Source organism: Capra hircus, chromosome 6, assembly GCF_001704415.2.
Source record: "Capra hircus breed San Clemente chromosome 6, ASM170441v1, whole genome shotgun sequence".
Lineage (NCBI taxonomy): Eukaryota > Metazoa > Chordata > Mammalia > Artiodactyla > Bovidae > Capra > Capra hircus.
In genome coordinates, this window is record NC_030813.1 from 49469088 (window position 1) to 49541176 (window position 72089).

The following is a 72089-nucleotide window of genomic DNA, read 5'->3' on the forward strand; positions in this document are numbered from 1 at the left end:
GAGTTTAGACTCAATATTTCTTCTCAATGAAGGTCAACATAATTTCCCTGTTCAAGTTTCATCCAAAAAAATTTCACTCAACCTGAAAACACTAATTTAATATCAACATTGACTTTCACTTTAATTCTTAGGGAACATTTTAATATTTCCTAGCTGACTACAGTTGCAAGGGGTGGGGGTGTAATTTTTTTCAATAACTTTTCATCTTTCATCTAACTCTTCTACAAAACATAATCTTTGAGCACCAAATGTAGCTGTACAAACTATGAGGTTGAGAAGTATGTTTACTTCTTTGTAACTGAAAGAACAAACTCTATTCCACTATTCACCAGTGACTGAATAGAGGACTAGACCTTGGGGGAAAAAAAGAAAAAAAAAGTTTTGCTCTCAAGAATGAGCTACCTGAGATTTCAAACTCATTCTACTTATGGACATTCACAGAATAGAATGTCTTTTGAATTGAAGCAACAATCACAGGGCCAAGGAGACTTTGGACAGACTTCCTGTATCTTTGTTTTCTCTTCTGTACAAATATTGAATCAATAGTTGCCTCACTGCTTACTTATTTCTTACTTCATTCTCTAGTTTTTGTAAATTCTCACTTTCTTTACTTACTCAGTTTAGTTCTCTAGAAGAAATTTTTCAATTGTGGTACAGCACACCATTAGGAGGACTTTATATATCTAAGGTCTTTAAAATTTTACCTGTGACCAACAGTATTTCAGGACAGATAAACCAGAGGAACAGGATAGTTTCTATATAGACACATCTTTCCTTTACATGTCTTCTTTTTCCATTCTACTTTGTTTCTTTAAATCATGACTTTGCTTTTGAGATGTTTCCAGAACTATTAGTAAAAGTATTGATTTTCAGTGAAGTAATAACTTGCTGTTGTTCAGTTAATAGGTTGTATCCGACTTTTTGCAACTCCATAGATTGCAGTATGCCAGGCTTTCATGTCCTTTACTATCTCCTGGAGTTTGCTCAAACTCATATCTATTGAGTCCATGGTGCCATCCAACCATCTCATCCTCTGTCACCCTCTTCTCTTCCTACTCTCACTTTTTCCCAGCATCAAGTTTTTCCCAATGAGTCGACGCTTTCCATTAGGTAGTCAAAGTGTTGGAGCTTCACCTTTAGCATCAGTAATTCCAATAAATATTCAAGGTTGATTTCCCTCAGGATTTACTGGTTTTTATCTTTTTGCTATTCAAGGGACTCTCAAGAGTCTTATCTATTCTTTAAAATGTATAATTTTGTGACTTTTTAAAATTTCACCTTATTCTGATATCTGATAGAGAGCGTCATAATCTCTTACATATAACAAAAAGAGGAATCTCCAACAAATCACACGTATCATTCAAAATCAGATAGCCAGTAAATGTCCAAACTAAATCTGGAACAGAAATCATAAAACACTATCCTTAGGAATGAATATTTTAAATTTTACATGACATCTTTTTCTAGTCATCTTGGATTCAAGTATCAGTAAATTCAACTAGGCTGCAGAAGAAGCACTCAGAACCATTTCATAATAGATAAATAAACTGAGAATATCTACAGATCTTGAGACTGTTCTGCTGCTAGAATAGACTAGTCAAATGTTTTGTTTTTGTTTCCCATGAACAGAAAAAGGATAGGTAATCTTACCTCCACATATCATTGTATTGCTTTTACACTTTTTAGAAACTCACAAAAATGGAATAGAGGCTTCTCCATGACCCTGATTCATCATTTATAGGTATATTATCTTCAAGTGGTGATATATATAATATGATGTCATGAAAAAACTTTGCTACTAAAGTATCACTTTTCTGTATAGTTCCTAATAGCCTTCTAAGTTCCTGTATTTCCAGAATTTCTGCAGGTTAATTTTACTTCCTTTTGCCCTTTATTATGTAATTTCAAAACCTCTTTTCTCTATTTAATATGGCTCATTCTTGGTCACTCAGATCATCATATTGTGCATGTGTGATCTTCAGTAATTTAAGCCTTTATTTCTTCATCTATAAAATGGGGATTGTAATTATGCTTTAACATATAGTGCTCAAGATAACATTTGGAACCTACTAATACTTTTTAAACTAGATTACATTATTCTTATTATATACAGTTTCAGACTTGTTATTTTGACTTTGAAATTCCACATATATATTTGAATTATGTTCTTTTATTCTATGGCCCAGAAGATTTACCATAAGAAGCCAAGTGTCACACTTTCCCATGGCTCAGTCTGAAAGAAGGGGAGACTCTTCTATCAGGGGTAGTAGATTCAAATACCCTTGAGCTTTCTGATTAACTGGAGACAAATATTCTGCACTTTTCAAAACGTCGCCCTTAATGTTTCAACCTTTTTGAAAACAAGTGTTCTCAGAGTCTATCTGTAGTTCACTCACATGTATATTTTTCTGCTTTCCTATAACCAATATTAAGCCTAGTGAAAGTAAATACATTTGTTTTTCTAAATGTGCCTGCAGCAGCAGTCTTCTCAGCGTGAATTGCATATTCAAGTTTCCTGCTGCTTTCAATCCATCTAGGATTAACCAGAATTTACCTGTTTACAATAAATGGAGTGGATATTTGTTATTTGATCAAAGACAGTCCTCAGGCTTTATAGTTTCTTCTATTGTTGAAATTTAATGTCATTTAACCTCTGAGAGTGGAGCACAAGCTTTCTTCTAGACCAGATTTTTCTGATTTGTAGAGGAAGCCTTTTGAATGAAATGGAGCTGTATGGCTGGTTTTTATTTGTTTTGACTCAAAATGTTTGCGTTTTTATATCACTTGCTTGCCCTGGGGTGCCACAGAATGGGTGATTTTTATAGATCAGAAAAATAAATCAATCGATATGAGAATTTATTGGTCTGTATTTACTATAAGTATTACAAATCTCTTCTCTCCTGGGACATCTTCTACAAACTCAGTTAATAAAAGAAAAGCCCTTGTAGTGTTTTAAGCCATGGTTAAACTAAAGATGAATAAGTAAACCCCAAAACCTTACATCAGTCTTATTACAAAACAAAGGGGGGTGGAATGAACAGTGTTTGGAGACTAAGCGCTAATAGCAAGGCTCATATAGTCTTTACTAGTGTGTTATGTCTGTGATTGTCACTAATGGTTTTAAGTATGTCATGGTGACAAGATTTTCTCAATCTGTAACGTCTTTGCATTAATGGAGGGATCTAGGAGGTTATATTCCTGAAGTAGGAAATGGCAGCCCACTCCAGTATTCCTCCATGGAAAAATCCATGGATCAAGGAGCCTGGTGGGCTATAGTCCATGGTGTCACAAAGAGTCAGACATGACTGAACATATGCATGCACATAGGAAGTTATATTACATTTGAGGGGATAGAAAAGGAGAAATGAAAGAAAAATGGGAAGGAAAAGGCATGATTATATAATAAAAAGGAAAAACAAAGTAGATGACTTTATAAACACTTACTATAATACACAACATTTCCCTTTTTAAAAGTCTAAATAAATATTTGACTAAAGATAGTTAAGTCAAGAATAAAATACAACCCTGCTTTGTATTAATGCTTAAAATAATCGTTTCAGTCATGTCCGACTATGTGCGACCCCATAGACAGCAGCCCACCAGGCTCCCCCACACCTGGGATTCTCCAGGCAAGAACACTGGAATGGGTTGCCATTTCCTTCTCGAATCACCAGATGCTCTATCCTTTTAATTAAAAGGCATTTCATTATCTAAGTATATAAATAATTTTATATAAGTATATATAAATTAAATTTTATAAGTATATATACTTAAATTTTATATAAGTATATATACTTAAATTTTATTTACGTATATAAATAATGAAATACCTTTTAATTAAAAGGTATATTCAGTATGAAACAGAAAGGAAATTGATTTGGGTTGTTTTTTAACATGTGTTTTCCTATGGTTTTCCCAATGGTCATTTATGGATGTGAGAGTTGGACTGTGAAGAAAGCTGAGCACTGAAGAATTGATGCTTTTGTACTGTAGTGTTGGAGAAGACTCTTGAGAGTCCTGTGGACTGCAAGGAGAACCAACCAGTCCATTCTAAAGGAGATCAGCCCTGGGTATTCTTTGGAAGGAACGATGCTAAAGCTGAAACGCCAATACTTTGGCCACCTCATGTGAAGAGTTGACTCATTGGAAAAGACTCTGATGCTGGGAGGGATTGGGGGCAGGAGGAGAAGGGGACAACATAGGATGAGATGGCTGGATGGCATCACCAACTCGATGGACATGAATTTGGTGAACTCCGGGAGTAGGTGATGGACAGGGAGGCCTGGCGTGCTGCAGTTCATGGGGTCACAAAGAGTCAGACACGACTGAGCAACTGAACTGAACTGAACTGACCCATATAACTTAATATTATTTTCTATGTCCCAGTTTCTTAATCTAAAAGAAGTTGATATGTTAGTACCAAACTTGATAAGCTTGCAACGTTACTGTGATAATACAATTTAGTGTTAAAATAAATAAATTCATTCCTTCAACTAATTTGTGTTGGGCATGCATAAACTTTGTTCCAGCTATAGGTTAATTACTAGGAAGGTCATAAGATCGTGCTCACAAGAGATAGATAATGTTTACAAAGAGACCAAATACAACAAAGGACAATGATCAGAATATATGTAAAAATGGAACGCTAGCCTACAACACTCTGCATCAATGAGATGTAAGCCAAATCAAACTTCTAGAACAATTGACTCCATTTGGGGTCAGTTCAGTTCAGTTTAGTTCAGTGGCTTAGTCATGTCCAACTCTTTGCAACCCCATGAATTGCAGCATGCCAGGCCTCCCTGTCCATCATCATCTCCCGGAGTTCACTCAAACTCACGTCCATTGAGTCAGTGATGCCATCAAGCCATCTCATCCTCTGTCATCCCCTTTACCTCCTGCCCCAAATCTCTCCCAGCATCAGAGTCTTTTTCAATGAGTCAACTCTTCGCATGAGTTGGCCAAAGTACTGGAGTTTCAGCTTTATCATCATTCCTTCCAGAGAACACCCAGGGCTGATCTCCTTTAGAATGGACTGGTTAGGTCTCCTTGCAGTGCAAGGGACTCTCAAGAGTCTTCTCCAACACCACAGTTCAAAAGCATCAATTCTTCAGTGCTCAGCTTTCTTCACAGTCCAACTCTTGCAATTGGTCAATAATTGCTGGCTTCTTTAATTTTGCCCGCCCATTTAATCCAGGACCAATTAGAGAAAGCCAGATATGCTTCTCAAATCAGTCACTTAGGCTGCCTCATTGATAAGCCTTACCTCAGCATCCCCAGCCAACAACCCCCAACAAGAGCCTATGTAGAGCATTCCCTTTGTTCACCATGAAGAGTCTACATTCCTCTGCCTTCAAGTTTCTTCCAAATGGAAGTAATGAGGGCTTAATCCCTGCAAGTTCAGAACAGGTTTCCTCTGCTTTTTCTCATTTGATTGGTTTTATTTCCACTTTACACAAAAAGACATATCTTATATCAATAACTGAGCAAGGTTAAGGGGGAATTTTTTAATGTGAATAATATGGTAGATTATGGTGGATAATGGGTCTTCCCTGGTGGCTCAGATGGTAAAATGTCTGACTGCAATGCGGGAGACCTGGGTTCAATCCCTGGGTTGGGAATATCCCCTGGAGGAAGAAATGGCAGCCCACTCCAGTACTCTTACCTGGAGAATTCTATGGACAGAGGAACCTGGTGGGCTACAGTCCATGGGGTCACAAAGAGTTGGACAGAACTGAGAGACTTCACTTCACTTCACTTCATGGTGGATAATGACCTTTACAAGGAAACTAAGGAAGATTAAAAGGCAACAATGGATTTCCAATTTCAGCTCCAGGATATGAAGAGATTTAACATCATCACTCTCAAACTTATAATAAGGAAAAAAAAAAAAAAAACCTGGACAAGATGAAAATGAATGATTTTTCTTAGTTTGTCACAGGAAAACTACTGTTCTCAAATGTGGAGGATCTGTTGCTTAGACAGAGAAGCAGCATCCATGATTTATTTACTAAGAACAGAAGTCAATGGATGTCAGAATGGTAGGAACACTTAATGGTAATTTTGACAAATTGCTAAAGATTGTGTGTGAACTAACATAAGAGATATAAGCTCCCATAGTCTTAGAGTTCCACCAAGTTGAGATTCAAGAAAAATATCCTTGTGATCCTAAGAGGCAGAAGAGGAAAATGACCATTTGGAAAATATGCCCAGAGCCTTCACCATAGCTAAAGTTTACTCTGTGGTGCAAAGGGATTTGCCAGAGCAAAAAAACCAGGCACTGAGATTCCCAGACAGGGAATGTAAATAACTATGATTAACACATGAAGTTCTCTAATGGAAAAAGTAAACAACATGTAAAAGAGATGGCTATTGTAAGCAGAAAGAAGGATGGAAATTCTAAGAAAGAAAAAAAAAAGCAAAGGAAATGCTAGAAATCAAAACCATAGTAAGAAGAATAAAGAGTACTTCAGGCTTCCCAAGTAACACAGCGATAGAGAATCCACTGCCAGTGTAGGAGATACAAGAGACAAGGCTTCAATCCCTGGGTCAGGAAGGTTCCTTGGAGTAGGAAAGGCAACCTAGTCCAGTATCCTTGCCTGGATAATTCCATGGAGAGAGGAACCCTGCTGGCTACAGTTCATGGAGGTCACAAAGAGCTGGACACAAACTGAGCACTCACTGATGGAACTACAAAACGATCCGGCTAAAAAATTTCCAAAACTGATTTTTTTTAAAAAGAGGGTGCCAGGAGCCAGCATGAGGAATCCCACCCGTGACAAGGTCATGTGGCAGAGGCCTGATGGGCAAGGCGAGTCAAGCCTCAGGGTTTCCCCCTGGTATTTCCTGAGCATGTACCCCCAAAAAACAAGAATCTGCCTGCCTTATTGTATTGTACTTTTCCACTCTTTTGACACACTCTGGAAAAAGTTAACTCAGGGCTTTAGTCTTCTGCATTTGAAAGGATGTTTCAGTTCAAAACCCCTCTGATAACTCTCTAGCTTGCCTAACAGGTTCCCCTGGACCTCTTACAGCTTGTGAATTGCTTGCAGCCCCCCAACCGTGAGAGGCACAAAGCTTAAAAACATCTTAAAAATACAGAGCCTTTTCTAAAGAGCTAAAAATCATATTGGTGATGGATTTCACTGTTGACTCAATGATTGCTGCCAGGCCTCCATATTCTTTATCTTTTAGGCACCTGGCAGGATGTTAATCAATGTAAACAGGATATAGAAAAAGGTATATAGTAGTTTTGATGTTAGCAACACTAGACTTTTGAGTTAATTACTTTTCTTTTGTTATAAATCACTGTACTCCTTTCACTTGCTATAAGTTGCTACATCTTTCTATGTAAGAATGTAACTTTATTTAGCGTTTTCTGAGAGTGGCACCAAACTTTGGGAAGATCAACATAAATTAGTCTTCTGACTGACAAACCCTTATCAGAAAAAAGGCTGTAAAATGTTAATTGGCCTTTTGGCCGGAAGATGATGTAAATCACCTAAGACTTGTGTATACAACTAGGTATACAGAGAAAAAAGCCTGGTTTTGATAAAAGTCTGGGCTGCTAATGCTGCATAGTTATTCATTACCCATTGATCTCTATGTACAATCAAAAAGGTATAAAAGGCCTTTCTAGACAATAGAGGCCGGGCCAGTCATTGAAAGGACTGGTTTCCCCCGTGTCTCCTCTTTACTCTAATTTCAGGCTGAATTCCCATCTGGGGCGTGGAGGCTCGCCATGTCTACTTACTTGTCCCAGCTTCTAAGATCCATGAGTGAGGGAACCCAAGGCGGGGCACTCTCCAATATTCAAACGGACGCTGGTGGCCTAACATAGATGGTGCAAGTTCCTTGTCTGGAACTTTATTGTCTTTCCACGTAAACCAAGTTATTCAGCCTCTTTTCTCCACTAAATTTTCCTACTGCACTATTTCTTCCTAATCTAATCTTATACTTCTAATTAAATAAATAAGTAAGTTTTTTCCTCGCCTACTCCATCTCCCCTTCGAATCACCCTGGTTCCACAGGGGCTGGACCCCGGCAAAGAGGGAGGATACAGAACAGAACTGCAGCAACTGGTGGAGAATCCAAAAAGTCATAAAATGCAATCTTTGAGATCTGTGCTTAAAATACTATAAAGTCATTGGATAAAAAACTAGTCAGAGCATTATAGGCAGAGTGATCAACATGTGTGCACACAAAGTCATGGAATTTGGAGAAGCTCTGACACATAGAGGAAAGAATCTAAAATTTAATGTGATATAATATAGAATTTGTGGGGGGAGAAGAAAATGATGCTCAGAATCAGGTTGTAAACAGTTCACCATGTTCTTAAGTTCAGACTTAAACCTGAGGGCACTAAGGAGCTAGTATAGGTCTTTGTGCAGCTTAGCAGCATGAATTGATTTGAATTCTGGGAAATAAACTTTCAAGGCAGCTGAATTATGGTAGACAATAGAATAATCTGAGAATGTGTTTTGGTTTTGGTTCTCTAAGGGAGAAGAAGCGATCAAGATGCATGAAAATTAAGAAGGCCCTACTGTTTTCTATCTCATTTATTCTCCTGCCATAATCTTTCTTGACCCTTCTTTAAATGTCAAAAACTTAAGAATTGAAAAGAGTATCCTGTGCATGTGTCATAAGCCAGTCCATAAACTCCTTCAACCTGAATGTATAATTTCAAATTCATGAATGCTCATGCAATTTGGGGGGTGAGTGAAGTTCTTAACTTTTATAAGATCATTCTAAGATTTAGTGGTCTTTGAGAAGGATAGTGAAAAACATTGTGAAATATAATTTTATTCTAAAAATACAGCAAACCATAAATTAATTTTTCTTACTATTATTATAGTTCCAACTATATGTGAAATTACTATTCATTCACTGAATTTCATCCCAATATCATTGCCTTAGGGCAGCATGCTATGATCTCTCCAAACAGTGTTAATCATCCCTTTGCTGGGCTTAACTCAATATTATAGTCCTTCTATTCTTGTCCTTATCACACTGTGAAATATAAACCTGTCATCCTCATTAGAATATGAATACATGAGCAAATTTGCAGAACTTATCATGGCACATAAAAAAAGTGATCCTTATAATGTTGGTTTAAAATTATACCTAGAAATAAATAAAGTATAAATTTTATTATTTATGATATCTATACTTTATAGTTATAAACATTTAAATAAAAACATACTGGGATATATTAGGATTTTGACTATTAACATAGTTTATGTTTGATTAAAAACTGCCTGAAATTTAATCTAATTAAATTAATTGAGGATTACTAAGAATTGATTAAGGTAACAGATAGTTTTTAGGCATATAAATACCAGAGAAACAGGGCTGAAGTAACAATACAATTGTCTATAGGTTTCAGCGTCTAGAAGAAGGAGACAGAGAAGACATCTATATAGTTTCATGCTGTTTTTGTTCACTGATTCTACAGAGTAATTCCTCTGTTGAGATGATTTAGAGTATGAAATTTCCAGCATCAAGCTAATCTTTCATTATTTTTCTTCCATTCAAAAACGATGTGCTGTGCTGTGCTATGCTTGGTCGCGTCTGACTCCTTCCAATCCCATGGACTCTAGGCCATCAGGCTCTTGTGTCCATGGGGATTCTCAAGGCAAGAATACTGGAGTAGGTTGCTAGGCCCTCTTCCACAGGATCTTCTGAATTCAGGGATTGAACCCAGGTCTCCTGCATTGCAGGTAGATTCTTTACTGTCTGAGCCATCAGAGAAGCCCAAAAATACTGGGGTGGGTAGCCTATTCCCTTCTTCAGGGAAACTTCCCCACCCAGGAATCCAAACAGGGTCTCCTGCATTGCAGGCAGATTATTTACCAGCTGAGTGACCCGGGAAGTCACCTAAAAAAGCATATCTGAATGCCAATTAAAAAGTTTGAGGTTATTATAAGAATAAACTTATTTCTAGTTTGTACTGTTAACAGTAAATTCCTCAAGAAATTCAGAAATTGAATAATTTATAGTAACAACTTAATTACCATACTGAAAAACTAATGGTGACACACAAGTATATTATAATACCATTCTTGAAAATATCTATTTTAGAGGACTTTCTCTTTAAGTCCAAGTATGTATTATAAATATTAATTGCAATTATAGGAAATTTTCATTATACATTTACAGGATGATAACAGATCCTTTCAAGCTCATAGCTTGCTTTAGTAGACAAAATACTCAATGGACAATGTTTTTCAGTGTACCTTGTACACTATAATACTAATAAATCTTCCCTATTATGATCAATTGTTATTATGAACAATAATGTGTTTTATGAAGTACACCTACATACATTATTTTAACTGAGAGAGATAAATAAGGCATGTTATTTGAACATTTGATTTATTTATAGGTGAAAGTTAGAAAAAGTTATTTGCTGAATATCTTTATCTACTCATTAGAGCTTAGCACAATGATAAATTATAGACTTATTCTAAACTTGGATTGTATTCAGTTTCCTGGTTTTGCCACTCATCGAACGAATACCATCTGCTACTTAACCACTTTATGTCTTGTAATTCCTGATAATAGTAAGTCACTTATATATATATTCATTAAATTAAAAAAAATAGGAAAATTGGTAGTTTTGGACATTCTTATTAGGGAACCAAGTTTACTATTATCGACACTTGGTACTGAACCTGCTCCTTCAAGTTGTCATAGTAAAGTACTGCCTCATACTAATACCTAAGGATTTTTTTTTTTTCACCTGAAATGACAGAGAACATTTTTTTTCTAAGTCTCAGTGGTATAGCTCCAAAATATATAGCTCAAATGAAGAATCACTTCAGGCTTCCATGAGCAACAACATGGGAGTCTGACACTTGTCCTGTGACCAGACAAGTTGCTTGGTTATTGATTCCCCAGAGGATCAAAGTGCTCTGCATTACATAGTCTCTTTGTAAGACATGCATAGTTGCCTCAGATCAATTTAGAATCAACTGATTGCACAGGAAATTTTTCACATATTCTGTTATTAACATTTTCACTTGAATTTTTGCTTATTTTCCTGTTGAGAGTCAATATGGATCTCAGTAACATCATTCAAAATCACCAGCCTTTGGCTTAAAGCTCAACATTCAAAAAACTAAAATCATAACATCTGTCTCCATCACTTCATGGTAAATAGATGGGGAAAAAATGGAAAAAGTGACAGGCTTTATTTTCTTGGGCTCCAAAACCACTACAGATGGTGACTGAAACCATAAAATTAAAAAAAAAAAATATTGCTCCTTGGAAGAAAAGCTATGACAAACCTAGACAGTATAATAAAAAGCAGAGACATACTTTGCCTACAATTGTCCATGTAGTCAAAGCTGTACTTTTTCCAGTAGTCATGTATGGATGTGAGAGTTGGACCATAAGGAAGGCTAAGCTCTGAAGAATTGATGTTCTTGAACTGTTTTGTTGGAGAAGACACTTGAGAGTCCCTTGGGCTGCAACAAGATCAAACCAGTCAATCCTAAAGGAAGTCAACCCTGAATATTCACTGGAAAGACTGATGCTAAAAGTTGACACTACAATACTTTGGCCACTGATGAGAAAAGCCAACACTTTAAAAAGACCCTGATACTGGGAAAGATTGAAAGCAGGAAGAGAAGGGGATAAAAGAGGATGAGATGGTTGTATGGCATCACTGATTCTATAGACATGAATTTGACTGAGCGCCAGAAGAGAATGATGGACAGGGAAGCATGGAGTGCTGCAGTCCATGGGGTCACAAAGAGTCAGACATAATTGAGCAACTGAACCACAAAAAGAAATGGAAATGTATGCTCTGTTCTTCAATTGGAAGAATTAACGGTGCTAAAATTTACATGCTACACAAACTTTACCTCAGATATAATCCAATCCCTATCAAAATAACCATAACATTTTTCTCAAAACTAAAATGAATTAATCCTAAAATTTATATGGAATTCCATTTGAGCTATTTGAAATCCTAAAAGATGATACTGTGAAAGTCTTGCATTCAATATGCCAGCAAATTTGAAAAACTCAGCAGTGGCACTGGACTGGAAAAGTTCAGTTTTCAATCCAACCCCAAAGAAAGGCGATACCAAAGAATGCTCAAACTACCACACAATTGCACTCAACTCACACGCAAGCAAAGTAATGCTCAAAATTGCCCAAGCCAGTCTTCAACAGTATGTAAACTGTGAACTTCCAGATGTACTAGCTGGATTTAGAAAAGTCAGAGGAACCAGAGATCAAATTGCCAACCTCCATTGGACCAACAAAAAAGCAAGAGAGTTCCAGAAAAATATCTACTTCTGCTTTATTGACTATGTCAAAGCCTTTGACTGTGTGGACCACAAAAAACTCTGCAAAATATTTAAAAGAGATGGAATACTAGACCACCTGACCTGACTCTTCAGAAATCTGTATGCAGGTCAGGATACAACTGTTAGAAGTGGACATGGAACAACAGACTGGTTCCAAATAGGAAAAGGCGCATGTCAAGGCTGAGTATTGTCACTCTGCTTATTTAACTTATATTTAGAGTACATCACGAGAAATACTGGGCTAGAGGAAGCCCAAGTGGAATCAAGATTGTCGGGAGAAATATCAATAACTTCACATATGCAGATAACACCACAGTTATGGCAGAAAGTGAAGAAGAACTAAAGAGCCTCTTGATGAAAGTGAAAGAGGAGAGTGAAAAAGTTGGCTTAAAGCTAAACATTCAGAAAACTAAGATCATGGCATCTGGTCCCATCACTTCATGGCAAATAGATGGGGAAACAGTGGAAATAGTGTCAGACTTTCTTTTTGGGGGCTCCAAAATCACTGCAGATGGTGACTGCAGCCATGAAATTAAAAGACACTCCTTAGAAGGAAAGTTATGACCAACCTAGACAGAATATTAAAAAGCAGAGACATTACTTTCCCAACAAAGATCTGTCTAGTCAAACCTATGGTTTTTCCAACAGTCATGTATGGATGTGAGAGTTGCACTAGAAAGAAAGCTCAGCACTTAAGAATTGATGCTTTTGAACTGTGATGTTGGAGAAGACTCTTGAGAGCCCCTTGGACTGCAAGGAGATCCAACCAGTCCATTCTAAAGGACTTCAGTCCTGACTATACATTGGAAGGACAATAATGAAGTTGAAACTCCAATACTTTGGCCGCATGATGCAAAAAACTGACTTATTTGAAAAGACCCCAATGCTGGGAAAGATTGAAGGCAGGAGGAGAAGGGAATGACAGAGGATGAGATGGTTGGATGGCATCACTGACTCAATGGGCATGAGTCTGAGTAAACTCCAGGAGTTGGTGAAGGACAGACAGACCTGGAAAACTGCAGTCCTTGGGGTCACAAAGAGTCAGACATGACTGAGTGACTGAACTGGACTGATTGAAAAATGTATAAACTGCAAAAGATCCTGAATATCCAAAATATTTTGAGCATGAAGAACAAAACTTGAGGTATCATGCTGCCTGATTTCAAACCATACTGCAAAGATACAGTTATCAAAACAGAAATTTTTGGCAAAAAATCTGACACATACATCATGGAACAGGATAGAGAGCTCAGAAATAAACCTACACACCTACGTTCAATTAAGCTATGACAAATAAGCCAAGAAAAATCAATGGAGAAAAAACTATCTCTTCAGTAAGTGGTGCTGGAAAAACTGGACAGCTACATGTAAAACAATAAGATTAGAATATTTTCTCACACAATCTACAAAAATAGTCAAAATGTATTAAAGACCTAAATATAAGACCTGAAAATAAAAATTCTAGAAGAAAGCATAAGCAGAATTTTGGCATAAGTTATAGCAATATCGTTTTGGATCTATCCCTTAAACAAAACAAATAAAAGCAAAAGTAAGCAAGCAGGACTTAATTAAACTTAAAAGGTTTTGAATAGCAAAGGAAACCATCGTTATCAGAAGGCAGAGGAGCAAGATAGGGGTATGGGATTCAAAGATATAGACTACTATATATAAAATAAATAAGGTGTATTTACATACATGCAATCATATATTGTATAGCACAGGGAAATATAGCCATTGTTTTGCAGTAACTTTAAATGGAGTATAATTTATTAAGATGTTGAATCACTATGTGTACACCTGAAAATATTATAATATTGTAAATTAAGTAAAAAAAAAAAAATTAACCAGCCTTTTAGTTTTGCCCAGATCTACCTGTATCTCCAAGGTGTTGGAAATACTAAGCTGCTTTTTAATTCAGTTCATAATCTTTTCTGTCAATATTATTTATTATCTTAAACAGACACTTAGGACAGACTAGTGATAGATTCACTGACAAGCACCTTTTTCTGTTTTTTTTTTTTTTTAAGAGGACATTTAGAATAAAATTGGAGCCAGGAGTAAGAATGTTGGAAAAACCATTTTTGGTGATGAGGGGGAAAGAAAGATAATGAGGCAAAAATCAGAGCTCTAAAAACATAAGCAATGTGGTTCGTGGATATGATAATTCTACTCACCTCCATGAACATCTATTATTTTGACTAAATGTAGGATAAGTCCAAATTTTTACAGTGTTTTGCATGGTTTGTTTCAATAAAATCATGTTTTAATCATTCAAAAGAATGTCTATAACCTCAAAATATTTATATCATTATAATGATTTATATATATTTTGTATATATTTTATATACATATAACTACTTGAATATATATATTCAATATATATAAGATATACCCATTTGAATGCAGAGTTCCAAAAAATAGCAAGGAGAGTTAAGAAAGCCTTCCTCAGTGATCAATGCAAAGATACAGAGGAAAACAATAGAAAGGGAAAGACAAGAGATCTCTTCAAGAAAATTAGCGATACCAAGGGAACATTTCATGCAAAGATGGGCTCAATAAAGGACAGAAATGGTATGGACCTAAGAGAAGCAGAAGATATTAAAGAAGAGGTAGCAAGAATACACAGAAGAACTGTACAAATAAGATCTTCAAGACCCAGATAATCGCAATGCTGTGATCACTCACACTAACCTAGAGCCAGACATCCTGGAATGTCAAGTGAGCATTAAGAAGCATCATTATGAACAAATCTAGTGGAAGTGATGGAATTCCAGTCGAGCTATTTCAAATCCTATAAGATGATGCTGTGAAAGTGCTGCACTCTATATGCCAGCAAATTTGGAAAACTCAGCAGTGGCCACAGGACTGGAAAATGTCAGTTTTCATTCCAATTCCAAAGAAAGGCAATGCCAGAGAATACTCAAACTACCGCACATTGCACTCGTCTCTCAAGCTAGTAAAATAATACTCAAAAATTTCCAAAACAGGCTTCAGCAATATGTGAACCATGACATTCCAGATTTTCAAGCTGGTTTTAGAAAAGGCAGAGGAACCAGAGATCAAATTGCCAACATCTGCTGGATCATTGAAAAAGCAAGAGAGTTCCAGAAAAACATATTTTTCTGCTTTATTGACTATGCCAAAGCCTTTAATTGTGTGGAGCAAAATAAACTGTGGAAAATTCTGAAGGAGATGGGAATACCAGACCACTTGACCTGCCTCTTGAGAAACCTATATGCAGGTCAGGAAGCAACGATTAGAACTGAACATGGGACAACAGACTGATTCCAAATAGGAAAAGGAGTAGGTCAAGGCTGTATATTGCGACCTTGCTTATGTAACTTTCATGCAGAGTACATCATGAAAAATGCTGGGCTGGAGGAAGCACAAGCTGGAATCAATATTGCTGGGAGAAATATCAATCATGTCAGTTATACAGATGACACCACCCTTATGGCAGAAAGTGAAGAAGAACAAAAGGGCCTATTGATGAAAGTGAAAAGGGAGAGTGGAAAAATTTGACTTAAAGCTCAACATTCAGAAAACTGAAATCATGGCATCTGGTCCCATCACTTCATGGCAAGTAGATGGGGAAATAGTGGAAACAGTGGCTGACTTTTTTGGGGGGGACTACAAAATCACTGCAGATGGTGACCACAGCCATGAAATTAAAAGACACTTGCTCCTTGGAAGGAAAGTTATGACCAACCTAGACAGCATATTCAAAATTAGAGACATTGCTTTGTCAACAAAGATCTGTCTAGTCAAGGCTATGGTTTTCCCAGTAGTCATATATAGATGTGAGAGTTGAACTATAAAGGAAGGTGAGCACTGAAAAATTGATGCTTTTGAACTGTAGTGTTGGAGAAGACACTTGAGAGTCCCTTGGACAGCAAAAATATCCAACCAGTCCATCGTAAAGGAGATCAATCCTGTGTGTTCACTGGAGGGACTGATGCTGAAGTTGAAACTCCTGATGCGAAGAGCTGACTCATTTGAGAGACCCTGATACTGGGAAAGATTGAGGGCAGGAGGAGAAGGGGAACAACATAGGATGAGATGGTTGGATGGCATTATCCACTCAATGGACAGGGGTTTGGGTAGACTCCGCCAGTTGGTGATAGACAGGGAGGTCTGGCGTGCTGGGGTTCATGGGGTCACAAAAAGTTGCACATGACTGAGCAACTGAACTGAATTGAACTGAATGATTAATGAGAATATTATCCTAAGCAAGCCCTATTTTAACAAAAAATACAGAATAAAACTATATTTTTACAATTGAAATGTGATTATAATAAAAATGTTGCCTTTTCTGTATGGACAGGCAAGAATTCTCATGTTATTGTGATGCTATGAGCTGAAGTCAGTCTATCTTTTTATTACAGAATTTGTGAAAGCATTCCAAAGTCTCCAGATATTAGAAATAGTTTATTTATAATAGAAGAGTTACTTTACTTTCCATTTTCTTAACTGGAATGAAGTTATTTAGAACCATTAAGTAAAGTCAGGAAGGCAGATTAAATGTACAATTAAAGCTATAAAGGAAATGTCTTAATGTTAATATCTTTCCTTCACAAGAGGCACATTTCATGACTTTAAAAATATAGTGATAATTTGCTTTGGGATTAGTGAAGCTGAACCCAGTTTTCTAGATAGGATTTAGGTAAGTTCATTATATTCTTTCTTCTATGTCCTTATAGAAATTTTATTTGAATAGCATTATATCTCATATACTTTTCCTATTTTTTTTCTATTTTCTATTCAGCTGGCAATAAAATAGAAGACTCTTTTAAACTTTATTTCATTTTGGGTTTCTTCTGTTTATCCAAGAATTTTCTGGTCAATTGGGGGTTATATTCAGTAATAATGACAGGCATCTTTTTTTTTTTTTTTCTTATAGCCTCAGATTTTACAAAGTAAAAGAAACAAAAAAGTACTTTTGATGACCAGGGCAATAACAAAACTTGATATCTGAGAAATTTTTTTATACAGCATGTGCTCTTTAACAATAATAGGCATAGGGAGAGATTTTATTAAATAAGAACTGAGATTATAACTCAAGATAAACAACTCAAACTTTATAATTTGTTGTCAGGCCTGTCATGCATTACACCAGAATAAGTCCATTGACTTATTTTTGTTATTTGTATAATGATAGCAAAAAAATACTCTAGAGAGTGAATTCTGGAGTCATTACTGCAATTCTGGTAAGAAATAGGAATCTTTTCTTCTGACTTTGGTCTTAGAACTTCACCAGAGGCATGCTGTAATCATCTCCACATACATCACCTATTGTCTCTTACTACCGCATAATAATAGGAAGTAACAACTGAACAATCTGATGAGTTAATTAGAGTTTTGAGGAGTTCAGTTAATACAATCTGCTTTGTCACCTGGAATGACACTTGCCTCTGGGGCCAAAATTTGAAGACACATATATTACAACTTACATTGATTCGGATTTTGTTTACTGTCAGAGTAGCAGAGTTCAACAACTTGATCTGCATCATTTAAAAATCATTTTCCTTCAGATATGAACGTATGAAATTGTTTCATACATGAAAATGTTTATACTATTTCAAATAAAACTAGAAAATAAATTCAAGTATGCTAATATGTCTATATTCCCTCTTTAGCTGAATCATGTAAAATATGTTAAAATTATTTAATAGGAGACAAACTGCACTATTAGAGACAATAAGTAGAACATGTTCGGCACTTAAATCTTACTACCAACTTATCAACTTATTTAAATTTTGTTGTATTTCTGTGTTTTTAAAAAGATAATTTGTAAGGTATGACTAACATGCTGGTAAAATCATTATAACAAGTACTCAAATTCTGACAGTTTAAATGAAAATGTTATCACCAGAAAGGAATAAAAGAAGAGAAATGAGTCAGTCTCTAGTTCCTGTGGGTTTCAGCACCTTTTTTAAATTATCTGTTTCCAACATCCTGGAATGTGAAGGCAAGTAGGCCTTAAGAAGCATCACTATGAACAAGGCTAGAGGAGGTGAGGGAATTCCAGTTGAGTTATTTCAAATGCTAAAAGATGATGCTGTGAAAGTGCTGCACTCAATATGTCAGCAAATTTGGAAAACTCAGCAGTGGCCACAGGATTGAAAAGGGTCTGTTTTCATTCCAATCCCAAAGAAAGGCAATAGCAAAGGCAAACAGCATAATTGTACTCCTCTTATACGCTTGATAAGTAATGCTCAAAATTCTCCAAGTCAGACTGAAAGAGTACATGAACCACGAACTTCCAGATGTTCAAGTTGGATTTAGAAAAGGCAGGGGAACCAGAGATCAAATTGCCAACATTTGTTGAATCATATAAAAAGCAAGAGAGTTCCAGAAAAACATCTACTTCTGCTTTATTGTCTACGCCAGTTCATCCTAAAGGAAATCAGTCCTGAATATTCACTGGAAGGACTGATGGTAAAGCTGAAACTTAATACTTTGGCCACCTGATGTGAAGAACTGACACATTTTAAAAGACCCTGATGCTGGGAAAGATTGAAGGCAGGAGAAGGGGACAATAGAGGATGAGATGGTTTGATGGTGTCACTGACTCAATGGTTTGAGTTTGAATAAACTCCAGGAGTTGATGATGGACAGAGAAGCCTGGAGTGCTGCAGTCCATAGGGTCGCAAAGAGTCAGACACAACTGAGTGACTGAACTGGACTGAATTGAACTTCATTAATGGTAGTAGCCTACCCCTATCTTTAACCTAACCATTCTGAACAAAGTTCCGGCACGCTTCCTCCTTCAAAATGGACTGGGCTACAGATATTGGCCTATTCTAAGTTGGAAAAATCATCATTTGATACCCAGGTGTTTGGAACAAAATGGGGTGGAGGAGAGAGTCTATGAGAGACAAGGGGAGACAGAAAGCTGGAAAAAAAAAAAATGAGCCAGTTCCACCGAGCAGCAAAACAGAGGGAAACAATATACAGCATGAGAGAATGAGCACAGGACAAGAGAAGCAGAGACAAAGAGGGAAGTTAGCACATCGCGTTTCCATATCAGCCTTTTAGTTCCCTATTCCAGTCTTCCCTTATTCCTGGATGGACACTGACAACCCTGTGAGAGATTTCTGACTTATCTTTGGAAATTGACAACTTTATTTTGTTCAAGTTAATTTCTCCAACCTTCAAGTAGAGATTAAGGTAAACCACCAAAATTCTCCATATAATATAGTAATAGCTACACATTTCTACAGATGATATAAACACAGAATAGATACTTAAAAGGGAATCTATGTATGTTGTTCTAGGTTGCTTTCAGCACAGAAGGTGAAGAAACTTTTCAAACTTTCTTCATCAAAGTAACAAAATATTAGGCAATTTATAAAAATTGGATATTTTAACAATGAAGGGAATTTAATGAGTTTTTCAAAGAGTGGATATTTTGATGATGTAATTGAGGATTAGTTATCCACTATAATAATTATAATGGATCAGTAACTTCATTTCACAACATATTTACATATGTTTTATTCAAGTCTGATTAGGAAGGAATGTAGTGACCTTTTTCTTCCTTTTCTTTTGGCCACTTGTTTTGAGAATATAAAACACAGATTCTGCCTTTTCATTTCCTTATGTTATAAAATCACTTCATTTATGGCTTTACACTAGTTTAATCTTATTCTGTCAATCACCTCAACTTTCCTCATGCACAGCATAATTATGGTGAAATAATTATTAGTTCTACTGATAATCATAAGGCACTTTTGGCATCAAAGCTATCAAGGAAATCAAATTAAGGTGCGATAACAAACATTACCTGTCTTTCTTCTTACTATTGCTTTTCAACAATGGATCTTTGTTGTCAGATAGGTGGTAAAATATGCAAACTAGAAAAAAATGACAAAGAGGTGACAGAAGTGTGTGTGCGGCGTGTGTGTGTGTGTGTGTGTGTGTGTTTCAGGGAGAAAAAAAGAGACAAAGACAGATAGCAATTAGAACTAATAAAGAATGCCAAACAGGAAAAAACATAGGACCACAAAGGCACACTGGAGAATGACCCCATGTATAAAGATTACGAAGGTCAGCAACTGGCCTTGAATGAAAGAACATTCAAATAAATCTGTGCTACTAAAAATATACTATTTCTAGGTATGAGTTTGGGATAAAACATTTAGTTAATTTTAACCACACCATTTAGTTGAAGCATTAGTATAATTTCAAATGATTAACTAAATCATGTATTTGAATTTATTCATATAGATTAATTATAAAATTAAAGTGCATATTGTCTAAAGAATTTCATTGAATGTGAACTATTTAAAACAAACAAAAAAAATCATTTCTCCCTATTAACTATGCAAAATAAAGTGTAAATCACACCTTTCACGCTCTTTATAAATATCATGACTTTATTGGTCACCAGTTTTATCCTTTTACACTAATATCATACAGTTATAACTTTATCCTAGACAACCCTTAACCTATGACACTGATTTAAATGTACTCATGAGTGCTTTTGTAGTGAAGCAATACCTGTGGGTTTAACACTGACATTAAACCGCAGGTCTAGAAATTGGTATTTTGATTGAATAGTAATTTAGTCCAAGTTTAGATGCACAGAATCCAGTATTTAAGTATAACATTGGCTTTCAACTGAAAGCAAAACATTCTAAATGTGTTATCCAAGAATAACAAATGACATAAAATGAATTACATTGTACTGCTTAGCATATTAAGCAAATGGCAAGATGCCAAATGCCAATCTCTGGTGTAGCAAAATATGGTATGCCTTCCAGAGGGTGTGCTGATTGCACTTGCTAGAAAATTTAAAGGCACTCTGGAACCCATATTCCCACATATTACACCCTTGAGGACACTGTGGTAGAGTAAAGGCATGGAAAATGAGAATCTTCCTTTCTACTTAGATAAGAATGATGAATCCAGTGGGAAAAGTAGGGATGTTAAAAAGATGTGGGGAGTGATCTCACACCCTCAAAGTTCTTTACTATTTCTACAAGGAGCTCTGGGGAATACATTGGTGGAAGCTCCAAATCACCTTCCTGCTGTGAATCTATGGGGAAATGCCAGATGATTCTGTGGACTACAAATGAAACTTCTCTTAGTCTCATTTAAGAAAAAGTGTGGAATCTTATTTTACATATTTTGGATCATTGCTCTGGTTGTTACCTGAGGCTTCAGCAACATGGGTGGTTTACTAAGAGAGAGTCTTTCCACAGTGGGCTTCCCACATGGCTACAGTGGTAAAGAACCTGCCTGCCAATGCAGAAGACATAAGAGAAACAGGTTCAATCTCTGGGTCGGGAAGATCCCCTGGAGGAGTTCATGGCAACTCACTCCAGTATTTTTGCCTGGAATCCCATAGACAGAGGAACCTGGCAGGCTACTGTCCCTAGGGTTGCAAAGAGTTGGACAGGAATGAAGCCACTTAGCATACACTCATGCATGCCCACTGGATCTTAGACAGGTAGGTGTTAACGATGATCTATTAAAAAAGAAACTGGAAATGTGAGAAGTAGAAAATACATAGAATTAATCATTAATCTTCAGAAGAGAGGTGCTCAAAAATGCAGAACAAGTCAAGATAACAGAGAATTGTAAAATGGAAGGAGGAAGGGAAAGAAGAAGGATATTTTAATGATAACAATAGAGCCTATTAATTTTCTTCTTAAAGTACCCCTTAATACTCAGCCATTAAAAATAATACATTTGAATCAGTTCTAATGAGGTGAATGAAATTGGAACCTATTATACAGAGTGAAGTAAGCCAGAAAGAAAAACACTAATACAGTTTACTAACACATATATATGGAATTTAGAAAGATGGTAACAATATGCGAGATAGCAGGGGAGACACAGATGTGTGGGGAGGTCTTTTCGATTTTGTGGGAGAGGGAAAGGATGGGGTGATCTGGGAAAATGGCACTGAAACATGTATAATATCATATATGACAGGAGTCAGCACCCCATGTTCAATGCATGATACTGGATGCTTGGGGCTGGTGCACTGGGAAGACCCAGAGGGATGGTATGGGGAGGGAGGAGGGAGGGGGTTCAGGATGGGGAACACGTGTATACCTGTGGTGGATACATGTTGATGTATGGCAAAACCAATATAATATTGTAAAGCAATTAACGCCCAATTAAAATAAATAAGTTTATATTTAAAAAATATATACCCCCTAAAAGCTGTATCAGTTAGTTCAGTTGCTCAGTCATGTCCGACTCTTTGCGACCCCACGAATCGCAGCACACCAAGCCTCCCTGTCCATCACCAACTCCCGGAGTTCACTCAGACTCACGTCCATCGAATCAGTGATGCCATCCAGCCATCTCATCCTCTGTCGTCCCCTTCTCCTCCTGCCCCCAATCCCTCCCAGCATCAGAGTCTTTTCCAATGAGTCAACACTTCGCATGAGGTGGCCAAAATACTGGAGTTTCAGCTTCAGCATCATTCCCTCCAAAGAAATCCCAGGGTTGATCTCCTTCAGAATGGACTGGTTGGATCTCCTTGCAGTCCAAGGGACTCTCAAGAGTCTTCTCCAACACCACAGTTCAAAAGCATCAATTCTTCGGCACTCAGCCTTCTTCACAGTCCAACTCTCACATCCGTACATGACCACAGGAAAAACCATAGCCTTAACTAGACGGACATTAGTCGGCAAAGTATTGTCTCTGCTTTTGAATATGCTAACTAGGTTGCTCATAAGTTTTCTTCCAAGGAGTAAGCATCTTTTAATTTCATGGCTACAGTCACCATCTGCAGTTATTTTGGAGCCCCCCAAAATACAGTCTGATCCTGTTTCCACTGTTTCCCCATCTATTTCCCATGAAGTGATGGGACCAGATGCCATGATCTTCATTTTCTGAATGTTGAACTTTAAGCCAGCTTTTTCACTCTCCTCTTTCACTTTCATCAAGAGGCTTTTTGGTTCTTCTTCACTTTCTGCCATAAGGGTGGTGTCATCTGCATATCTGAGGTTATTGATATTTCTCCTGGCAATCTTGATTCCAGCTTTTGCTTCTTCCAGCCCAAACCTATATGCAGATCAGGAGGCAACAGTTAGAACTGGCATGGAACCACAGACTGGTTCCTAATAGGAAAAGGAGTTCATCAAGGCTGTATACTGTCACCCTGCTTATTTAACTTATTTAGCAGTAAGCTTGATCAAAAATTGAAATAATCATAATAATTAGAAATGGCTGAGAATGGCTAAAAGGAAAGTGAAACTGGTCAGTGGGCTTCTAAGCAAGCTACAATAGAGTCACATACTCAAGGTCACAGCCACCTGAGGCATAATATATGATCTAGAAAAGAACAATAATGATTGTTTCAACAATAGTCTATCATCTTGCAATCCAAATTCTCACTTATTTCAATCCAGTTAAGTTTAAACCCTCAGAAAGTATAAGAGATAGGATTAAAAAATGGAATATGCTTAATTTTATTTCTATTGTTTCACTCATTTATTCAATTAATATTGTTGACAACCTACTATATACCAATAAATACTGAGATTAGGGTAGATAGAATAGGCAGACTTCCTGCCTTTTGAAGCTTATATTCGGTCCAGTAAGAAAAACACTGTTCTGCTAATTAAAGGTGTGATAACTGCTTAAAAAAAAACAAAAAAGATAGAGTTTAATATAAAAACTTTATAGTTATATTCTGCAATTTTACAACTGCATCAAATAAATGTCACCAATTGTTTAATATTGACATATATTACAACGTTACTCCATTAGTATGATATAACATCTTTGCATCAGGTAAGGAGACCCTGCAATCCCCATTGTACATACAAGGCCAACAAGCCACGTTGCATGAGTCTTGCCTGACATAATACAAGAATCAGAGAACTAGAGTCTATGGGCCAAATGTAGCCTTCTCTCTCCTTTTGTGCAACCAACAATCTGGGGATGATTTTCTTTTCTCCATTTTAAAGTGACTGAAACATATAATTTGAAGAATTATATGTTTTGCAATAACATGAAATATGAAAAATGTCAATCTGTGTTCATAAATAAAGTTTTTAATAAAACAGTTACCTTTCTTCATTTACATATTTTCTGTGGTCATTTTCAAAGCACATGGCCAACAAAGCCAAAAATATTGATAATCTGTTTTTTCCAGAAGAAAAGTTTTTTTTTTTCTATACCAGATAATAAAGGAAACAATCCTTATAATTTTCATGACATTTGAATTGTATTGAATATTTAGTATATATGAGTCACTACCACTTACTTTTTGTAACCAATAAACACATTTTTGAGGAAGAGACTCCATTTTAGAAATGCAAAAGTGAAAAAAAAATGAATTTATTTCAGGTCAAAATATGAGTTTGAGCAAGGGTTTTAACCTCTGAAAATTGGCTCCAAAACTTTTTTATTTCTACAATTCTATACTTATAGTAGAACTAGACTTAGTTCCTCATGATTCTCAAGATCCCTTCAAACTGGAAATTGTGATAATTCTTTAATCTGAACCTCAATCAATTTTATATGTGAATGCTAAAGTTGAACTCTGCTAGTTTTATTTGCTGCTGTACTGTCCGAAACTAAAAATTAATACAGTATCATAAAAGAATTTGCTTTTTGGTTCACATATTTCTACATCTTGGAGATTGTTCAAAATTTCTATGGCTGTTCATTCTTCACTGACCATGGAAATGATTATATTTAAAGATGTGTGGTATACTCATACCTTCGAATCAGTCCAGACATTTTTTGTTTATCTTCTTGCTGCCTGTAATCTATTAAAGAGCTTGGAACAAAGTAGGAACTTAAATTGACATTTCTATTTTGACCTGACTAGCACTACTCAAGAAATGAGTCCTCATATTCAAGACTCACACTCAAATACAAGGTTAATAATTAAACACTACCAAGTTGAATTCTTTGTGGTGCATGCACTATCAAAACAATTGGCAAGAAAATTAGCTTCAAATAATCTCACTGATTTTTCCCCTGAAGTAGTTTAAGCGAAGGGAATAAGATGGAGGATTTAGGCAGCTTACTTTCAAATTTAATTGTATATTGCAAACCTCTAATCAACACTACCCTTTGGGAACTTTCAATAAAATGGACGAAAACAGCAAGAGAACATTCATCTAATACCCATGGAATATAATATAGCTACCCCAAAATCTTTAATCCTGTTCCCAATAGTAAGAGATAATAAATAAAAGTCCACCAACTCTGTTGAAGATATGCTTTATTTCAGCTTGTAAATGTTTCTTTCTGGGTGAGTAGAATCTTGATGAGCATAAAGTCTAAGTCTCTAGATGGGGAAAGTATTGAAGGCCATTTCTTCAAAAGCCTGTTTCTTCAACTAATTTTTCATTTGTTACTCAATGTCTTTTCCTGTCATTTTCAAAAATTATTAAAGTCCTGTACTTGTGTTTATTCTAATATTATTTGGTCATGTATGTGTATATTTATAAAGTCCATTCATCACTAAATTATAACTTGTTTAAAGGCAAGAGTCAAATATTTCTTTTCTGGCTGTCTGATGCTTATTTTAGTAGTATTAATTCTATAATTTTTACATAACTGTGTTGCATAATGACATAATAAAATAAAGTTTTAAAAACTAATTTAATCTTAAAGTTTTAAGAAAAAAGATAATGATTGAGATATTTGAGATAGTCATGAAGGAACTAAATATCAACACATAATTGCTGTCTGTTATAATTACAAGCACGGAGAAGGCAATGCCAACCCACTCCAGTACTCTTGCCTGGAAAATCCCATGGGTGGAGGGGCCTGGTAGGCTGCAGTCCATGGGGTCGCTAAGAGCTGGACACGACTGAGCGACTTCCCTTTCACTTTTCACTTTCATGCATTGGAGAAGGAAATGGCAACCCACTCCAGTGTTCTTGCCTGGAGAATCCCAGGGACAGGGGGGCCTGGTGGGCTGCCGTCTATGGGGTCGCACAGAGTCGGACACGACTGCAGCGACTTAGCAGCAGCAGCATAACTACAAACTATGTGCATTATCATTATACCATACTTACCTTAGGAGGAGTCTGAGCAGTGTTAAACATGCACAATTTTATTTTATCCTCAGAGTATCCTAGTGAAATGGGAAACTGAAGATTTTCAAAAAATCAGAGGTAGGAAACAAGCAGTGCACCAAGGCATACCTGAATCAAGGTGCCAGCTTCTTCACTTCGGTTCTACTCACTGTATAAATACAGAGAGATAGTGGGGTAGAAAGAAAGAGGGAATATTCAATACTAAAAACATAAATGGGTTTCTTTGGTGCCTCAGTTGGTAAAGAATCTGCCTGCAATGCAAGAGCCCTGGGTTTGATCCTTGGGTCAGGAAGATCCCCTGAAGAAGAGAATGGCTACCTACATGAGTATTGCCTGGATAACCCATGGGCGGAGTCTGGTGGGCTACAGTCCCAAAAGTTTCATGGAGTCAGGCATGACTGAGCACGGCACAGCAGCACAGGAGGTAAAGAGGAAATGAGAAGTGGTGAAGATAGGTGAGAAACAAAAGAGATTTTAGGCAATAATTTATTCAATGTAGTTCCCATAGGGACCCTAGGGGTAGGAAAATGTTCACTTCTTCATTTGAAGGTTCTTTTTTAGCTTATCTAATAATTACATTGATATAGGGGGATTTAGCAAGAGAAACACAAAGTTTGTATGTATGGAGTCCCATAAAAATATTAGACTCCACAGCAGTCACCTAATTGAACCATTCTGAGCTAAGGGGAATAGAGTATGGACCTGGGATTTTACTTAAAGGGGGAGGAAGACAATTCACAGGAAGATGAGAAGAGCAAATATTTGCAATACCATGCAGGTAAGTCTTTCTGACATAAGAAAAGTTGTGTGGTAATAGCTGTCTTCCTGGTACAGCTGTATGTGCTCAGTCACTTCAGTCGTATCTGACTCTTTGTGTCCCCAGGATCTTCTCTCTTTGAGATTCTCTAGGCAAGAATACTGGAGTGGGTTGCCATGTCCTTGTTCAGGAGATCTTCCAGACCCAGGGATCACAACTATGTCTCCTGCATTGCAGGTGAATTCTTAACTGGTGAGCCAGTCAGGGAAACCCTTGTTATAGGTCCCCAATCCAAATTCTTTTAGACAGTTAGGGGGAAATGAAGAGCTCTTTCTGAGTCTGCTGGGACCTTAATGTCTCCAGCTCAAAATAATCCAAATGCAGAAGTGGCACATTCTGGGGTCATATATTCAGCTCCCCTGCATTATCAAAAACTTTCATTTTCCACCAAATCTTGAAGAAGCATATATTGACAGAGAAGTTATATTTCAGATTGCAATGATTGTCAATAAATATTATAGCCCTGTTCTGTAGCTACATTTTTCCCCGCTCTGGTGGTTATTTCCACAGTCCATGATGGCAGTAAGACCCAGGGGAGTTCAGTTCAGTTCAGTCACTCAGTCATCTCCAACTCTGTGACCCAAAGGACTACAGCATGCCAGGCTTCCCTGTTCATCACCAACATCTGGAGCTTGCTCAGAATCATGTCCATTGAGTCACTGATGCCATCCAACCATCTCATTCCCTGTTGTTCCCTTCTCCTCCTGCCTTCAATATTTCCCAGCATCGGGGTCTTTTCAAATGAGCCAGTTCTTTGCATCAGGTGGCCAAAGTTTCAGCTTCAACATCAGTCCTTCCAATGAATATTCAGGACTGATCTTTAGGATGGACTGGTTTGATCTCCTTGCAGTCCAAGGGACTCTCAAGAGTCTTCTCCATTACCACAGTACAAAAGCATCAATTTTTCAGTGCTCAGCTTTCTTTATAGTCCAACACTCACATCCATCAATGACTACTGGAAAAATCATAGCTTTGACTAGATGGACCATTGTTGGCAAGGTAATGTCTCTGGTTTTTAATATGGTGTCTAGGTTGGTCCTAGCTTTTCTTCCAAGCAGTAAGTGTCTTTTAATTTCAAGGCTACAGTCACCATCTACAGTGATTTTAGAGCCCCAAGAAATAAGTCTGTCACTGCATCCACTGTTTCCCCATCTATTTGCCATGAAGTGATATGACCGGATGCTATGATCTTAGTTTCCTGAATGTTGAGTTTTAAGGCAACTTATTCACTAATGAGCCACTTTCATCAAGAGGCTCTTTAGTTCTTCTTCACTTTTTGCCATAAGGGTGGTATCATTGCATACATGAGGTTATTGATATTTCTACCAGCAATCTTGGTTCCAGCTTTTGCTTCATCCAGCTCAGCATTTCTCATGATGTATGCTTCATATAAGTTAAATAAACACAGTGACAATATACAGCCTTGCCATATTCTTTTTCCTATTTGGAACCAGTCTGTTGTTCCATGACCAGTTCTAATTGTTGCTTCCTGACCTGCATACAGATTTCTCAAGAGGCAGGTCAGGTGGTCTGGTTTTCCTTCTCTTTCAGAATTTGCCACAATTTATTGTGATCCACAGTCAAAGGCTTTGGCATAGTCAATAAAGCAGAAGTAAATGTTTTTCTGGAACTCTCCTGCTTATTCACTGATCCAGCAGATGTTGGAAATTTGATCTCTGATTTTATGCCTTTTCTAAAGCCAGCTTGATAATCTGGAAGTTCACAGTTCATGTATTGTTGAAGCTTGGCTTGGAGAATTTTGAGCATTACTTTGCTAGCATGCGTGCAATTGTGCAGTAGTTTGAAAATTCTTTGGTATTGTCTTTCTTAAGGATTGGAATGAAAACTGACCTTTTCCTGTCCTATGGCCACTGATGAGTTTTCCAAATTTGTTGTCATGTTTGAGTGTAGCATTTTCATAGCACCATCTTTTAGGATTTGAAATAGCTCAATCGGAATTCCATCATCTCTACTAGCTTTGTTCATAGTGATGCTTTTTAAGGCCCACTTGACTAGCATTCCAGGATATTTGGCTCTAGTTGAAAGATCACATCATCGTGATTATTAGGGTCATGAAAGTCTTTTCTGTATAGTTCTTCTGTGTATTCTTGCCATCTCTTCTTAATATCTTCTGTTTCTGTTAGTTCCATATCATTTCTGCTCTTTATTGTGCCTGTCTTTCCATGAAATCTTCCCTTGAGTTCCCTAATTTTTTTGAAGAGATCTCTAGTCTTTCCCATACTATTGTTTTTGAAGGAGTCTTTTGGGCCTAGAAAAGAAAAAAAAAAAAACAGTCTCAAAGTTCCTTGCTAAATCATCTAACTTTGGAGAAAACAAAACAGAACTTCAAGCCCCACCCAGATGCTCCTGGCTGGTTGCATCTATCTGGGACTTATTATCCCCTGTCTAGAAACCTTCCACCCCCTACATCTGCACAGAAGACTTATCACCCCGTCAGTTCAGTCGCTCACTCATGTCCGACTCTTTGTGACCCCATGAATTGCAGCATGCCAGGCCTCCCTGTCTATCACCAACTCCGAGAGTTCACTCAGACTCATGTCCAGCCAGTCAGTGATGCCATCCAGCCATCTCATCCTCTGTCATCCCCTTCTCCTCCTACCTGGAATCCCTCCCAGCATCAGTCTTTTCCAATAAGTCAACTCTTCATATGAGGTGGCCAAAGTATTGGAGTTTCAACTTTAGCATCAGTCCTTCCAAAGAAAACCCAGGACTGATCCCTTTTAGAATGGACTGATTAGATCTCCTTGCAGTCCAAGGGACTCTCAAGAGTCTTTTCCAACACCACAGTTCGAAAGCATCAATTATTCGGTGCTCAGCTTTCTTCACAGTCCAACTCTTACATCCATACATGACCACTGGAAAAACCATAGCCTTGACTAGACGGACCTTTGTTGGCAAAGTAATGTCTCTGCTTTTCAACATGCTATCTAAGTTGGTCACAACTTTCCTTCCAAGGAGTTAGTGTCTTTTAATTTCATGGCTGCAGTCACTATCTGCAGTGATTTTGGGGCCCCCCCAAAATAAAGTCTGACACTGTTTCCACTGTTTCTCCATCTATTTCCCATGAAGTGATGGGACCAGATGCCATGATCTTTGTTTTCTGAATGTTGAGCTTTAAGCCAACTTTTTCACTCTGCCCAACTACAAATGTCATCTCAACTAAAGAATACCCAAAACATCCCGCCTGATTAATGTTTTCCTTATAGCTTCCACAAATCTCCCTATAAATATGAAGCCTCCCTGATCCCTCTCGGTGCTCAGCCTGGTTGTTAGGCCGACTGTCACCCCTCCTTGCCTGAATAAAGGTAATCTACTTCTGTTGAGGTTGTCTTTCCTCTTTCTGCCTCGGCCTGAACTATACCTTACAGTTTTCCTCTATTTCTTTGCATTGATCACTGAGGAAGGCTTTCTTACCTCTCCTTGCTATTCTTTGGAACTCTGCATTGAAATGGGTATATATTTCATATTCTCCTTTGCATTTTGCTTCTCTTCTTTTCATAGCTATTTGTAATGCCTCCTCAGACAACTATTTTGCCCTTTTGCATTTCTTTTCTCAGTGGTGGTCTTGATCACTGCCTCCTCTACAATATCACAAACCTCTGTTCATAGTTCTTAAGGCACTCTGTCTATAAGATTTAATCTGTTGAATCTGTTTATCACTTCTGGGTAAAGGGGCAAGAAAAAAAAAAAAAAGGGCAAAAGAAACCTCTAAAAGAACTGACTGAGCTCTGCAACCAGTTCAGAAAAAAAAAAAAAAAAAAAAACCTACATGAGACATTTGCTTCATTCCACTTGTGTTCTTATAAAACAAGAGGCCCTTGAGTTAGACATTTGAATAATCAACTGCAATAATTAAGTTTCAGGATTTTAGATTTTCAAGTAAAAATGTCTATAATGTACTCAAGGTTGTTCAATGCTGAGAAGTTCATTTACTGTCACAAACTATATAGTTATTTATATAAGTTGTTTGTATTGAGGGTATATCCCAGATAATGCTCTTATTTATGCAAAGCTCTTTGTGGAGAAGATTGAGAGATTGATTGCCATCTAAAGTTCATAATGTTCAGATGTACAAATTGAGAACAGGTAACAGAAGTTCTCTTCCATGAAAGGGAGATTATAACATACATTCATAAAAAAAGTAATTTTTAATAAGTAAATCATGTGATTCATGTCAAATATTGAAAAAGTTAAAAAATATTAAACATGAAAATTTGTCACCTTTGGGGCTTCCCTAGTGGTTGAGTGGTAAAGAATTTTCCTGCAATGCAGGAGACACAGGAGACTGAATTTCAATCTCTGAGTAAGGTAGATTCTCTGGAGAGGGAATGGCTACCTACTCTTGTATTCTTGCCTGGAGAATTCCATGGACAGAGGAGGTTGGCTGGTTATAGTTATGGGGTTGCAAAGAGTCAGATATGACTGAGTTACTAACACTCTTACCAGCATAATGCAGATATTCTATATAGAAAAATCCGAGATCTAACAAAAGTGATTTGAGTTCTTAGCCAAAAACATTGTTTTATGAAAAAGTGGAGAGTATTTCTATGTTTTGTAGTGAGTGAAAATGAGAAATTTCCAGGGGAGACAAGAGGTGGTGTGTTCGCACGCACACACACACACACACACAAAACTGCACAGATAGTCATCACCCCCTTCTTCTATTTAGTTTTAGATACCCGCTAAGATTTAGCTGTCCATATGGCTGCTCAGCTAGAAAAACCATATTCTGTATTCTTTGGAAAACCCATATGTCCATATTTTGGTTTTACCAATGTGATCAGAAATGAAACTTTTGATTTCCCTCTTCTTCCCCTTCCTGATAGCAGGGCTACGATGAGATTGGAAGCAGTTGCTTTGAACCCAGAAATGTAAAACCTGGAGCTAAAGTGTTGGTGACCCTGATATCTCTCATCTGCTTAACTCTGAGCTATTTGTTTCAAGAGGTATGTACTCAAATTCTATGTAAATGTCCACAGATTAACGTTGATTCATGAAAACAAAAGGTACATTTAACTTAACTAGTTTACTTAAAAAGAAATTAACTTATTATTATAATTTAAGATTCAGTTCAGTTCATTTGCCACTGAGTTGTTAGCAATTCCATGCTCTTTGCGACCTCATGGACTGCAGAACACCAGGTCTTTCTGTCCATCACCAACTCCTGGAGCTTGCTCAAAATCATATCCATCGAGTCAGTGATGCCACTCAACCACCTCATCTTTTGTCATCCCCTTCTCCACCTTCCTTCAATTTTGCCCAGCATCAGGGTCTTTTCCAATGAATCAGTTCTTCACATCAGGTGGCCAAAGGAGGAGCAAAACGAGTTCAGTGAAAAATCAGCCAGAGGTATGTTTGTTTACAATATAGGTGCAGATGCAGGTCTTAATATAGAAGAGTAAATAAGACTTATTCCTCTAAAGAAAAGAAAGAAAATGAAGTCACCCAATCATGTCCGACTCTTTTGCGACCCCATGGACTGTAGCCTAACAGGCTCCTCCGCCCATGGGATTTTCCAGGCAAGAATACTGGAGTGAGTAGTCATTTCCTTCTCCAGGAGATCTTCCTGACCCAGGGATTGAACCCGGGGCTTCCACATTGTAGGCAGACACTTTACCATCTAAGCCACCGATCAATAAGGAGAGAACAGGTTAAAATAATTTCTTGGATTTTAGATGGCTGATAGGAAAGGAGAACGCTGAATAGAAACATGGTGGAACCTATCAGTCTCATCATTTTGGCCGAAATATTGACCAGTTTCACTTCAAACCTGGAAGGAGGGACCTTGTTGGGATCTATGCTTTCAAAATATTTGATATGATCAGCAACTGATGCCATTCATTTGACCTGTAACCATTACAAAGCATAAACTAGGCTATATGATGTGGTGAGATGGGGTTTAAGTGAGGATTTGATAAGTCAGGGCTTGGTAAGATCAACATTTTGCTGTGATTCCCTGGTGGCTCAGCAGTTAAGAATCACTTTCCCGTGCAGGAGATATGGGTTCAATCCTTGGGTCCAGAAGATTCCCTGGAGGAGGAAATGGCAACCCATTTCCAATATTCTTGCCTGGAAAATCCCATGGACAGAGGGCTACAGTCCACAGGGTCTTGAAGAATTGGACACTACTTAGCGACTAAACAACTACAGTATTCTGCTGACTATGTTAATTTCCTTTAAATTTGTCTTGATTCTGAGGTAAAACTGCTGGGATTCTTTTATCTTAGACTACACAAAATTATTGACCAGGCATTGGAGCAGGAGTGGCATTTATTATTACTACCCTGAATGTCTTACAGATAAATCAATGCATTTGAACCTATGCAGGCAGTGAAGGCCGAGAAAATTTCTGTAAAGAAAGCTGAGTGTCAATGCTTTTCAGTGCTTTTGAACTGCGGTGTGGGGAAAGTTCTTTGAAAGTTCCTTGGACTGCAAGGAGATCCAACTTGTTCATTCTAAAGGAAATCAGTCCTGAATTGGAATGACCAATGCTGAAGCTGAAACTCCAATACTTTGGCCACCTGACACGATGAACAGGCAGAACAAGGTCATTGAAAAAGACCCCTGATGCTGGGAAAGATTGAAGGCAGGAGGAGAAGGGGACAACAGAGTAAGAGATAGTAGGATGGCATCAGTGTCTCAATGGACATGAGTTTGGGCAAGCTCCGGCCGTTGGTGATGGACACGGAAGCCTGACATGCTGCAGTCCATGGGGTTGCAAAGAGTTGGACACTACTGAGTGACTGAACTGAACTGACCTTGGAATGATGAGAATTGTATTGACTAATATATCTTAAAATGTGAAGCTTGTGATTGAGCTAATAACAACAGTTCATTAAAAATAACTCTTAAATATGGAACTATTTCAAGTTGACAATATGTGGGTCATTAATACTCACTAGAAACAATGTGATCTCCTTTCGTTCCACTTTGCCTACGAAAGTGTTCTCTATCCTATTCTTCTGTGTAGTTTCAAATCTGAAATACGATGAGCTACTTTCTTTGTAAGTGAAGTACCACATGGCAGATACATCTTCCAAACAAGGGTGTGTGCTCTTCAGCAGCTTGGCAGGAAACAGGTTTTTCAATAAATATCATTCCTTAATTGTGAAGTTCATTAATGATTTTTATGACTTCTGAAAGTGTGCCAAATCCCTCATGGAACTCAATTACATTTCAAGTGAAAGCACAATATGTGGAAATACTGAAATCTTACATAAAGCAAGATTTTTTTCCCTCCTTTTGGTCCCTCGTGCTGAAACACTTGAGGATTTAGAACTGTAATGTCTTCTGCTTCTTTCATTAACATATGATATAATGTAGAACATATCCTGATTGAGAGCAGGTGAAATGCAGTTGCTAGGTCTCGAAAAATGTTCTAAACGGGAAAAGATAAAACAAAGTCAGATTTTAGGCTCTGAACTTAACTCTTTGTTTGTGTATAAAATAAGGAAGGGATTCTTGTAAAATGATTTTTACTCCCTCTGGAGAGAACAAAGTTATTGGGTAATAGGTTATCCTTCAGCCAGCATCAGCACAACTATAAATCTACAGTGTATGAAATCAACAAAATTCATTACTTGCCATTGAATATGAAGCTTAGAAATCTCCATGGAGAAAAATATCAACTATATGCACCTGTTCTTTGAGACAGTTTTCTCATTTTGTAAGCATTTTAGGTGAAACAATTTTGTTTATTACTGAATTTATCTTTATAGGAATGCTATAAGTTTGCAATAAGTATTAAATGAAAAGCAATCAGAAGAGACATGAAGCAAAATCTCACTTTAAGTTGAAAGCAGGATATCTGACAAACAATGGTTTTATTAGGTAACAAGTTACATCAGATAAAGCTTTTAAATTATAATATATTTTGTGAATAGAATTAGTATGGTTCTTTGCTCCTTATACTTGGGTATTTCCCTCACATTATATCTAAAGAAAACAGTATCAAAATATAACTCTTCATATTCTAACTCAAAAGTATTACTTATTTCATGAAACCACATAAATGATTCTTACTTTTGCATTATGGTTGTGATTCTAATATAGATAGAGGAAATTATTATTTTAAAAATATGCCATATAAAGTCATCTGATCATTTATAGGGTTCAGAATGAAAAGAAGTAGACATGACAGTTTCTGTGAGAATATAGTCTATAAACCATGTAACATTATTTGGTCTAAATGAAATGTTATGGTTAATATATGAACAAAAATCTGCTAATGTTTGAGAGTTAATTTATCAGCCATGATTTGACCACAAAGGTAAAAACTTTAGCAACATAAACTACTGGATAGGAAAGTCCTTGATAAATAGTAGAGATAAGAAATTCAGAAATAACTGCAATACAAGAAGTAATTATGAGAATGAAGATGATGGTAATGTTGGATAATGATGTCTCTTAAAATAAAGGTCATTAAATTCTTTAAAACTTATGTACATTTAAACTTGTAGGTAGAAACATTTTTAATTATTTATTTTTAATTGGAGGATAATTTCTTTACAATATTGTGTTGGTTTCTGCCATATATCAACATGAATCAGCCAAAGTCTTAATTTAAGTGGATAGTGATATTTAAACTGGCTCTTAAATGAAGGTATGCATTTTAATAAACAGAAAGTTCAAGTGTTTTGAATGTCTTCAATGGATCTAGAAAAGTTACAGAGGAATATGAAGGAAAATACATTGCTAACACTTTAATATGTTGGTTTACGTGCCTGTGTGCATTCTCAGTTGCTTCAGTCATGTCCTACTCTTTGTGACCCTAAGAACTGCAGCTTGCCAGGCTCCTCTGTCCATGGGATTCTCCAGGCAAGAATACTGGAGTGGGTTGCCATGCTCTCCTCCAGGGGAACTTCCAAACCAGGTGATCAAAATCGCATCTGCCTGCATCTCCTGCATTGCAAGTGAATTCTTTACCCATTGAGCCACCTGGGAAGCCTAATATGTTGGTTCTGTCATAAGCAAATCCCACTCATTGTGATCGATTAATGAAAGCACTGAGTTTCAATGGAAGCTTGCTTCACTATACAAAAATTTCTACTTCTCATTATTTTTATAGTTTTTTATACATTTTGAGACTTTTATACATTAAGAGACTTCTTTAGTTTAATCATGCTAAGTGATATTGTATATGATAGAATATGGATCAATTTGATTAGGATTCATATAAACTAAGAGATTTTATAAGATCTTTCCAAAGAGTTTTATTTTACAAAATAAAATCCAGAGTGCTATATAAGGGTTTATATTTTGCATTTAGTGTAATAAGTATAGATCTCAAGTTCAAGATGGAGGAGTAAGGACATGAGTTTAACCCTCCTTAGGTAAACACCAAAATCAAAACTAACTGCTGAGCAACCATCAACAGAAAAACACTGAAATCCATCACCACCAAAAAGAAAAAAAGCCTGCATCCAAAGATAATGAAGAAACCACAGTGAGATGGTCGGAAGGGTGCAATCATAAGATCAAATTCCATACTGGCAGGACAGACAACCCAGAGACTGGAGAGCAGTTGTTCCATAGAAGCCCATTCACAGGAGTTAAAGTCCTGAACCTCATGTCACGTCTTCCCAGTCTAGTGGTCCGACAATGGGAGGAGGAACCCCCAGAAAATCTGGCTTTGAAAGTCAGTGGAGTTTGATCATAGGAAATCCATGGGCCTGGGGGAAACAGATGCCACTCTTGGAAGGCATCCACAATGTCCCGTGCACACGAGAACCCAAGGGAAAACAGCAGTAACCTCATAAGAGACTGAACCAGGCCTACCTGCTAATATTGGAGGGTCTCTTGCAGAGGCAGGGTTGGCTGTGGCTCACCAAGTGGACAAAGACACTGGGAGTAGCAGTTTGGGGAAGTACTCCTTTGTGCGAGCCCTCCCAGGTGTTGCCATTAGCTCTGCTTAACAATCTGTAGGTTCCAGTGCTGGGATGCCTCAAGCCAAAGAGCCAACAGAATGGAAACAGCACCAACCATTAGCAGACAGGCTGCTTGATGTTTTCCTAAGCATTTTGCTTAGCAGAGGCACAAGACCTAGATCCACCCACTAGAGAGGTCCCTGCCATCAGGAATCTTGTAACTCTAATGCTACTGCTACTGCTTCAGTCGTGTCCGACTCTGTGTGACCCCACAGACGGCAGCCCACCAGGCTCCCCCATCCCTGGGATTCTCCAGGCAAGAACACTGGAGTGGGTTGCCATTTCCTTCTCCAATGCATGAAAGTGAAAAGTGAAAGTGAAGTTGCTCAGTCGTGTCTGACTCTTCTGACCCCATGGACTGCAGCTTACCAGGCTCCTCCGTCCATGGGATTTGCCAGGCAAGAGTATTGGAGTGGGTTGCCTTTGCCTTCTCCTGTAACTCTAATAAATAAGTATAAAACTTCTGACCCTAAGTTTTTGTATTGAGCTCTGATTTGGGGGGAACACAAGTTAAGACAATTTCTATACACTAAAAAGTCTCAGAGATGCCTTTCTAGTGGTTTTACTTTTTTAGTTAATACTTACACATTGTCTCAAGATTACTTATAATAATCATTATGTTTCTGAAAAGCCAATCATGGTGACTGTCTTTTCTCTAAGAAGCAGGGAACAATTTCAGCATGAGCCATTCCCTCAGTATAAGAAATACCACAGCATACCAAAGGATTTGCCTTAGATGATATCCATCTTATTTTTATGATATTTTACATCAGTCGTTCAACTAATAATAAAACATTCCCCCACTCCCATCACATCAGTTATACCTAAGATACAAAAGATAAGGGGAAATCATATAAATATACCTCATCCTTCTTTTACTTTACTTCACCTTGTAACAGTGTTTTCTATGCACTTGGCATGGTTTCTTCTTTGCATTGACATCCTATTTAAACACTGGGATATTAATTTAAGCCCTTTTGCAGCTCAATTTTAAGTTGTTTTTCCAGGAAATAAAACATATACTTTATCTTTTCAAAAGCAGACATTATTTTCCCTAGTCATATTTCAATTTCATGCAACCTCTCTCTCTCTCTCTCTCTCTCTCCATATATATATATATATATATATATATATATATAAACCAAATATATATATTTGGTTTAATCGTTAATTTCTGTCTGACTCTTGCAACCCCATGGACTGCAGCCCTCCAGGCTCCACTGTCCATGGAATTCTCCAGTCAGGAATACTGGAGTGAGTGGGCCATTTCCTTTTCCAGGGCATCATCCCAATGATCCAGGGATAAAACCCACATCTCCAGCACTGCAGGTGGATTCTTTACTAAGCCACCAGGGAAGCCCATATTATATATATGTATACACAAATACATTTATATATATAAAATATCAATGCAGGAGACATAAGAGATGCAGGTTTGATTCCTAAGTTGGGAAGATAAACCAGAGCAGGGCATGACAACCCACTCCGGTATTCTTGCCTGAGAAAGAAAAGCCATATATATAAAATTATATGTATCTTTCCCCATTATTTACCCCAAGTTTCAACATTGTATTCCCATTCTCCTTACTTTGATGGTCTGTTCAATATCAAAATCATTTCCTTAGTTCATACTTTAGTAAAGACATTGCTATTGTTAATTTGTGAGACTCTGAATTCTATTCTTCTGAAGAGTGTTGCTTTGTTTCTTTGCTATCTGGCTTTAATACACAATTAACTTGGTTGGACTCACTTGTAGGTGGCAGCTCACATCTCAGTATTATTTTTTCATTCTTAACTAGGATGCACGTTGTCTTCCTTGGAATTTTTTTTTTTTTCTTCCTTCCTTGGAATTTACTTGCTTTGAATATCAGCCAGGGATTTGGGCAATACTTGCAGCACTTTTTTTTTTTTTTTTTTAGATTCTTGATATCTAGTTCAATTATTTTCAGAATTTTCCCTGAGACGTTTTACCTTTTGTTTTTGCCCCCATTCTTTCCTTCAGATTCTCAGGCCAGAAGGACAATCTACCAGAATTTTATCTGTGTAATGTGGCACCAATTAGTGCCAACACTTTCTTAAATCCCCTTCATATTTTCCTTACTTTGCTGAGAATTCTTTTTAATGTAAGAGAAATTTTCTCACTACTCTTCATATTGAGTCATTTCCTTTGGGTGATTTCAGTCATTCTGGTTTTCAGTAAAAATGTGGAGCACCTAAACTCTACCAAATGAGTAAGAAATTTATACTCTCTCCCTTCTTGTAAATGACAATCAAAAAATAAAGTGAAGATATGTCCACATATCCATGAAGGACACTTAGAAAGCAGAGTTTGTTGGTATAACACGGAAGATCTTACACATTAAATTGAATGAGACAAAGAAATACTTTTGTTGCTGGAAGATACAACTGGGTTCTAATTTTACCCTAAATCATTATATGAAAAGATATAGGAACTCAGTGAGAAAACAATACAGACATAAACCGAATTATCCTCTGCTAATGTCTGGCAGTGAGACAGGTTAGGAAGCATGAGCAATGGTGGGAAGAGACTAGAAAGAATTTTGAAAATTCACCGAACCTGGAAAGTGTCCATCTTTTTATGATAAAAGAGCTGATTGCTCATAGGCAGTCACCATGATTTTTTAACTGATAAAATCACCCAAGTAAATCAAATGGAAAGCTGTTTCTTAACCATATTTTCTTCACCTTAGTCTTCTCTTGAAATAATGGGCCACTTGGTGCTATTAATATATCACTGAGCAAAAGAAAATGTTCAAATCGGAAGCATTCATGATCCAGCAGGACAGTTCACTTTGGGACTGTTGTGGATCCAAGGACTAAATCAGGGACAGAGGAGGAGAGTATTGTTGTATATGACCCTTAGTATCACTCCATATTTGAAGTACTATAATGGAAACATTCCATTTGTCCCTTAGTGGGCAGGAGGGTCATTCTGCTTTTTTATATTAGATCACCACAAATGAAACCAGGAAAAGATATTAGAGTCATAGGACAAATACATTTTGACAGGAATTACTATACCAAAACTTTCAGATGTGTCTGTATCTTTTTACAGAGTGGATTTTCAATACCAGGCAATTGAGAGTCTTTCATTAGCAGTTTTTTTAATTTCCTGCCTTAAAACTGCTTCGTATCAGGACTGCTAACATGAGTCTACAGTCCATTCAGATATAAAACAGAGAAACTCTTCCACAGATTTCTTCTTGTTATTGGACTACTGGCAGATTGCAAGGGATTTCCTCCTGGGACTGGGGCAACTTTCTTCTGCTGTGATGATTTGTTCCCTGTCTGGAGCTGTGCTGGGCTTGGGACCCACATTTCCCTGGTCTCAGAATGTCAGAGAAGGAATCCTATACTCTCTCTCTCCCTAGGGCCGGCTGAGGCCCACAGTTTAATTTAAATCATGTAAACTGTAATAACTGGAAACTGCAGGGGGCCAAGACAATTTGTTAAATCTGCATACCTGTGAAACAGAAATGGCTGAATTGTGAAAGACAAGTCCCAGACAAGGATGACCTATTTTATACTGTTTGAAAAGAAATCTTAGAAATCAATAACACCAGGCCAGGGAAAACAGACCTGTTACAGAGAAACCCAAGTTCTCAAATGATGGGGAAAATTTGGGAAAAAAAAGGTATTGGCCCTTGTTTATAAAGCAATCACACATACATCCACACACAATTCATAGCATACTACCCAGCATCACCCAGGTGACCTTATAGACTCAAATATGCTATCTTTTATAGGTAACTTGATTTTCATATTCTGTATTTCACTTCTAGGATAACTAATGATATATAACTTATAAATAGATTGTTTCATAAATATTCTAGTAAGATAGATGGGAAAAAGCAAAATGACTATGAAGTTGAATGGGAGAAATATGATCTCCTGCAGAACATTTGCATTTGAACATTCAGAAAAGTTCAGGAATACAGGTAGATAATGAAAACATCAAAGAAGAAACATCATCTGTGAAAGTGCTAACAATAAATGAAAAGCAGGAGAAGGTATTGAACTTCATTGGATTCACCTTACCCTGTGACAAGAGGAACACATTTTAATTAAGGGAGAGTAAACAGAACAGTCTGCAAACCCATCCAGAAAGAGGTAGACTTCAAGCTATGTGGACAGGCTGTGATGTCTTTTGATATACCTGGATGATTCACTGAATAAATGGTCATCTGAGGAAATTAAAATCCTAACACCTTGTGTATAATGTAGGTTGGTTTCCTTGGCTGTGAACATATTTGATATGCATTAAATATTCTGTCTCTCAGAGACTGCCGAGTTTCTTTGGATTTATGCTCTGTTGAAGAGAAAGTTGGATTTAGTCTATTTAAAAAAAAAAAAAGCATCTACAAAGGTCTTTGCAGTGTTTAAGTTTTAGGACAGAGGGCAGAGTGGACATGACTAACAAATAGAAGTGATTTTCAGAATTCCTTTTAAGTGTAGGAAAATCCCACAGTTAGTTAAATCTAGTGTATTTTATCTACTCTCAGAACTTCAATGGGATGATAAATATTATTTATCAAAAATGCAGCCTGAAATACAATAGTTATTACATGAAGCTTATATGGTAGTTAATGTCTCATTCTAACATCACTGTATATTTCCTCAAATTATATATCAGTTGTGAAAAAAAATACCACTTCAAGCAATAGGTTTTCTTTTATTTTAAGAAAGATAATATTTTGAAAAAATGAACTTTCAAAACTATGGTATCTTTCAAAACAAGTTTATTGAGCATTCTTAAATATTGTGTGCTTTTGCTGATCTGACTGACGTGGGTAGAAAAGAGCTGTCACTATTTGGTGACAATATAACATGTATTTTGTAAATCCTTTCCTTCCTTTATTTATTTAATTGTTTTGCTTCTAAGTGCTCCCTATAGGAAATTAATTCTGCTTGTTCTTTTTCAAATACTGTATTGCTTGAGAACTTTGACAAAATGTATAATGAAGGGTTTAGTCCCTAGTAATGAATTTCATGATCTTAACAATAAGATCCAACAAACAATTTGAAGTGATGTAGTGAATGCTGACTCTGTTGTCAAGCACACGCAGAGTCTGACTGGTCTAAATAATTACTGGAGTTTGGCAGAGATACAGTTTGCACAGCCCACTACGATGACACCTGCTGAGACTTTGCATTATTTTGAAAAATAATAGGTTCTTCCAAAGGAATGAATGCTTTATAATACAGTAATTGAATGCAGGCAGCAATACACTTGCTTTCTCTGTGTTCCTGAGAATCTCTTTACTTGGGGGTTGTGTTTTGTCAGCCACGTTATATTTTAAGGAATGCCAATTAGTCTTAGTATTATTGTTTGTTGAGTTCTTTCAAAGAAGACTCAGTAATAGACATTTGGGAGATGTGTTTGCAAAGGATAAAATATGTACTGCTAATGTATTATAATAATTATTATTTTTTATCATTTGCATGAATGCTAAGTTGTGTCTGACTCATTGAAGCCCTATGGACTATAGCTTGCCAGGCTCCTCTGTCCATGGGATTCTCCAGGGATTAATACTGGAATGGGTTACCATGTCCTCTTCCAAGGGATCTCCTCAACTCAGGGATCAAGCCGTGTTTCTTATGTCTCCTGCATTAGTAGGTTGATTCTTTACCACTAGCACCACCTGGAAAGCCCCATTTATTACTTATTTTGCATTATACAGTATATACATATATATATATATGGACAAAAGGGGCTGAGGCAAGTTCATACAAGAGGTTGATTGTGGAAGAGCTTTTTTTTTTCCCTACAATTTTGATTTTCTATGTTTTTTGCTTGATCATGCTGACCTTCCTGTCTGAATTGAGCATGGTCCAGTACAGACAAGGATGTAGAATATTTAGAATGTATAGATAACAATGATACCATACTTAGACACCTGGAAGAAACTTTTTCTCTCTTCATTGTCTTGAAGGACTACAAATGCCACAGGAAAATATTTTTTGTAGCTTTTTTATTACAAGCAAGAGGTTTGAGAGACAAAAACTTCATACTTGGACCCCAGGCACTGTCCCTGCTGGGTTAATATTGGACATTTGAATGAATTAGACCGCTGGAATCTACCAGAAATAGCACTATACCTGCGTTTCAAGGAAAGACGTCTTTCTGTGGTTCCCAAAGTGAGACTCATTTTTAATTACGCTGCCTGTTATGAAATAAGAGGACACAAAGCTGGCACAATTTCCCATTCAGATGGTGAGGACTAGGTTAGGTCTAGGTCTTTTAGCAACTTTTAATATAATGTCTCTAAATGCAGAAGCTCATGGCGAGATGAGACAACATGGAAATGGAGCATGTGGGCCCGTCATTAAAGAGCCAAGGGACTCAGGATGATTCTGACTTTGCCGAATTACTTCTCATGTTAATGTCTCTGTTGTAATGTTTGCCTTACCAATGCCCTTTCTACCTTCCAAATTTTGAAACTTTGGGCCATTTCTCTTTGTTGTCTGTTTTTCATGGGAAAGCGGAACTAGCTGTTAAGGTTGGGAGTGACAAGTAGCTAGAGGTGATTCCCTCCCCTCCTTTACTGAGTATAAAACTGCAGCAGTTCTGCTCTGAAGTATTGTCATTATTTACATGAAAGCAGTACAATGAAAGTTATCAGCCAGGAATCTCGTGTAATGTGACTTTTATGCATTTCCTTATGACTGATCATCTACCTGAAAACATAGGCAATATAGGTCTATGTTTTTATTAACCACCATGTATTTATTTCTCAACCTCTCAAGAAAACGCAGACCCTTCTAGATAGAGGAAAAAACACCCAGTGTTTTATTTATACAGAAAAAAATTTCCATCAACACAAATAAAACTTCCTTTTAACCATTTGTTGTTGAGTGTCTAAAGTCACATCTGACATTTTGCAACCCCATGGACTGTAGCCCGCCAGTCTCCTCTGTCCATGGAATTTCCTAGGCAAGAATACTGGAGTGTGTCGCCATTTCCTGTTGCAGGTGATCTTCCTGACCCAGCTATTGAACCTTCATCTCCTGCGCTGGCAGGTGAATTCTTTGCCACTGAGTCACCAGCGAAGACCATGATATATTATATACATATATATGTAATTTAATCCTCATTTTTTATTAAACCTATACCCTAGAGAGGGGGGAAATGAGGTATGCAATAACTAGGTAACTAGGCCCAGGTCATAAGGTTGAAAGTTGACTGACCTAATATTTACACAACTGCAGTCTGGGACCATTGTTCAAGATTTTAATCATTATGTCCTAGGGCCTCCAGAAGAAATACCAAATTTCAGCATGTATATTAAGTTTTTGATCTAATTATTAGTTTAAATTACCCAAATTAAATTATTTAAATTAAAATAATGAGGCACCTGTGAATGTATGCTCAGTCATGGCCAATTTTCTGCAACCCTATGAACTATAGCCCACAAAGCTCCTCTGAACATAGTATTCTCCAGGCAAGAATACTGGAGTGGGTAGCCATTTCCTCCTCCAAGGGATATTCCTGATTCCGGGATCAAATTGAAGGCTTCTGCACCTCCTGCATTGGCAGGTACATTCTTTTATCACAGAGCCGCATGGGAAGCCCATAATGTGACTGACAAATCAGTATTTGTAGAAAACATTCAATGGCAGTTGTAATATATAGATTACTTTCATACATTATAATGGGTTTCTAATTTGGCTCAAATTTTTTTGAGTACAACTTAGCAATATATGGAAAGTTCTTTTAAATATTTTCTTTGAGAAAATAATGGTAGTTCTAATATGATTTTTCAAGGAAATAATTAGAAAGAAATATGTGAGCACCATGCAAATATAATTTCTATATTTTCCCCTGTTGTAGTTATTTGCTAGAAAAGTTTTTGAGGTACATTTTATTGAAATAGCATGGAATGATTGATATTTCTCATGAATTATGTATAACATTAAAATTTAATAATCTATTTTCTTCTAAATAAGGAGATTGATCACAAAATTGTATTTCATCTGTAAAGATATATCATGTGACCATAAAAAGTATGATGATGATGATGATTATAATGATTCTGGTATATAGGTATGAAAATGAAATGATTTCTAAAATATTTAAAAAAATCATAAGGAAAGTTATTCAATAAAGCACAATATATACTATTATTATAGTTTGGGATAGTTATGATATATATGCACATAGTACACATGCATATATATAATTTACATATATGAATATAACACATAAAATGATTATTTTTTGGAATACAAACATATATATCTAATTCTCCATACTGATCGCATTTTATCCTCTATCTGAAAAGATACTGATTAAGATATTCAAAGTAACTCTGTTTTATTGGTATGTAGTTTTGTTTTCTTTACTGTTTATTTTATTCAGTGAAAATGCATATGGTTTATAGTAAATAATATAAATATTTTTGAGTCAAATGAAAAAAAGTGAAGGTTTAATTCATAAGGTCATATATTAAGCCATATCTAGCTGCCCAAATATAGCACTGTTTTTGTATGTATAAAGTTCTCTTACCAACATATAAGAAGCATTAGTGTCTAGAATATAGGGTAAAATAGGTAATTTTATTAATCTTCAGGGATATCAAGTGGTGCTAATGCTAAAGAATCCACCTGCCATTGCAGGCAACACCAGAGGTGTGGTTGGATCCCCGGGTTGAAAAGATCCCCTGAAGAAGGGAATGGCTTCCCACTCCAGTATTCTAGACTGGGAAATTTCATGGGCAGAAAAGCCGGGCAGGTTACAGTCTATGGGGCTACAAAGATTCGGACACAACTGAACGATTGAGCACACATAGACATCCCTCTCAGTTCTGGAGCATGAGGTTTGAAAAGAGAGGGCTAGATTTTATACTAAGTGATATAATTCTGTGTATTCTAACATTCAACAAGTGACCTGTTAACTTAAGAAGACCATCAAAATGAAAATGAATAGTGAATTGATAATACAGAATCTTTCCCAAATATACATGAACATGTGCTTCTTAATACATATCACTTTCGTATGTAGTTCAGTTTAAAATTATATATATATATGTATATGTTTCTAACATTTTGAAAACTGAAAGTCTTGTCCTATACATACTCAGTGAACTTATTCTTTTGTGAACTAAAATTACAATTTACAAGTGATATTAAATTTTATTTGTGGAACATTGCTTTATCATTAACTTATGACATATTCTACTATCATCAATAGTATTTAATTTTCTAAACTGTGATATTAAACAGTATTTATGAAAAAAGCTTATCTCATTTACATAGCTTTAGAAATTTTTCATAAATGGGTATAATCACTCCAACTAATTGTGAGAAGTCTCTTGCTAAATAAAAAAAATATGGACTTTTGAGCAAGCATTTAAGATGAATGAAGAAATAAATATTTTGTATCATAGATAGTATAGAACCTTGTGGAAACCACAAGTGAGTATCAATTAGAAGAAAGCTGTTAAAGGCAACAACTTTTACTTCTTTCTAGTTATGTTATTTTATAAATTGTACCTAAAAATATGAAATCAAATCTGCCAACATGAAATTTTGTCTATTTTCACATACTGAATTTAATATTTGCTTTGAATGCTGCCCTAGTCCATTTGGACTGCAATAATTAAATCCCACAGACTGCTGGCTTACTAACATCAGAATTGTATTTCTCACAGTTTTGGAGACTGGTGATCTGAGGTTAGGATGCCTACATGCATGTTGGGTTCTGGGAGAGCCCTCATATGAGGTGTAGACTTTTTTGACATGGCCTCAGATGATGGAAGGGGTTAGGGAACTCTATGTGATCTCTTTTATAAGAGATCTAATCCATTTATGAAGGTTCCATCTTTATGATTTAATCACCTCATAACACCAACATGTTAGGCATTAGGATTCCAGCGTGTGGATTTGGGAAGTCACAAATGTTTATACCAGAGCAAATACCAGTTTTCTGGAGGAAATTTTAATGAGTTTAAGTGGCAGTGAGTTAGTGGCTCAGATAATAAAGAATCTGCCTGCAATGCAGAAGACCCAGGTTAGATCCTTGGGTTGGGAAGATCCCCTGGAAAAGGGAATGGGAACCCACTTGAGTATTGCCTGGAGAACTCCATAGACAGATGACCTGGTTGGCTACAGTCCATACGGTCACACAGAGCTGGACATGACTGACTAACACTTTCACTTTCAAACTTCACTGTGGAGTGAACTCTTGTCCCCAGTGTCAGTACAGATCTCTGAGTTCCACACTGGCCCTCTGCAGTCTCTTCACCCCGAGGGCTAAAAGTCCATGGTTGCTCTCTCCAATGAGTTCTCTTAAGGTTCTTAAAGCAAGAAGTGGGGGATAGGAAAACATTTAAGTGCTCTTCCCAGGGTGTTGGGCCTCTGGAAAGAGTAAAGGTCTGTGACAGCCCTCTCTGATGATACTGCCACTGCTGTCATCCTATGATGGCACAGGGAACTCCATGGACACTTCTTCCGATAGAGGCGCGCTCCTGCTCTCTCCTGCTTCCTGCCTAAGGGTAAAATCCTTTAAATATATTTTGGAATTTTCATGTAAACTTTAGGAAAAATTTGCTGATAATTTGTGTCAAATTTATTCATCAACTTTATATTTTCAAATTTGATCTGATTGAATATGGTATTTATCATTAATTTGGGTAACAGCTTTGGGAATTAAGATTCAGATAATATGTGAAGGTGCGATTTTCATCTGATTTGATCTATAATAACACAAATACCATAGATATTATTTCGAATATAAAGGTTTGTTAAACCTCTGACATACAAGCCTTTTGAGGCAGAGGGAATTCTATCTATGGAATGTATCTCTCTAGGTAAATCTACTTCTTACCTATCAAAAACAAAACAAAACCAAAAGCAACTTCTTGTATAAAAAAAATTTGGATGTAAGTTTTTTAAGTGTTATCTCTGATTGAATTTCTTGTTAGTGTTTTCTGTCTCTCCTCCAGTAAATTTTGGCATTAGAAATTTTCTGGTAAATACAGTCATTAAATTTTCAACATTCTTTTTTTTTTAATTTTATTTTTTATTTTTTAAATTTTAAAATCTTTAATTCTTACATGCGTTCCCAAACATGAACCCCCCTCCCACCTCCCTCCCCACAACATCTCTCTGCGTCATCCCCATGCACCAGCCCCAAGCATGCTGCACCCTGCGTCAGACATGGACTGGCGATTCAATTCTTACATGATAGTACCAATTGGCAAATGCATCCTCTTGTGTTGGTTTGATCCAGGTTGTAGATGGGCATTGTTGCTTACAAGTCAGAGGTACCTCTATCACAGGGAAAGGAAGAGTACTGATGTTTAAGAAGTTAATTCATAGGGTTCATAGGAAACTGAAATAATTTAAAACCTAGGCAAATTTGATATACTTAGGCTGGGACTTCTTGGGAAAGGAAACAGGAACTGGGACATCTACAAACACAAGAATTCCAGAAAACTTAAGTAATAAAAATATATTAAAATCATAACATAAAATAATTTAATACCAGTTAAGCATAATTTGAAGTATAAAAATAAAACTCTTAAAACAATATTTGGTAAAGATTATGAGTTCATTAATATAGAATAATAAGAAATATAAAGCTGATAACATATAAATAGTAGGTTGTAGAACATGAAATTTTTATCTTATGAAAATTTTTACATATTACATGAAAAGCCTACAAAGTAAACACTTAGATCTACTTTATTCATTTTTAAAAAAAATTACAAATAAAAAACTTTACTTTCATGGAGTGTACAGTGTTGAGAGTATAAAGAAATGAACAGACTCATACAATCACTACCACAGTCAGGGTACAGAAAATTCCATCACTCTAAAGTTTCCTCCTGGGGTTTTGCTGTCAAAACCTTCCAATACTTGTTTCTGGCAGTAACTGATATTGCATGCATACATTTGATAGTGTTAAATATGTATTACTACTCAGTATTTTTTAAATGTATTTCTATTTGGCAACTATTAAAGAATGGAGGAAAAGATTAAATGAAATATTTTAACAGGAGTTTGAGATCTCACATGCTTTCATTCTTTTCTAAACATCGTTATAACTTTGGTTATAAAATTATCACTGCAAAAATTTTTTAATGATGTCTGCATATATGCAGAATATATCCCTACATATAACTGGTTGAAAAAAGTTAATGAGTCAGTTATCATCTCCAAAGCATTCATTTTCAGAGAAATATGTTTAAAAAAAAAACAACTAGATTTTAAATTCATTTCACTAATTTTTTTTAAAAAAAGAAGTAAATTTTCATAAAAATTTTAAAAGAACCCAAACTAGACATAAAGTGGATATAATAATTACTGAATTATCATATCTTGCCTTTCACTTACATTTTAAACCATACAAATTTGGAATTTCATTTATTAATATATTTAAGGTAATTCACTACTTACCTTTTGGTAAATAATTTCATAATTAATATCCCCCTGTAAATATAATTCTACATTTTATTTATTCCTTTGCCTCTTTTACATTATAGTCTCCTTTTACAGAATAATTGTACTAATCAATGGAAAATTTTTATTCAAAATATTATACATGAGAAGATGCCTTATTTATTGTTTTTACTTATTTGCAATGTCAGAATTTGCATAAATATAAAGAGGGAAGAATAGTTCTTATTTGTAGTTCTTGGTATTAACCATTTTGAAGGTATTTTTGTTGTTCCTTCAGCTGATTTTGCAGTTTCAACCAAATACTGCTTACATTTTTCTCAAAGAAGACAGTGATGCTAATGCTAAAATAAAGATATCCTAGGCTTGATGAATGGAGAAGGCAATGACACCCCACTCCAGTACTCTTGCCTGGAAAATTCCATGGAGGGAGGAGCCTGGTAGGCTGCAGTCCATGGGTTCGCTAAGAGTCCGTGGCGACTGAACGACTTCACTTTCACTTTTCACTTTCTTGCATTAGAAAAGGAAATGGCAACCCACTCCAGTATTCATGACTGGAGAATCCCAGGGACAGGGGAGCCTGGTGGGCTGCCGTCTATGGGGTCGCGGAGAGTAGGACACGAATGCAGTGATTTAGCAGCAGCAGCAGCAGGCTTGATGAACTATTACGTGACCAAGATTTTTAAAAAAACAGAAATACTCATGCTATTTTCAGTTGCCTTCAACTATATGTGCTCATTTCTTTTCAGTGTTTGCCAAGCGAAAAACCAAGGTGCTTATGGTGGGAAAGTACTATTTTGGAATATCTATAACCAAATTACATTTCTCATAAAGAGAATAACTTCTCTGATTGATAAGAAAGTCTTCTTCTCCAAATCTGCATAAGAAAATACCTATGTACTTGCAGATAATATTAAAATTGCATTTCAGTATCTTCTAAAGGTCATCCCCAATACTGAAAGCCTTTTTCATATTTACTGTGAGATTCTTAAGCATAATGGTATTAAATTATAGACCTCATGAGAACAGGGGTTGAGGACATCATGTTTACAACTGTTTTCAAGTACCTGGCATGGTGCCTGGTACAAAAATATTCAATAAATATTTATTGGCTGAATAAAGGAATACATGAATGAAGGATAAAGACAATAAAACATCTGACCTAAAGCTGAGATTTTTACATCCGATTTTAATATCGATTATATGGTTTAAACTGAGGAAAATTTGTCTTATTCTGGATTAATAAAAACTATATTATAGTAATAAGTAACAATGCACATTTAAAATGTTAAGCCTAGTTTTTCAACATTTTATAGAAGATAAAAGCTAATATTAAAGTTGAAAATATTTTATTTACTGAAATAAGAAAAAGAAACAATTCTTCTCATATTGTTCTAGAAGAAGATATCTGTAAATGGTCACTCTGGCATAAGAAACCTAGATGAAAAAGTGTTGTTTTCCAGAACTGAAAAATATCTCCAGACAGCTATTTTGTTTAAATATCAGTGCAAATCTCAAGGGAAACATATGGAAGGAAAATGTGAAGTATCTAGAGCTCACAGGACAACAGGTCTACACAAATCTTAACAGTCTATTTTAGCAACAATCTCATTGGAGAGCCATTTCAGTTATTTACTACAATCTATAAAACCTTTAAATGGTTACCTCAATGCTCACCTCTTCTCCAGGGGACCATCCTGGCTATTGTAGTGAATTAGAGACCATTTTTTACAGTTCAAATTCATTTTTTTTTCAATATGTAGAGATAACTTCAGAGAAGATATTAGTCCATCACAGCTAAACTTATAAGCAAATTCATAATTTGAAATGGGTATGTATTAAACCGGTTCATGAGATATCTAAAATTTCATAGTCATAATTTTGAAATGTTCACTGTGCAATCATTTTAACTAATACTCATCATCTTGATATAATTTTCTTAGTGTACCATTTGATCATATACCATGTACAATGATCATTAGAGTTACAATATATTATTATCTTGATATAGTTTTTGATAGTGTGTTTTATATATGTAAATTCTGATTAGCTTGAGGAGTTCATTCCTCATTGTCCTACAAATAACTTCTCAATTTTGTGTAGATACTTAACATATCCAAGGTTGCATATATCTCACATCAAATTCAGTTAGCTCCCATCTCTGGCAGCATGTTACTATGGCCTCTGGAAAGATTCATGAAAACACATGTGATAGCACTACCTCATGTTCTGGAGCTGTGCTGTTGAGGTTCCCATGGTAATCAACTTGGTACCCAAACATGGGCAGTTTCAAAGTTTAACCTATTCCTCCATTGGTGCTCACCAGGCAAAGACTATAGAATGTTCAAAGTTAGGTTTGTTATGTGCTGGTAGCATAGAAGACTGGAAACAATGAAATGTTTGGCACCCTACCTATAATTGTTATTAGGAAGTTATAATCATGAATTCGGTTTGTCAGCTTGACTGAGACACAGGATTCCCAGAGAGATGATAAAACATTATTTGTGTGGTTGTCTGTGAGAGTGTTCTGGGAGAGAAAAGCTTTTGAATTGGCAAACTGAGGAAAGATCACCCTCTCCAATGAGCATGGGCATCATACCATCCATTGAGGACCCAAATAGAACAAAATAGCTGGAGGAAGGGTGAATGTGATCTCTTTACTTGAGCTGGGACATCCATCTGCTCCTGCACTCAGGCCTTGATACTTTTGGTTCCTGGACCTTGGACCCAGATAGAATTTGCATCATCAATGCCCCATTCTCAGTCGCGTGTACTTGAGCTGAATTCCACCACTGGCTTTCCTGGTTCTCTGGTCTGCTGACAGCTAACTGTGGGACATCTCAAGATACATAATTATGTAAGCCAAATGTTATAATAACTCTCCTGCTATATACGGAGAAGGAAATGGCAACCCACTCCAGTAGGCTTAGCTGGAAAATCCCATGGATGGAGGAGCCTGGTAGGCTACAGCCCATGGAGTCGCAAAGAGTCGGACACGACTGAGCAACTTCACTTTCACTTTTCACTTTCATGCATTGGAGAAGGAAATGCAACCCACTCCAGTGTTCTTGCCTGGAGAATCCCAGGGACAGCGGAGTCTGGTGGGCTGCCGTCTATGGGGTCACACAGAGTCGGACATGACTGAAGCGACTTAGCAGCATTAGCAGCCTGTTAAATATGTATCTCTGTATCTATCTAATCTCTCTTATTGCTTCAATTTCTCAGGAAAACTCTGATTAATTACCATATTACCATAGACTTTTGAACATCTATTACATTTGTTGGAAGGTTCAAGGAAGTTTAGGCTGTTCTGGATTGAATACTGTAAGATGTCAGATATAACTTAAAGATTAAGTATTTTTTTTTTTTTAATCTTGAATGCCAGAGGAACAGTGAGGGGCTGGGATGGTCATTGAAGAAGACACTACGAGAAGAAGGGCATGTTTGGGCATGCTTTCATACTTGCAAAGTATATTTACTTTTGTCCTTTTTTCTCTTGTTCTATGGCAGTCAGAGAGAGCCCTTGTCTGATGTTGATGCTATGAAAAATATTGTGTCAATAAGAGAACGCCATAGCTAAACTAGTAGAAACAGCTACCAGATGATAGAGTTATTTACTATCTTTCTGAAAACAATGAGATAAGATTTATTGAATACATTTTGCCAAGAGGGCCAGTTCTGAGATGTGTTTGTATGGCTTGCTTGTGGACAGTCCAAATATATCAAGCAATTCATCTCAATTAGTTGTGGCCATCTTGATAATGAATCCTTAAATTGGCCCTTGCTGGTTTCTGTCCTTTTACTTCACTCTGACCTATTTCTTTGAAATTATCTTTCTTCAGAATCTCCCTCAGATTCTGCTTTCTGATGAACCTGTGTATGACAGTGGCTGCCAGGAAGGATCCTAAATAGTAGATGTCCAGGATGGATTTTTGACCTACATTACTCCTCACTCTGACAACTAAAAGGACCATATTACTGGTGGTGATTAGGTTTCCTATTTCTCCCATATGTAACACAACATAAATGCTAAGTTCCCATCTGTAATTAATTTGTATGAGAAACACTGAAGCACAATGTTTGACTTTATAATAAGCTTTGACTTTGCTGCTTGAATACTGCAGGAGTAATAATTATGACAATTGTTGAATGGCTTGGCTTTTTAATAACTGCATTTGAAGTTTGGTCGAAAGAAAATTACGGTACCCTGGAAGACATTTGCTCACTTAAGGAAAGCTGTAAATATAGAGGGCCTCTATTTCAGGTTTTAGGCAGACCCACATCTCCTGCAGCCAGTATAAATCTAGCTTAAGGTTTTGAATGATGATAACAAAACTTCAGTGTAAACTCTATGTCCAGTCTTAATAGGTTTCCTGTGTCGAAGGCTTGGAAAAGCCTGGGAAGGATGAGACCTAGGACAGGGGCATCTGGATAAGTGAGCTTGAAAATTTTGAACCCTTCAGATTCTCTGGAATCCTCTAAGGTGGGAAACATAATTATCTCCCACTTTCCTGAAGAAGGCAGCAGGTATTTTTCTTGGGATTGTACAAAGAGCTCACATAAGACAAGTGTTTTCATGGATTTTTCTTGAGATTTTCAAAATAGTCAATTGCAATCTTCATTGCCTCTTTGTTAAAAGTAAGAGGTGGATCTTATAGTAACCCAAGTTATAAAGTAAAGCCCTTGCTCTGACAAGAAATAATCTACACACTGAAAGAATTACATGGGCTAGCTAATGTAGGGACTAACAGATAGGCATTATCAGGGACTAATACCTGTCTACTAGGTAGATAGGTAAGTACATTTGGAGTAGCTAATGACATTGACATAGAAAAGGCAGAGGAACCAGAGATCAAATTGCCAACATCTGCTGGATCATGGAAAAACTAAGAGAGCTCCAGAAAAACATCTATTTCTGCTTTATTGGCTATGCCAATGTCTTTGACTGTGTGGATCACAATAAACTGTGGAAAATTCTGAGAGAGATGGGAATACCAGACCACCTGACGTGCCTCCTGAGAAATCTGTATGCAGGTCAGGAAGCAACAGTTAGAACTGGACATGGAACAACAGACTGGTTCCAAATAGGAAAAGGAGTACATCAAGGCTTTATTTTGTCACCCTGCTTATTTAACTTATATGCAGAGTACATCATGAGAAACGCTGGACTGGAAGAAATACAAGCTGGAATCAAGATTGCCGGGAGAAAGATCAATAACCTCAGATATGCAGATGACACCACCCTTATGGCAGAAAGTGAAGAGGAGCTAAATAGCCTCTTGATGAAAGTGAAAGAGGAGAGCGAAAAGTTGGCCTAAAGGTCAACATTGAGAAAACGAAGATCATGGCATCCGGTCCCATCACTTCATGGGAAATAGATGGGGAAACAGTGGAAACAGTGTCAGACTTTATTTTTGGGGGCTCCAAAATCACTGCAGATGGTGACTGAAGCCATGAAATTAAAAGACGCTTACTCCTTGGAAGAAAAGTTATGACCAACCTAGATAGCAGATTCAAAAGCAGAGACATTACTTTGCTGACTAAGGTCCATCTAGTCAAGGCTATGATTTTTCCTGTGGTCATGTATGGATGTGAGAGTTGGACTGTGAAGAAAGCTGAGTGCTGAAGAATTGATGCTTTTGAACTGTGGTGTTGGAGAAGACTCTTGAGAGTCCCTTGGACTGCAAGGAGATCCAACCTGTCCATTCTGAAGGAGATCAGCCCTGGGGTTTCTTTGGAAGGAATGATGCTAAAGCTGAAGCTCCAGTACTTTGGCCACCTCATGCGAAGAGTTGACTCATTGGAAAAGACTCTGATGCTGGGAGGGATTGGGGGCAGGAGGAGAAGGGGACGACCGAGGATGAGATGGCTGGATGGCATCACGGACTCGATGGACGTGAACTCTGGGAGATGGTGATGAACAGGGAGGCCTGGCGTGCTGCGATTCATGGGGTCGCAAAGAGTCGGACACGGCTGAGCGACTGAACTGAACTAAGTGATGTTGTTTTACCATGAGAATAGAGAAGATCTGATAATGGTTAATGTCGTGGTCTGGGTGCGGGTTGGAAAAGAATTTCCAGACATGAGACAGAATGAGAAGGAAATAATTTATTAGAATGGGAGACACTGTTAGAACAGTGGGCCAGCTCAAGGCCAGACGTTGAACAGGGGTCTTTAGTCCACTTTTATACTGAAGGTACAAGGAGTGGGATAGGGGTCTTGTGAGTCATTTGCTGATTGGATGAGGCATGCATACTGGGTTGGGGGGAAGAGTAAGGCAAATACCTCCTCCTTATGAGGTAGGAGGGGAGACAGGTTATACTGTTCCATTAATAGTTACAACATGGGGGAGGGAAGGACAACAAGGGTCTGGTTTTTCCATTCCATTCCATCTCATTTCATTCCAAGACTCCCCTTGGTTTAATCTGCTTCTTCATCCTTGGGTCACCACAGTTAACAGAACATATTGACATGAGGGCACTAAATCATTTCTCTAGATATAAAGGTTTTTAGAAATACCTGTAGACAATATTAATATTTTCCTGAGATGGTTCCTCAAAGTTTGATACAAAGACAGCTCTGAGAAATGAAGTAGAGATGCTAGAACTTCCTTGGCATGGGCATTCAGATTAAGCAAACAATTTTAGAATGGGATTATTTTGAAATATATGAGAATGTATTTTCTCTAATGCAGTTATGTACAGGAAAGCCTATGCATATCATTTTCCTTCAGGAAAAAGAAATATGCTACTCACAGGCTTTGAGGGAAGAGGGTAGTGTTTATTGCTTATTGGACTCTGGGTTTCTGGAATGGCAGAAGCCCAATTATATCACTTGTGAATTAGAGTCAAGGCCTGAATGAAGATTATGGTGCTTTGTTCCACAGGGATGTATAGTGATGGCTAATAGAATTTAGTGTCCTTGAGGCGAGATAGACAGATGCCCAAATATAGTATTTATCAACTGGATCAATATTGATCAAGTACAGTATCAATAAGATTTTTAAATTGAGATCTGGCAAGCAGATATCTGGTAGTAGCCTCTGCAGTGAAAGGTGACAATACTTTAATTAGTTATGTTTCTAAATAATAGATTAACAACTTTATAGACAAGGGAAAGGGATGGGTTCCATTGAGAAAGAACCTGGAATATCACCTTAACTACGCATAATCTCCAGCTTGAAAGCAAATTGGAAGCCAAGGGGACCGGTGGATATTTTCTCTGGTAACTGCACACTGGTGAAGAGGAAAAAAACTGCTGTGCCATTTAAAATAGCTGACATGACAACATATAGATAAAACAACAGACTTTAATTCCACCAATTTTTTGATTGGTAACATAGTTTAAAAATTATTAACAGGAAGAAATGTTAGCACATATTTTCTTTTTGAGATTCTTTAGTTTTAAGCTTTCAAAACAAAAATAAATGCAAATCAGTACTTGAGAGCTTTAACTCATTCATCTTCACACTAATTTAAAAGACAGTCATTATTTTTAGCTTTTGACTGCCTTCGTTCTTCTGAGATCTTTATATTCTTTCAAATGTAAAGCACATCTTTTTATTCTTTCAAAAGCAAGGCAGCTACTTTGTTCTTTTTCATAAATGTCACTTATTTACGTTTGCAATATGTTCCCTTTCTTACTCTATCAGCATATTTATCTTGAGATTTAGTTCTATTTCGTTACCTTATCTGTTATAAATTGTATGTTGCTTTATATTAATTGTATGTGCAACATAGAATGGAATTCATTTGGGGCTACATTTTTTCCTCCCTGTGATACAAACACAGTAATAGCTATCTTTATGGGTAAGAACCACAGGGCATTGGTTACATATACAAGCCTTTTGTTGTTGTTGTTATATTCTTTTTTTTTTTAATTTAAATTCATTTATTTTAATTGGAGGCTAATTACTTTACAATATTGTATTGGTTAAAGCTCTTAAATTCTTGCCAGAAACATCTCAAGGACAGAGGAGCCTGGCGGGCTGCAGAGCAAAGGGTTGCAAAGAGTTGGACACCACTGAGCTGCTAAACACAAAAACCTTTAAACTGCCAGCCTTAAGTTTCCCATTCCATTGTCAATTGCCAGATTTACTTTGGCCTTATAATAAGGAAAGCTCTACTCTGGTCTAGATGGAAATTTCTTACCCAGGTTGTGTTTAATCCCCAGACTGATGTGGAGAAAGAAAAACCCCTATTCTGGTACTTCCCACCTTGGCCACATCCAAGTATATTTGCTCGTAAACAATCCTGTTGCTTTCTTCATCTGCTTTATTATTTCCAGGCTTTCCTAAATTTACATCATAATTGCTGCTCTGTTTTGCTATTCCTATTCTGGTAAATACTAGACTTGCAGCTCCAGAATACAATTAGTCCTATCTACTCTTCTGGTCAAGGCTTTCCTGATGGCTTAGCAGGTAAAGAATCCACCTGCAATGCAGGAAGCACAGGAGACATGCGTTCAACTCCTGAGTCAGGAAGATCTCCTGGAGGAGAAAACAGCAATCCACCCCAATATTCTTGCATGAAAAATCCCAGTGACAGAAGACCCTGGTGGGCTACAGCACAAAGGGTCACAAAGAGTCAGACATGACTGAGCAAATAAACATGCAGTGCTTTCATGATCAGTTTGAATTTTTTCTAAGCTGTACTGGTGTTAGGCAAATTTATAGATGCCTCATTCAGGTTTCAGCAACAATTATATGTCCCCATATTGCTACACTGATCTAGCTCAATTTGGATGTAATATTAGGCATTTACTTTAAAGTAGATTTTGGTAAAAAGACAATGATTTACTTCTTTCTAAACAAAGAAAGAAAACCATATTCCTTTCCCTTGTTTTCCAGTGCAGTTTAATTGTTGAAAATTTCATCATATCATAGGCTGTCTCTATGACATGTATACCATTTGATCAATAATTTCAGTTTTAATCAAATGAGGACATTCTAGAAAACTGACAATTCAATAATTAAATGTGGAACTGAAGCTTTTATAGGAATGCTATTATTGATATTTTTTTCTCATATACTTAGCAACAGTCTCATATCTATGGATTTTATTTTCCTCTAGTATATAATACACTACAATGTATTTAAATAATATGAAAAATTAAAAATTAATAAATCCTAGAGTTTCCAAATGATGCCATTGAATATAAAGATGCTGTCAAGCTGAAATATGACCTTGAATAAATTTGCCCACTTTTTGTTAAATCCAAATATATTTATTTTTCTCCCGGAAATTATTCTGTTGAACACAGTACTGATAATAGGAAAAAATCAATCCAGCCAAAGACTATCATAGTATCTCAGCTTTATCCTTTAAAGCTTGTATCCTTGAAACATTTAATATTGCTGTTGCTATTGGACGCTGTGTGTGTATGTGTGTCTGTGTGTATGTGTGGGTGGGCACGTGTGTATCTGTATGCATTTTCCCAGGAGACACCCAAACTTTTTTTTTTTTTTTTTCGCATTTGTCTCTTGATTCTGTTAAAAAATGTTTTTCTTCAGGTGTTAAACAAGGGGATATGCTATCAAGATGAAATTTCTCCTGTGGAATTTTATAGTTTTAGATGATGAGCAGATTCTATAGGTTACTATAATAGATATGACAATTGTAACACATTATTGATGTACCTCTAATATTCTAAATATATTTTGTACCTCTACTGAACTTATAAAAATAAAATTATAGGATAACAAAAGCTAATTTAAGAGTATATTTTAATGATGTACAATGTCATGTTGCTTATAATAAAATCTACAGTTTGCCACTGGAAATGTTCTAGTGAAATCCAGAAAAAAAATCCCAGAATAATTTCGTATTTTAATTTTTAATATGAATTTATTTATTTTAATTGGAGACCAATCACTTTACAATATTGTATTGGTTTTGCCATACATCAACACGAATCTGCCACGGGTGCACACGCGTCCCCTACCCTGAACCCCCCTCCCACCCACCCCCCCACACCATCCCCCCGGGTCACCCCAGCACATCGGCCTTGAGCATCCCACATCACGCATGGAAACTGGACTAGCGACCCGCCCCACACATGATACCATACATGCCTCAATGCCATCCTCCCAAACCACCCCACTCTGGTCCTCCCCCACAGAGTCCAAAAGACTCGTCACACATCTGCATCTCCCCTGCATACAGGATTATCGTTACCATCTTTCTAAATTATATATATATGTGTGTGTTAGTATACTGTATTGATGTTTTTCTTTCTGGCTTACTTCACTCTGTATAATCGGCTCCAGTTTCATCCACCTCATTAGAACTGATTCAAATGAATTCTTTTTAATGGCTGAGTAATACTCCATTGTGTATGTGTACCACAGCTTTCTTATCCATTCATCTGCTGATGGACATCTAGGTTCCTTCCATGTCCTGGCTATTATAAACAGTGCTGCGATGAACATCGGGGTACATGTGTCTCTTTCAATTCTGGTTTCCTCGGTGTGTATGCCCAGCAGTGGGATTTCTGGGTCATATGGCGGTTCTATTTCCAGTTTTTTAAGGAATTTCCACACTGTTCTCCATAGGGGCTGTACTAGTTTGCATTCCCACCAACAGTGTAAGATGGTTCCCTTTTCTCCATACCCTCTCCAGCATTTATTGATTGTAGACTTTTGGACAGCAGCCATTCTGACTGGCATGAAATGGTATCTCATTGTGGTTGTGATTTGCATTTCTCTAATAATGAGTGATGTTGAGCATCTTTTCATGTGTTTGTTAGCCATCTGTATGTCTTCTTTGGAGAAATGTCTGTTTAGTTTTTTGGCCCATTTTTTGATTGGGTCATTTATTTTTCTGGAGTTGAGCAGAAGGAGTGCTTATATATTTTTGAAATTAATTTCTTGTCAGTTGCTTCATTTGCTATTATTTTCTCCCATTCTGAAGGCTGTCTATTCACCTTGCTTATATTTTCCTTTGTTGTGCAGAAGCTTTTAATTTTAATTAGGTCCCATTTGTTTATTTTTGCTTTTATTTCTAATATTCTTGGAGGTGGGTCATAGAGGATCCTGCTGTGATTTATGTCAGAGAGTGTTTTGCCTATGTTCTCCTCTAGGAGTTTTATAGTTTCTGGTCTACGTTTAGATCTTTAATCCATTTTGAGTTTATTTTTGTGTATGGTGTTAGAAAGTGTTCTAGTTTCATTCTTTTACAAGTGCTTGACCAGTTTTCCCAGCACCACTTGTTAAAGAGATTATCCTTTCCCCATTTTATATTCCTGCCTCCTTTGTCAAAGATAAGGTGTTCATAGGTGCGTGGATTTATCTCTGGGTTTTCTATTTTGTTCCATTGATCTATATTTCTGTCTTTGTGCCAGTACCAAACTGTCTTGATGACTGTGGCTTGTAGTAGAGCCTGAAGTCAGGCAGGTTGATTCCTCCAGTTCCATTCTTCTTTCTCAGGATTGCTTTGGCTATTAGAGGTTTTTTGTATTTCCATACAAATTGTGAAACTATTTGTTCTAGCTCTGTGAAAAATACCGTTGGTAGCTTGATAGGGATTGCATTGAATCTATCGATTGCTTTGGTTAGTATAATGATTTCCACTGTATTGATTCTTCTGATTCATGAACATGGTATATTTCTCCATCTGTTAGTGTCTTCTTTGATTTCTTTCACCGGTGTTTTACAGTTTTCTATGTATAGGTCTTTTGTTTCTTTAGGAAGATACAATCCTAAGTATTTTATTGTTTTCATTGCAATGGTGGATGGAATTGTTTCCTTAATTTCTCATTCTATTTTCTCATAATTAGTGTATAGGAATGCAAGGGATTTCTGTGTGTTGATTTCATATTTTAAAAGCAACAGTCAATTAAATGGATTTCCAATCTGATAGTTTTCTACACACAATTACAATATTCAGTTATTTGACACCATTTTAGAATATATTTATTATCTCAATAATTTTGGAGAGATGAAAACTGTTCTTAGCTCTATTATCACATGTAAGTGAAAACTTTACTATTCCTATTTTCTATGATAAGAAGTTGCATTTTGATAAAACAAATGATTACAAACATTTCTTCTATCAACACTATCTCTTAGTATCTTGACTGTACTAATAGTCAAATATGAGGTCATTCTGTATATAAAATCTATGCTTATGTTGCAGAAAATCATTCTTTGATTTTGAAGGAGTAATAATGTTGCAGGAAGGGGGACCCCTTCCAGGGCCTGAAACTGGGTTCTTGTCTAACCCTCAGAAATAAATTGTCCGAGGAGACACATGTGCTGACACTGCAAGAAATTTTATTTGGAAAGAGCACCCAGGTGCACTTTCCCAATAAAATTTCTTGCAGTAAGGTAAGGGAACCCAGGAGAACAGCTCTGCCAAGTAGCTTGCAGTTTGGGGTTTCATGGTGATGGGATTTAGCCAATCATTCTTACTCAGAGTCCTTCCTGGTGGTGCATGCCTTGTTCAGCCAAGATGGATACCAGAGTGAAGGATTCTGGGAAGTGATTGGATGGGGTGTCTCCTTTTGACCGTTCCTGAACTCTTTCGGTTGGTAGTGGCTTATTAGTTCTGTGTTCCTTACCAGGACCTCCTGCAAAACAATTCATGCAAATGGTTACTATGGTGCCTGGCCAAGGATGGGCAGTTTCAGTCAGTGTGCTTCCCCTAACAAGGAGAAGAAAATATTTAAAGGACAGCAACACAAATTAAGAAGCATGTCATAATTTTAATGACATAAATGAATATGCCAGAAATAAACTCAATAATTAATATTTTATTTAAAAATAAATATTATGAATAATATTTATACTTCTAGTTAATGTTGGAGTATATACTTTTGATAGGGTACCATTTAGGAATATTAATTTCTTTCCAGGTTTATCCCTACAGGAATCTCAAAAGAATGAGAAGTTAAATTTTATACTCAAGATTTGCCTTATCTTGTCCAAAGATAGTGGTATTACATCCACCCTGAATACTTCCACCATTGATGGTGGAAGTATAATGTAATTAGAATTTTTTCCTGGTCTCATAGACTTTTCTACACTTGATTCTCTAGGCGTCACTGAGATTCTGTGAATTATTTCCTACACTTTACTTAATTGATGTTCAACTTAAACAAGATAGAGTAAGTTGTTTTAGTAACACATCAGATAGATGAATTATTTCAGCCTGGATTTTCCCAAATGGAAGGTTTCACAGAATGTGCTAGGCTTGATAACTGCTAAAAGTTAATTAGCAATGATTTAATAACTTTAATATCTACCTGAAGAATATTTTTTCTTGAATTTATTAAGAATGTCAAGGTCACTTGACTTTTTTCTTTTCTTTCATTGGCTTATGTATCAAAATGTAAGATTTTCCCTGTAAACTGTGTAGAGGTATGCAGTACTGTTACACATACGGGAGGAAAAATGACAAGCTGCACCATTTCCCAGGGAAACATAACACATATGAAGTTGCTTGATCAATGTCAGAAATTTTATACAATTTGAGGAAATGAGAAAATATCATAAACTAAAAATAATAGTCTCTGTTTCTGCAGAGCACTGAGAGCATGTTAATGTCAAATGTTTTCTTGTAAGGGTCATATAATATACCTTTTTTGAGAGATGCTGCTGCTGCTACTGCTAAGTCACTTCAGTTATGTCCAACTCTTAGCGACACTATGGACTGTAGCCTACCAGGCTCCTCTGGCCATAGGATTCTTCAGGCAAGAATAGTGGAGTGGGTTGCCACTTCCTTCTCCAGTGAGAGATGCTACAAGTTCATAAATAAAATATATGTAATTTACAAATAATCAAATCATCTTGAGCTGATTTATAAATTATAAACAAGAAGAACAGCTAATTATGTGCAAAAGTTTAAGACTCCAATGACAGAATATTTTTTAAGTGCCCTGAGATTAAATGTATAAATGTGTCTTTCTGTTATTAGATGCCCACAACATATTTTTTTCAAGTCTCTCCATCAGCGGGCAAGCAGATTTGGTTAGAGAAAAAGAAAAATATGATCCAACATACAGAAAACTTCGTGAATCTCTCTTCATATAGGTAAACCTAATACACTGGAAGGCATTTGAGATAGAAATAAACATGCCTATATACTGGAAAACTATTTTGATTGATGTTGTGTTTCTTTCTACACCCCTCCTCCCACAGTAGGAGTGGAAGTCCCCGCTGAAACAATAGAATCACACCTCACTAACTCTATAATTTCAGCCTCCCTAATCTTCATTCACTGCATCTGGTTCATTGTCTCCATTTGCTCAACCAATTTCCACAGGCTAGAGTTACAGCCTTAACTGGCTGTTGGCCAAAAATACAAAGGGAAGAAGAAGTTCTCAGATATCCATGCTTCCTCAACACAACACTAGACAGAAAAAAAGAGTTTTTAATCACAGCAGTATTTTTTAATATAAAAGCATATCACTATTATTTTCAACATGTTAATTTTAAAGATATTATTTAATTATAATTTTGAAAGCATTACCTTTTTAATCCTGTGGTGGAATTTCATTTCCCACTGACTTAATTGATAATATATTCTTCATTTTAGGTCTTGTGAATAGATATACTGGATTTTTATATAGTAAGCATTATTGATAAAGTATTTTAAATGAGAGAGATGTATCTGTGAAAATTTATGTATGCAATGTTACGTATTATGGTACATATGTAAATTTGTTTGCAAAATATGCAAATCTCCTGTTATTAATAGCAACACCTGTCCAAACCATGTGTTACTCAAAGAAAATGTATGTATTTGTTGTAATGCAAAGATTCGCTAACTTGAATTTTTTTGACTATTCTTTTTACACTTTTCTGCAAGTTTTCATTTTGGCTCCCAACCTGACAGAATAAAAACAAAATGTATCGTGGTTTTACGAATAGATTTCTAAGAAAATATGTTTTGATACATGCAGAAAAGTAATCAAGAATGAAGTGTATTTCCCTGTGGAACAGTACTTTGAGTTTTTAATGCTTCTCATTCAATTAATTATTCTAGTAATTTTTGGTCTTGAAACAGTATAGATTATAAAGCACATTTTCCTGGGAAAAAATTATAGTTCATAGAATAACACCCAAGCTACAGATAAAAAGTAACTGAGCAAAATGACAAATGTGATAAGGAAGAAGAGATGGTGATGTACTTCTAATCCAGGGATTGAGAAAAATTGACATTTCATTAGACTCCAGTGGTCATGTATGGATGTGAAAGTTGGACTGTGAAGAAAGCTAAGCACCAAAGAATTGATGCTTTTGAAGTGTAGTGTTGGAGAAGACTCTTGAGAGTCCCTTGGACTGCAAGGAGATCCAACCAGTCCATTCTGAAACAGATCAGCCCTGGGATTTCTTTGGAGGGAATGATGCTAAAGCTGAAACTCCAGTACTTTGACCACCTCATGTGAAGAGTTGACTCATTGGAAAAGACTCTGATGCTGGGAGGGATTGGGGGCAGGAAGAGAAGGGGACGACAGAGGATGAGCTGTCTGAATGGCACCACTGACTCAATGGACATGAGTCTGAGTGAACTCCGGGAGTTGGTGATGGACAGGGAGGCCTGGCATGCTGCAATTCATGGGGTCACAAAGAGTCGGACATGACTGAATGACTGAACTGAACTGAACTGAACTGAGACCATGTAGCCAAATCTTAAATATAGGCAAGTATTTGAAATGCCAAACTATGCGTTCCTACTACAGATTTTATGGGAACCATCTTAATTTAGGCTGTGCATGTTGAGTTGCTTCAGTCATGCCTGACTTTTTTGACCTTATGGACTGTAGCTCACCAGGCTCTTCTACCTATGGGATTGTCCAGGCAAGAATGCTGGAGTGGGCTGTCATGCCCTTCTTCAGGGTATCTTCCCAACCCAGGGATCAAATCCACATCTCTTACGTTGCCTGCATTGGCATGTGGATTCTTTATCACAAGCACCACTTGGGATGCAGTGATAGATTATTAGACCTTAGTCATAACTTTGTTTTATTTTAAAGTATCTCTAGTATAGTAGTTATCAAGGTAAAGATCATTGTGTATAAATTGAACAAGAAAATCAGTAGAAAACCAAAATTGTGGCGCTGTCCAATAGGTGTTGTTTTTAAGCCCCGTGCAAAGGAATGGTAGTGTGCAGTGAGTTTATGAGTATTGATCTGAGTCATGAGATTTTCAAAATCTGCTTTATTATGAGAATATTCTAGGGAGAACAAACAAGTCCTGGCTTGTGTTCCTGCTTCTTGACTAAGGCATAAACAGGCCCTGAGACACCAAATTAAAGCTGAAAGGCAGAGGTTGTCTTTCTTGTCTTATTAAGATGTGCCCTTGTATCTGTTACTGACTCCTTTTATTTTTAAATTCCTTTCTTCCACCTACTCTAATTCCACCACAAGTATTTCAGAAAAGAAAAAAAGAAAAAAAAAGAAATATATATATATATATATATATATATATATATATATATATATATATATATAATTACATCCTCAAAACTGATTTATTTTATTTGGAAGTTTATTAAAAAAAAAAAAAAAAACACAACACTGGACCAGCATTGCTCATTTTCCTTCTCTTCCTCTGGCAACCATCAATCTATTTTCTTTCTTTATGTATTCCTTTTTCTTTTATTCCACAAATAAGTGAGATCATATGCTACTGTTCTCTCCTTGAATTATTTCACTTAACATAACACCCTAAGGTCCACCTGTGTTGCTATAAATTCTTTTTATGGCTGAGAAATACTCCATTAAGTGTATTGCATTTTTTTATGTATCCATCTATCAATAACATTTACTTTTTGTTGTTGTTCCATATTTTAACTATTGTGAATAATGCTGCAATTCACAGTGGAGAGGGGTAGTCCCTGGGTTGGGAAGATCCTCTGGAGAAGGGAACAGCTACCCACTCCAGTATTCTGGCCTGGAAAATTCCATGGACTGTATAGTCCATGGGGTCACAAATAGTCAGACACGACTGAGTGACTTTCACTTTCACAGGGGGATGTGCAGATATCTCTTCAAGATGGTGATTTTGTTTCTTAGGATATATCTCTAGGAGTGGAATTGCTGGATCATTTGTCAGTACTATTAGTATTTTGAGGATGTCCATATTGTTTTCCATAATAGCTGGACCAATTTACATTCCCACTAACAGTGCACAAAGTTTTGCTTTCCTCCACAGCCTCACCAAAAATTATCTCTTATTTTTCAGATGACAGCCATTCTATCAGTCATGAGATGATATCTCATTATGGTTTTGACTGCACTTCCCTACTGATTAATAGTGCTGAACATTTATCTTTAATATATAGAGTTTATTTTTTAGAGGAGCTATAGATTCATAGAAAAAATGAATAGAAGGTACAGACAGTTCTCATATAACACTTGTTGCTGTTGTTTAGATGCTTAGTCATGTCCAACTCTTTTGTGACCCCATGGACTATAACCTGCCAGGCGCTGCTGTCCATGGGATTACCCAGGCAAGAATACAGCAGTGGTTTGCTTTTGCCCCCTAAAGTGGATCTTCCCAACCCAGAGATCAAACCCACATCTCCTGCATTGGCAGGCAGATTTTTTTTTTTTTTTTGTATCACTGATCCATCAGGGAAACTCTCATATCTGCTCAGTTCAGTTCAGTCGTGTTGACTCTTTCTGACCCCATGGACTTGAGCATTCCAGGCTTCCCTGTCCATCACCAACTCCCAGAGCTTGCTCAAACTCAAGTCCATCGAGTTGGTGATGCCATCCAACCATCTCATCCTCTGTCGTCCCCTTCTCCTCCAGTTTTCATTCTTTCCTAGCATCAGGATCTTTTCCAATGAGTCAGTTCTTCACATCAGGTGGCCAAAGTATTGGAGCTTCAGCTTCAGCATCAGTCCTTCCAATGAATATTCAGGACTGATTTCCTTTAGGATGGACTTGTTTGACCTACTTGCAGTCCAAGGGACTCTCAAATTTTTTTTTTCCAAAAACACAGTTCAAAAGCATGAATTCTTTGGCATTCTGCTTTCTTTATGGTGCCACTATCTGCAGTGATTTTGGAGCTCAAGATAAGAAAGTCTGTCACTCTGTTTTTTTCCCATCCATTTGCCATGAAGTGATGGAACTGGATGCCACAATCCTCATTTTTTGACTGTTGAGTTTTATGTCAACTTTTTTGCTCTCCTTTTTCACTTTTCATCAAGAGTCTCTTTAGTTCCTCTCTGCTTTCTGCCGTAAAGGTTGTGCCATCTGCATATCTGAAGTTATTGATATTTCTCCTGGCAATCTTGATTCCAGCTTGTGCTTCATTCAGCTTATACATCATTTCATATGATGTACTCTGCATAGATGTTAAATAAGCAGGATCACAATATACAGCCTTGACATACTTCTTCACCAGTTTTTAACCAGTACATTGTTTCATGCCCTATTCTAACTGTTGCTTCTTGGCCTGCATACAGGTTTCTTAGGAGGCAGGTTAGGTGGTCTAGTATACACATTTCTTGAAGAATTTTCTACATTTTGTTGTAATTCACAGAATCAAAGGATTTAGTGTAGTCAATGAAGTAAAAATAGATGTTTTTCTGGAATTCTCTTGCTTTTTTGATGATCCAACAGATGTTGGCAATTTTATCTCTGGTTCCTCCACCTTTTCTAAATCCAGCTTGAACATCTGGAAGTTCACAGTGTATATACTGTTGAACCCTGGCAGGAGAATTTTGAGCGTTACTTTGCTAGTATGTGAGATGAGTGCAATTGTGCCATAGTGGCATTGCCTTTCTTTGGGATTGGAATGAAACTGACCTTTTCCGATCCTGTGGCCACTGCTGAGTTTCAAAGTGTACTGGCATGTTGAGGGCAGCACTTTCACAGCATCATCTTTTAGGATTTGAAATAGCTCAGCTGGAATTCCATCACCTCCAGTAGCATTTCTTAATATCTTCTTCTTCTGTTAACTCCATACAATTTCTGTCCTTTAATGTGTGCATCTTTGCATAAATTGTTCCCATGGCATCTATAATTTTCTTGAATCTCTAGTCTTTCCCATTCTATTGTTTTTCTCTATGTCTTTGTATTGATCACTTAGGAAGGCTTTCTTATATCTCCTTGCTATTCTTTGGAACTCTGGATTCAGATGAGTATATCTTTCTCTTTCTCCTTTACCTCTCACTTCTCTTCTTTTTTCAGCTATTTGTGAAGCTTCCTCAGAGAACCATTTTGCCTTTTTGCATTTCTTTTTCTTGGGGATGGTTTTGATCACTCCCTTCTGTACAATGTTATGTACCTTGTCCATAGTTCTTCAGGCACTCTATCAGATCTAATGTCTTGAATCTATTTGTCACTTCCACTGTATAATCATAAGGCATTTGATTTAGGTCACAACCTGAATGTTCTAGTGATTTTCACTACTTTCTTCATTTTAAGTCTGAATTTTACAATAATAAGTTCATGATCTGAGCTATAGACAACTCCTGGTCTTGTTTTTGCTGACTGTATAGAGCATCTCCATCTTTGGCTGCAAAAATTATGATCAATCTGATTTCAGTATTGAACATCTGATGATGTTCATGCATAGAGATGGACATGGAACCTCCTGTGTTGTTGAAGAAGGTGTTGGCTATGACCAGTGTGTTCTCTTGGCCAAATTTTGTTAGCCTTTGCCATGCATCACTTTGTACTCCAAGGCCAAACTTGCCCTTTCTCCAGGTATATCTTTACTTCCTACTTTTGCATTTCAGTACCCTATAATGAAAAGGAGATCATTTTTCTATCTCCACACAAATGCATAATCTCACCAGATACAAACATGCCACATTAGGATGATAATTTGTTACAACTAATGAAATATATTGGCATAAAAACACTCAAACACCTTGTTTTGTATATTTAATCCTGGTGTGCATTATATGAGCTTAGACAACTCTATTCAGTTCAGATCAGTCGCTCAGTCATGTCCAACTCTTTGGGACCCCATGAATTGCAGCATGCCAGGCCTCCCTGTCCATCACCAACTCCTGGAGTTCACTCAGATTCACATCCATTGAGTCAGTGATGCCATCCGGCCATCTCATTCTCTGTCTTCCCCCTTCTCCTCCTGCCCCCAATCCCTCCCAGCATCAGAGTCTTTTCCAATGAGTCAACTCTTCACATGAGGTGGTCAAAGTACTGGAGTTTCAGCTTTAGCATCAATCCTTCCAAAGAAATCCCAGGGCTGATCTCCTTCAGAATGGACTGGTTGGATCTCCTTGCAGTCCAAGGAACTCTCAAGAGTCTTCTCCAACACCACAGATCAAAAGCATCAATTCTTCAGTGCTCAGCCTTCTTCACAGTCCAACTCTCACATCCATACATGACTACTGGAAAAACCATAGCCTTGACTAGACAGACCTTAGTCAGCAAAGTAATGTCTCTGCTTTTGAATATGCTATCTAGGTTGGTCATAACTTTTCTTCCAAGGAGTAAGCGTCTTCTAATTTCATGGCTGCAGTCACAATCTGCAGTGATTTTAGAGCCACAAAAAATAAAGTCTGACATTGTTTCCACTGTTTCCCCATCTATTTCCCATGAAGTGATGGGACTGGATGCCATGATCTTCATTTTCTGAATGTTGAGATTTAAGCCAACTTTTTCACTCTCCTCTTTCACTTTCATCAAGAGGCTTTTTAGTTCCTCTTCACTTTCTGCCATAAGGGTGGTGTCATCTGCCTACCTGTGGTTATTGATATATTTCCCGGCAATCTTGATTCCAGCTTGTGTTTCTTCCAGTCCAGCGTTTCTCATAATGTACTCTGCTTTTAAGTTAAATAAGCAGGGTGACAGTACACAGCCTTGACATACTCCTTTTCCTGTTGGAACCAGTCTGTTGTTCCATGTCCAGTTCTTACTGTTGCTTCCTGACCTTCATACAGATTTCTCAAGAGGCAGGTCAGGTGGTCTGGTATTCGCATCTCTCTCAGAATCTTCCACAGTTTATTGTGATCCACACAGTCAAAGGCTTTGGCATAGTCAATAAAGCAGAAATAGATGTTTTTCTGGAACTCTCTTGGCTTTTCTATGATCCAGCAGATGTTGGCAATTTGATTTCTGGTTCCTCTGCCTTCTAAAAAAACCTGCTTGAATATCAGGAATTTCATGTTTCACATATTGCTGAAGCCTGGCTTGGAGAATTTTGAGCATTACTTTACTAGCATGTGAGATGAGTGCAATTGTGCGGTAGTTTGAGCATTCTTTGGCATTGCCTTTCTTTGGGATTGGAATGAAAACTGACCTTTTCCAGTCCTGTGGCCACTGCTGAATTTTCCAAATTTGCTGACATATTAGTGCAGCACTTTCACAGCATCATCTTTCAAGATTTGAAATAGCTCCACTGGATTTCCATCACCTCCACTAGCTTTGTTCATAGTGATGCTTTCTAAGGCCCACTTGACTTCGCATTCCAGGATGTCTGGCTCTAGATGAGTGATCACACCATGGTGATTATCTGGCTCATGAAGATCTTTTTTGTATAGTTCTTCTGTGTATTCTTGCCACCTCTTCTTAATATCTTCTGCTTCTGTTAGGTCCATATCGTTTCTGTCCTTTATTGAGCCCATCTTTGCATGAAATTTTCCCTTGGTATCTCTATTTTTCTTGAAGAGATCTCTAGTCTTTCCCTTTCTGTTCTTTTCCTCTATTTCTTTGCATTGATCACTGAAGAAGGCTTTCTTATCTCTTCTTGCTATTCTTTGGAACTCTGCATTCAAATGCTTTTATCTTTCCTTTTCTACTTTGCTTTTCACTTCTCTTCTTTTCTCAGCCATTAGTAAGGGCTACCCAGACAGCCATTTTGCTTTTTTGAATTTCTTTTCCATGGGGATGGTCTTGATCCCTGTCTCCTGTACAATGTCACGAACCTCATTCCATAGTTCATCAGGCACTTTATCTATCAGATCTAGGCCCTTAAATCTATTTCTCACTTCTACTGTATAATCATAAGGGATTTGATTTAGGTCATACCTGAATGGTCTAGCGGTTTTCTCTACTTTCTTCAATTTAAGTCTGAATTTGGCAATAAGGAGTTCATGATCTGAGCCACAGTCAGCTCCTGGTCTTGTTTTTGTTGACTATAGAGAGCTTCTCCATCTTTTGCTGCAGAGAATATAATCAATCTGATTTCGGTGTTGACCATCTGGTGATGTCCATGTGTAGAGTCTTCTCTTGTCTTGTTGCAAGAGGGTGTTTGCTATTACTAGTGGATTTTCTTGGCAAAACTCTATTAGCCTTTGCCCTGCCTCATTCCGCATTCCGAGGCCAAATTTGCCTGTTACTCCAGGTGTTTCTTGACTTCCTACTTTTGCATTCCAGTCCCCTATAATGAAAAGGACATCTTTTTTGGGTGTTAGTTCTAAAAGGTCTTGTAGGTCTTCACAGAACCATTCAACTATAATGGCATGTATTTATCATTACTGTATCATACAAAGTGTATTTACTACTAGAAAAATCCCTGTGTTCCACTTATTTATCTCTTTTCATTAATCCCTGGCAACAACTAATCTTTTTACAGTGTCTATAGCTTTGCCATTTCCAGAATCTTACATAGGTGGAAGTAGACAGTATATTGTCTTTCTCAGAT